The 72,089-nt window shown below is 39.3% G+C and overlaps 1 long non-coding RNA gene and 1 pseudogene across 1 annotated transcript; both read left to right on the top strand.

Annotated features, from left to right (window-relative positions):
* LOC118675710 overlaps positions 1-32,491 on the top strand; it is a 71,591-nt pseudogene extending 39,100 nt beyond the window's left edge.
* Positions 32,492-33,180: 689 nt separating this feature from the next.
* On the top strand, positions 33,181-64,202 carry LOC118675363. Its single transcript, XR_004973879.1, has 4 exons — positions 33,181-33,269; positions 34,859-34,948; positions 60,799-60,833; positions 63,706-64,202. It is a non-coding gene; the product is annotated as an uncharacterized LOC118675363 (long non-coding RNA).
* The last annotated feature ends 7,887 nt before the right edge of the window (positions 64,203-72,089 follow it).

Raw genomic sequence — 72,089 nt, 5'->3', positions numbered from 1 at the left:
GTGACCCAGACTCATACAGAAAGAAACTGGACTGTCTGGTATTGGGCCGGAACACAAGGGCGGCTTTCTCTCAGAGGTGCTTGCAGCGGTCATTGTTTCTGCATGGGGCCACAGGACACAGGGGCCTCTTTGGGGCAGGGCTGACTGGCAGCCATTGCTGTTTTCTCTGCCCTGGTGATTTCCTGAGATCCTGCCCCACCCAATTTACAATGCCACCCAAGCTGTATGCAGAGGCTTTTGCATATGAATGGCCTGGTGTTTCTCCACCTATAAATCTTTCAAACTTCAGCTGGGCCAGAGAGCCCCAGAGCTTCCAAAAGAAAGCCTAAGGCTCATTAGCAGCCTGCATTGCTTCATAACTGTGCCTCATCTGGGCACCCCCAAGCCCCAAACAAAGAGGAGGAATCTGCAGATCTCTCTCTAGCTCCTGCTGGGTGGCCTCAGGCAGTAGCTGACTTTGTACCTCCTTGGAGATCCAAGATCCAGTGTACCTAGTGGTCAGAGTGAGACCATGCAGATTACAACTATCCACATCCATAAGGGACACACTCAGGGGGCAGACTCAGTGAGCGCCAAAACCCCACTGAAGCAAGTCATGCACCATACGGGTGTCTCCAGTACAGAAATTCTCCCATTGTGGACACACCTGGTCCTCACAGCCAATTGGCCTGGTGGTCAATTACTCCCAGTGATACCAACAGCAATCAAGGCTTAACTACAACAAGACTGTACACACAGCCCAAAAAGGGGTGCACCAAGAGTGTCTACCTCAGGTAATTAGGGAGGCTGAGTCACTGGACCCTATAGATCACCCTATCAAGCAGCCAAAATTCAGAGACAAAGAAACAGTTCACAAATGAAAGAAATGGAGGAAAGCAAACTACTGGATATAGAATTCACAACCATGGTTATAAGGCTACTCAAGAATCTTGTAGAAACCTCTGAGAAATATAGTGAGACCCTCAAGGATATGAAAAAGGACCAATTAGAAATTAAGCATACACTGATTGAAATAAAGAATAATATACAGAGATCCAACAGCAGGCTAGAGGATCACAAGAATCAAGTCAAAGATTTGAAATACAAAGGAGCAAAAAATACCCAACCAGAAAAGCAAAAAGGAAAAAAAGAATACAAAAATATGAAGATAGTGCAAGAAGCCTCTGTGACAACTTCAAGCATACCAGAAGAGAGAGAGCAAGATATTGAAAATCTATTTGAAGAAATAATGACAGAAAACTTCCCCTACCTGGTGAAAGAAATAGACTTACAAGTTCAGGAAGCACAAAGAACCCCAAACAAAAGGAGTCCAAAGAGGACCACACCAAGACACATCATAGTTAAAATGCCAAGGGCAAAAGACAAAGAGAGAATATTAAAAGTAGCAATAGAAAAACAGTTAGTTACCTACAAAGGAGTGCCCATATGACTGTCAGCTAATTTCTCAACAGAAACTATGCAGGCCAGAAGGGAGTGGCAAGAAATATTCAAAGTGATGAATAGCAAGAACTTACAACCAAGATTACACTACCCAGCAAAGCTATCATTTAGAATTGAAGGTCAGATAAAGAGTTTCACAGATAAGAAAAAGTTAAAGGAGTTCATCACTGCCAAACCAGTATTATAAGAAATGCTGAAGGGTATTCTTTGAGAAGAGGAAGAAGAAGAAAAAGTAAAGATAAAAATTATGTTCAACAAAGTGACAACAAATACATATCTAACAAGAAGTGAATCTAAAAATCAAGTGAATAAAAAAATCTGATGAACAGAATAAACTGGTGAATAAAATAGAATCAGGGGCATAGAAAGGGAGTGGACTGACAATTCTCAGGGGAAAGGGGGTGTGGGGGGTGCAGGAAGAGACTGGACAAAAATCATATACCTATGGACCAGGATAGTGGTAGGGGGGTAAGGGCAGCGGGGGGGAGGGAACCAGGTGGAGGGGAGCTATGGGTGGAAAAAGAGGAACAACTGTAATAATCTGAACAATAAAGTTTTATTTAAAAAAAAGACCATGTTGGGAGAGAAGAAAATGGCGGAGGTATAGATGGACGTGTCTCGTGCCTTGTCCTGGAGCAGATAAGGGTGAGCAGCTGAAACGGGTAACATACAGCCCTAATAAGCAGAAGATATTCAGCTGGGAGACAGTTTGCAGCCAGGAAAGACAGAGGACTCCCGGAGAAAGGGGATGGTTGGAGACTGTGGCTGAAATCTCTCCCGGAGCGCCAGCTCAGCCGCAGAGAGAATGTGCCATCTTGAGTGGCGGTTATTGGAAGTGAAGTGTATACATCCAAAGACCCGGCATCCATGGCATTCAGAGATTGGCTACTAACCCGGAAACAACGGACCCCAAGCAGCGTGACTACATGAACTTAGAGGAACCCTGCTTCTCCCCACGGAAAGGTCAGATTTCCCCTAAAGGTGCAATTTGCAATTCAGGTTGGAGAGAGGAATCTGAGCCCCACAAAGTCCACGGCCATTAGGGACAGTGTGATCCGTGAGTGTGGAAGGGCTCCCGCAGGGCTGCTGGCAGAAGGGAACACTAGAAATAAGCCCATAGTTGGACTGGGTGCAAAAAAGCAGCCTTGGATTTTGCCAGTGTGCCGGCTGCTTAGCACTGGGGAAGGGACAGTGCACGGAAGGGACTGTGCACAGAGCTGAAAGGTGGGGGGTTGTGAATTCGCGCAACTTCTCAGGCTCTTGTTCTCTCTCTTCCCCTTAAATCTTTGCATTTGATTATTAAACCCAGTACATGGGATTGCCCAGTCGGGGTCACTCGCAGAGACTTCAGGGGAAAGTTGTTTTATGGAACCTGGGAAACAGAGTGGGAGTAACGATTAAAGAATAGGTTGTAGGACAGTTGACTCTCCCAAACCAGTTTTAAGTGCGATAGGGAAAATAAACCCTAACTGCAGAAAACTTCCCTGATATAGGGAAGAAAAAACTCACATAAATCCAAGAAGCACACAGAGTCCCAAACAAAATGAACCCCAAAAGACCAATGCCAAGCCACATTATAAGCAAGAATCTTAAAAGCAGCCAGAGAGAGACAGAAAGTTACCTACAAAGGATCCCCCATCAGACTAGCAACAGATTTCTCAACAGAAACACATCAGACAAGAAAGGAATGGAATGAAATATACAAAGTCATGCAAACGAAGGGTCTGAATCCAAGAATACTGTACCCAGCAAGGCTATCAATCAAAATTGAGGGTCAAATCAGGGGCTTCACAGACCAAAAAGGACTACGGGAGATTATTACCACCAAACCAGCAATGCAAGAAATGCTAAAGGGTCTCCTGTAAAAAGAAAAAAATAGGAAACAAAGAAGGAACACAGGGGTAAAGAATAAAAATGGTGACAAACAAGTATCTATCAATAATAACTTATATGTAAATGGATTAAATGCCCCAATCAAAAGACATAGGGTAACTGAGTGGATAAGAAAACATAACCCATATATCTGCTGTCTACAGGAAAGCCACCTCAGAAAAAAGACGCACACAGACTGATGGTGAAGGGATGGAAAAAGGTTTTTCAGGCAAATGGAAGTGGAAAAAAAGCTGGGGTAGCAATACTTATATCTGACAAATTAGATCTCAAAGTGAAGGACATAAAAAGAGATAAGGAAGGCCATTTCATAATACTAAAGGGAGCAATCCAACAAGAAGAAATAACTCTGGTAAACCTATATGCACCCAATATAGGAGCACCCAAATACATAAGACATCTCCTGGAGGAGATCAAGGGAGAGATTGACAGCAACACAATCATAATAGGGGACTTTAACACCCCATTATCACCATTGGACAAATCCTCTAAACAAAAAATCAGCAAAGAAACATCAATCCTAAATGACACACTAGATCAGATAGAATTAATTGACAGCTTCAGAACATTTCACCCCAAAGCCACAGAATATACATTCTTCTCAAGTGCACATGGATCATTTTCAAAGATAGACTATATATTGGGTCACAGGCAAAGTCTCTTCAAATTCAAGAAGATTGAAATCATATCAAGCATCTTCTCAGACCACAATGGCATAAAACTGGAAATCAACTACAATAAAAACAATCCAAAAAAATCAAACACATGGAGACTAAATAGCACGCTATTAAGCAATGACTGGGTTACCAGAGAGATCAAAGAAGAAATAAAAAACAACATGGCAACAAATGACAATGAGAACACAACAATCCAAAATCTATAGGACACAGCGAAAGCAGTCTTGAGAGGGAAGTTCATAGCTCTACAAGCCTACTGCAAGAAACAAGAAACAATGAGAATAAATTACCTAACCCTACAACTCAAAGAGTTAGAAAGAGAGCAACAAGAAAAGCCCACTGTAAGTAGAAGGAAGGAAATAATAAAGATCAGAGCGAAGATAAACGACATAGAGACCAAAAACCAATACCAAAGATCAACAAAACCAAGAGCTGGTTCTTTGAAAGGATAAACAAGATTGACAAACCTCTATCCAGGCTCACCAAGAAACAAAGAGAGAGGACCCAAATAAACAAAATCAGAAATGAAAGAGGAGAAATAACAACAGACCCCACAGAAATACAAAGGATTGTTAGAAAATACTATGAACAACTCTACTCCAACAAACTACACAACCTGGAGGAAATGGACATATTCCTAGAAAAATACAACCTTCCAAAACTTAATCAGGAAGAAGCTAAAAATCTCAATAGGCCAATAACTATGGAGGAAATTGGAGCAGTTATCAAAAAGCTTCCAGCAAACAAAAGCCCGGGACCAGACGGCTTCACAGGGGAGTTTTACCAAACATTCAAGGAAAAACTAAAACCTATACCCCTCAGACTATTCCAAAAATTCAAGAAGGAACACTTCCAAGCTCATTCTATGAAGCCAGCATAACCCTAATACCAAAACCAGATAAAGACAACACAATGAAAGAGAATTACAGGCCAATATCCCTCCTGAACATAGATGCTAAAATCCTCAACAAAATCCTAGCAAATCAGATCCAGCAGTACATCAGAAAGGTCATATACCATGACCAAGTAGGATTTATTCCAGGGATGCAAGGATGGTCAATATCCACAAATCAATAAATGTAATACATCACATAAACAAATTTAGAGAAAAAAACACATAATCATATCAATTGATGCAGAAAAAGCTTTTGACAAAATTCAACGCCCTTTCTTAATAAAAACTCTCAGCAAGGTAGGAATAGAGGGATCATACCTCAACATAATAAAAGCCATATATGACAAACCCACAGCCAACAGCATACTCAATGGGCAAAACCTAAAACCATTCCCCCTAAAAACAGGAACAAGACAGGGATGCCCCCTCTCACCACTCCTGTTCAACATAATACTGGAAGTACTAGCCATTGCGATCAGACAAGAAGAAGAAATAAAAGGCATCCAAATTGGAAAAGAAGAAGTAAAACTGTCCTTATTTGCAGATGACATGATACTATACATACAGAACCCTAAAGACTCCATCAAAAAATTATTAGTCTTAATAAATAAATTTGGCAATGTATCAGGATACAAAATTAATACCAAGAAATCCATGGCATTTCTTTACATCAATAGTGAACTTACAGAAAGGGAGACTAAAAAAGAAATCCCATTTACCATCCCACTGAAAAAATTAAGATACCTAGGAATAAACTTAACTAAGGAGATAAAAGACTTATATGCGAAAAACTACAGGACACTGAAAAAAGAGATAGAGGAAGACATAAACAGATGGAAGAACATACCGTGTTCATGGATTGGCAGAATCAACATCATCAAAATGTCCATACTACCCAAAGCAATCTATAGATTCAATGCAATCCTCATTAAATGCCAATGGCATATTTCACAGATCTAGAACAAACGTTCCAAAAATTCATCTGGAATAAAAAAAGACCTCGAATAGCTGCAGTAATCCTGAGAAAGAAGAACAAAGTTGGTGGGATCTCAATACCAGCTATCAAACTGTATTACAAGCCACTGTTCTTAAAACAGCTTGGTACTGGCATAAGAACAGACATATATATCAATGGAATAGAATAGAGACCCCAGGAATCGACCCAAACCACTATGCCCAATTAATATTCGACAAAGGAGGCAAGAGCATACAATGGAGTCAAGACAGTCTCTTCAATAAATGGTGTTGGTAAAATTGGACAGATACATGCAAAAAGATGAAACTAGACCACCAACTCACACCATACACAAAAATAAACTCAAAATGGATAAAAGACTTAAACTTAAGACGAGAAACTATAAAAATACTAGAGGAATCCACAGGCAACGAAATCGGAAACATATGCCAAAGGAATTTCTTCTCTGATAATGTTCCTAGGGCAATGGAAACTAAAGATAAAATAAACAAATGGGACTACATCAAAATAAAAAGCTTTTGCACAGCAAAGGAAACCATCAACAAAACAACAAGAAGACCTACTACATGGGAGAACATATTTACCAATGATATCAACAATAAGGGATTAATCTCCAACATTTACAGAGAACTCATGAAACTTAACAATAGGAAGATAAACAATCCAATCAAAAAATGGGCAAGGGATCTAGATAGACATACAGAAGGCCGAAAGACATATGAAAACATGCTCAAAGTCACCAATTATATGAGAGATGCAAATCAAAATGACAATGCGGTATCATCTCACACCTGTCAGAATGGCTATCATCAACAAATCAACAAACAACAAGTGTTGGAGATGATGTGGAGAAAAAGGAACCCTTCTGCACTGCTGGTGGGAATGCAGACTGGTGCAGCCACTGTGGAAGACAGTATGGAGTTTCCTCAAAAAACTAAAAATGGAACTCCCATTTTACCCAGTGATCTCACTTCTAGGAATATATCCCAAGAAACCAGAAACACCAATCAGAAGGATATATGCACCCCTATGTTCATAGCAACACAATTCACCATAGCTAAGATTTGGAAACAGCCTAAGTGCCCATCGGCAGATGAGTGAATTAGAAAACTGTGGTACATCTACACAATGGAATACTATGCTGCAGTAAAAAAGAAGAAACTCTTGCCTTTTGCAACAGCATGGATGGAACTGGAGAGCATTATGCTAAGTGAAATAAGCCAGTCAGAGAAAGATAAATACCACATGATCTCACTCTTTTGTGGATTATAGAGAACAACATAGACTGATAAGCAGGGACAGATCCAAAGACAGAGAAACAGTGATCAGACTATCACTCCCCAGAGGGAAAGGAGAGGAGGGAGGGGGTAAGGAGAAAAGATCAACCAAAGGACTTGTATGCATGCATATAAGCCAAACCAATGGACATGGACAACAGGGGGATGAGAACATGAGTGGGATGGGGTGGGGGTTAATGGGGGGGATAGGTACACATTTGTAATACCTTAACTAATAAAGAATTAAAAAAAATAAAATAAAAAAAGATCATGTTTGAGTCATACATACTTAAGATCCTTAATTCACTGTATCTTCATGTTTTCAATGGTAAGGAGGGGTTCATAATTCTTCACATAATAATTATAAGGATTGAGAAGTTAATGTTTCAAAACCAAATAATAAAGTGGGTAGAAGAAAGGAAGTTGATTAAAAACAGTCATTAGATTATAGAGCTTTTACTAGATCCTTCTCGCAAATGGAAACCTAAGCATAATTCAGAAATATTTTTAGTATAGGATTTTAGGCTAAATGGAAATGGGCTTTCTTTGGTATAGAAGATGTTCAGCAATTCAGTTGGAAATTAAAGTGGCACTGATTCAGGGTACCTGGAAATATCAATCTCTTGGTGGATCTGCAACCATGGGAGCATCACAAAAGCCTGTCTTCTATTTACTCACTAAACTGTCCTATGACTGTTTCAACCATCAATAGTAAACCTATTGACTCCCTGCCATGTACAGGTCAAAATGCTGGAATCTGAAAAGCTACTATCTCAAAGATAAGAATGGATAGTGTTGTTATATTCTGGGGATGACTGTGAACATTTACCAGAGTTCAGCGTTATAAGCTTAACCCAAGAAATGTGTGACTAGCATTATGGTGTGAAAGCCCACAAGGATCCTCACATGTGGATACAGTGGAGATTTTGAAAGGGATTATTTCAGAGCAACACCAGTGCTTGACTTGTGCACTATTCAGAAGTGTTCCTCACCCAGCAAGTCTTCCAGTCTAGGCAAACTCTGAAAGGCTTTCCATGCATATACCTGGCTTTATTGTTACAGGAGAAATTTCATCAATAAAAATATGGTCTTAAGCATTGATCAGATTCAATTAAATGTAATTTTTAAAAGTTCTCAGCAAATTTTATTGGAAGTCTTAATATCACAATTTCCTTTCTACAGCTGCATTTTCGCTGTTTGGGTAACACATGTTCAACTTGATAGAAGCTTTCTTACTACCTAAAGCTCCTCATGTTACTTTTTGTCAGCAGTCATTTTAAGACTAATTATTTATGAATTCATCCTCTGTTCCAGAGTAAGTTTCAGAAAAGCTCAGGCTCACATCTGTCTTACTCTTAGGTCACAATAAGACCAAGGGTAGGGTACCCAGTACTACTTCCTCCCTCCTGTCCCCTGAGTCAGTCTTTACAGGAAGATAACTCTTCCTTTGAGGTAAATTCTTGGCACATTACACATACAGGCAATCACTACAGGACCCCATAATTATAACTGTAGTTAATGTTCACTGAGCACTTTGAGGGGTCAAGCTTTGTTTTTAGCCCTTTTCATATGTTAATTTTGTTAACAGTTAACTATAGTCCTTCAAGGTGCCATTACTTGTTCTACCCATGTAGCAACCAAAAAACAGAAAGACATTAGGCTGTCCAAGATCACACAGATTGTAAGTTACAATTGTGTTTCAAATTCAGGCACTGTTGCTCTAGAGCCCTTTTCTCAGCTCCTGGGGTATACTACCTCTTTCCATGAATCACAGCTTAGGGAAAATGTGGTGGAAAATACTTAAATAACTATTTTTTTGTTTCATTAATATTTGTTATTTAATTAAATATATCTGTAATTATTTATGTATTTTTATAAGACCACAGTTTTAACTTATTATTTTAATTTTCCATCTCCATAATAAAAAACACTGATGAGTTCTAACCAGTTTGGCTCAGTGGATAGAGTGTCAGCCTGCGGACTGAAAGGTCCCAGGTTTGATTCCAGTCAAGGGCATGTACCTTGGTTGCGGCAATATCCCCAGTAGGGAGTGTGCAGGAGGCAGCTGATCAATGTTTCTCTCTCATTGATGTTTCTAACTCTCTATCCCTCTCCCTTCCTATCTGTAAAAAAATCAATAAAATATTTATTTAAAAAAACACACTGTTGATCATTAATTGGCTAGACATAAATTTATGATAATAAATATTAGTCATGATTTTTGTGTGTTTTTTTCTTCCCAGCTTTATGGTTTTCTGCAAATGACCATATCCTTATTATTATTTTCTCAATGTTGGCTGTGCTTCTGTTCTGGGGAAGTGATATTACTGTGAGTAAGTACTTGTTTCTATTTTCATTTATGTTTTACTGATGAAATTATCATTTTATGGAGGCAATATTGTTGAAATATTCTATTTAAGTTGTATAAGGAAATGTGATAATGTTATAAATCATAATATACAGAAAAAATGGCAGTGTAGTAATTGGATGCTGCCCGGGCAAACTCCCAGGACTAAACTGGAACTACAAATAAATACAGAATAACTTCCTGAATAATCAGCAGAAGACTCACTGGAGAGAATCCAGATAAATGAGGATGGAAAGTGGAGACCGCATAGAGACTGGTAGGAGGGGTAGAGTAATGAAAGGACTGGCTGGGCTCCCACACACAGCAACTGAAGTTATGGAGAGATATCTCAACTGTGGGGTTTGCCACTGAGAACTCTGGGGTCTAATCCCCAAGCTTGGCACTCCAGCAGAGAGCACTAGAACTGAGAATGGTATCTACATAACATAAGGCTGTGAAAAGCAGCGGGGTTGCTGTCTGTTAGGGAGAAATGTCTGGAAATGCAGGTACCCTATTAAAGGGCCAATGCACAAAATTCTCTGTGTTGCAACTTACCTTGTGGTCCGGCAGAGGGAGGACAGAGTGGACTGGAGCTATGTAAGCAAAAGTGAGGATCAGGAGCTCTGGAGTTAGAACTCAGGAGGCAGACACCTCAGTTTCTGGAGCTGAGTCATTCCCTCATGCTGCAGAACTCAACTTTCTCATGCAGACATTTTCTATACAGGCAGCTGTGGGGAAGATAGGTGACCCACCCTATTTGAAAACACCTTGCCCCATGGTGCAGAGTTTCTGAGGCCATTTAATAGAATAATAATTATCCTCCTGGCAGAAGCAATTGCCCCACCCTGTTGAAAAAAAACCTCACCAGACCCGTGGATGATTGCCTGAGGGCTATTCAAGAGGCAATCCTATCAGTCTGTAGCCAGAGGCACTCTCTGGAGCCCTTGAGTCTTTTCCTGATCTAATTAGTCAGAAACAGTGTTTGACACTGGCCTGCAATAGAGATTGAACGGTATTGAAGATCTACCTAATACATACTCACAAACCCAAATAGGAAGCCAATATGAGGAGACAAAGAAACGACCCTCAACGGAACAACAAGAGAATTCTTCAGCAGAGATAAATGAAATGGAGATAAAAAATTTATCTGATATAGAGTTCAGAATAATGAAGGTAAAGATGCTCAACAGCATGGTAACTATGAAAACAGAAATAAAGAATGACACAGCACAAATAAAGAACACATTGGAAGGAATAAACAGCAAATTAGGGGAAGCTGACAACCAAATCAGTGAATTAGAAGACAGGGTTGAAAAAAAATCACTCAATCAGAGGACCAGAAAATAAAAATTAAAAAACAGGAGGACAGCTTAAGAGAGCTGAGGGACAATGTGAATCAAAACAATATTAAAATAGTAGGTGTGCCAGAAGAGGCAAAAAGGGAGAAAGGGATAGAGAACTTGTTTGAAGAAATAATGGCCAAAAAATTCCCTAACCTGGTAAAGGGAAATGTTACACAAGTACAGCAGGTACAGAGAACCCCAAGCAAGAAGAATGCAAACAGGCCCATGCCCAGACAAATCATAATTGAAATGCCAAAAATTAAAGGCAAAGAGAGAATCTTAAAGTCAGCAAGAGAAAAGCAAACTGTTACCTACAAAGGTGTTCCCATAAGGCTGACATCTTCTTTCACATAAGAAACTTCACATGCCAGAAGGGAATGGCATGAAGTACTCAAAGTAAAGAAAAGCAAGGATCTGAAACCAAGATTAGTATATCCAGCGAGGCTATCATTCAAAATAGATGGTGAAATAAAGAGATTCCCATGAAAGAAAGAAAAAAAAAGCTAAAGGAGTATATCACCACCAACCCAGCATTACAAGAAATGCTCAGTGGACTGTTGTAACAACAAGAAGAAATAGACAAAGAACCTAGGCATACAGAATTAAAATGGCAATAAAAAAGTCACTACCAATAATAACCTTAAATGTAAGTCAATTAAATGTTCCAATCAAAAGACATAGGGTAGCTGAATGGATACAAAAAACATGACCCAACTATGTGCTATCTACAAGAGACCAACCTCAGAACAAAATACTCACACAGGATGAGAGTGAAGTTATGAAAAAAATTTCCATGTAAATGGAAAAGAAAAAAAAAAAGGCTTGGGTAGCAATACTCATGTCTGACAAAATAGACATCAAAATGAAGGCCATCACAAGAGACAACAAAAGTCACTATATAATACTAAAGGCATTGATCCAACAAGAGAATATAATCCTCGTAAACATATATGCACCTAATATAGGAATACCTAAATATATAAAAAATACTTCTAGAGGACTTTGAGAGATTGACAACAACATAGTCATAGTAGGGGAGATTAACACCCTGCTGACTTCACTGGATAGATCTCCCAGACAAAAATTAACAAGAAATAAGTGACTCTAAAGGACACATTGGATCAGATGGATTTAATTGACATTTATAGAACACAAGAGGCCCGGTGCACGAAATTCGTGCACTGGAGGGGGGGATGTCCTTCAACCCAGCCTTCACACTCTTTAATCTGAGACCCCTCAGGGGATGTCCAACTGCCAGTTTAGGCCTGATCCAGCAGTTGGACATCCCTCTCACAATCCAGGACTGCTGGCTTCAACCTCTTGCCTGCCTGCCTGCCTGATTGCCCATTAACTGCTTCTGCCTGCCAACCTGATCACTCCCTAACCACTCCCCTGCCATCCTGATCAATGCCTAACTGCTCCCCTGCTGGTCTGGTCAACACCAACTGCCCTTTCCTGCTGGCCCAGTCGCACCCAACTGCCCTCCCCTGCAGGCCTGGTTTTCCCAACTGCCCTCCCCTGCCAGCCCTCTTATGGCAGCCATCTTGTGACCACATGGGAGTTGCCATCTTGTGTGAGGCTGTGATGGTCAATTTTCATATCATCTCTTTACTATATAGGATTTCACTGCAAAGCTGCAGAATATACATTCTCCTCAAGTACACATTTATCATTCATAAAGATGGACCACATGTTAGGACATGAAACAAGTCTCCACTAGTACAAATTAATGAAGATTGAAATCATATCAAGCATCTTCTCAGATCACAGTGGAATGAAATTAGAAATCAACTATAGTAAAAACAACCCCAAAAATTCAAACACATGGAGGCTAAGTAGCATGTTATTAAACAATGAATAGGTTACCAATGAGATCAGGAAAGAAATAAAAAACATACTGAAAACAAGTAAAAATGAGCATTCAACAACCCAAAATCTTTGGGACACAGTAAAAGCAGTACTGAGAGGGAAGTTCATAGCACTACAGGCCTACCTCAAAAAACAAGAAAAACTTTTAATAAGTTATACAACCATACAATTTTAAGAATTAAAAAGAAAACAAGAAAAGCCCTAGTAAGTAGACATAAGGAAATAAAGATTAGAGCAGAAATAAATGACACAGAGACTAAAAAAAAAAAAATACAAAAAAATCAATGAAACCAAGAGCTGGTTCTTTGAAAGAATAAACAAGATTGAGGAACCATTAGCTAGACTCATCAAGAAACAAAGAGAGAGGATGCAAATAAATAAAATCAGAGATGAAAGTGGTGATGTAATCACTGACACCACAGAAATACAAAGAAGTGTAAGAAAATATTATGAACAATTACATACCAACAAGTTGGAAAATGTGGATAAAATGGATAAATTCCAAAAAAAAATACAATCTTCCAAAACTGAATCAGGAAGAATCAGAAAACTAGAATTGGCCAATAATAATTGATGAAATAAAAGCAGTAATAAAAAAAATCCCAGCAAACTAAAGTCCAGATCAGACGGCTTCACAGGGGGGGTTTTACCAAACATTCAAAGAAGAATAAACACCTATCCTCCTCAAATGATTTAAAAAAATCCAAAAGGAAGAAACACTTCCATGCTCTTTTTATGAGGCCAACATTATCCTAATTCCAAAACCAGAGAAAGACACTACAAAGAAAGAGAATTATAGGACAATATCCCTGATGAACATAGAGGCTAAAATCCTCAACAAAATATTAGCAAATTGCATCCAGAAATATATTAAAAAGATCATATACCATGATCAAGTGGGATTTATTCTGGGGTTGCAAGGCTGGTACAAAATTCACAAATCAATAAAAATGATACATCACATCAGCAAATTAAAAGATAAAGATCATATAATCGTATCAATAAATGCAGAAAAAGTATTCAACAAAATTCAACACACATTTTTAAAAATTTTATTTTATTATTATTACTAGAGGTCCAGTGCACGAAAACTCATGCACTCGGGGGAGAGGGGCGTGTCCCTCAGTCTGGCCTGTGCCTTTTCACAGTCCGGGACTCCTCAGCGGATGTCTACCTGATGGCTTAGGCCCACTCCATGGGGAATTGGGCCTAAGCTGGCACTCAGACATCCCTCTGGCAGCCTTGGAGCCCTTGGGGGATGTCCGACTGCGACTTTGGTCTGCTCGATGTGGGGAGCAGACCTAAGACGCAGTTGGACATCCTTATTGCTGCTGAGGAGGCGGGAGAGGTTGTGCTCATAGTCATCAGCCAGGCTCTGGTTGAGCAGAGCTCCCTCTGTGGGAGTGCACTGACCACCAGGGGGCAGCTCCTGTATTGAGCATCTGCCCCCTGGTGGTCATTATGCGTCATAGTGATCTGTCGTTTCTGGGTCTTTAGGTTGTTAGGGTCAATTTGCATATTACCTTTTTATTATACAGGATTTTTTAATCCTCACCTGAGGATATATATTCATTGATTTTTAGAGAGTGGAAGAGAGAATGAAAGACAGAATGAAACATCAATGTGAGAGAAACACATCAATTAGCTGCCTTACACACATGCCACAACCAGGGCCAGGGCCAGGGACAGGTAGCAGCCTGCAACTAAAGTACATGCATGCCCTTGACCAGAATTGAACCTGGCACCCTTTTTTCCTTAGGCCGATACTCTGTATACTGAGCCAAACCAGCTAGGGCCCAACACCTATTTTTGATAAAAACTCTCAGCAAAGTAGAATTAGAGGGAACATATCTCAACATGTTAAAGGCCATACATGACAAACCTACTGCAAACATCATTTTCAATGTGCAAAAACTAAAACCATTTCCCCTAAAAACAAGAACAAGACAGGGATGTCTGCTTTTACCACTCTTACTCATCATAGTACTGAAAGTCCTAGCCACAGCGATCAGATGAGAACAAGAAATAAAAGGCATCCAAATTGGAAAGGAGGAAGTAAAACTCTTATTATTTGCAGATGACCTGATATTGTACATAGAAAACCCTAATGACTCCATCAAAAAACTACTAGATTTAATAAATGGATTTGGCAAGATACAAAAACAACACCCAAAAATCGATGGCTTTTTTATACAACAACAAAGAATTCTCAGAAAGAGGAACTAAAAAAAAAAATCCCATTTACCAGTGCACCAAAAATTTAAGATACTTAGGAATACAGTTAACCAATGAGGTAAAACACTTGTACTTAGAAAATACAGGCCATTGAAAAAAGAGATAAAGAAGATATAAAAAAGTGGAAGAATATTCTGTGTTCATGGATTGGTAGAATTAACATCATTAAAATGTTATGTTCCATACTACCCAAGGAAATCTACAGATTCAATGCAATCCCTATTGAAATACCAACAGCATATTTTACATATTTAGAGCAAACACTCCAAAAATTTATATAGAACCAAAAAAGACCCCAAATAGCTGCAGCAATCTTGAGAAAGAAGAACAAAGTTGGAGGAATCAAAATACCAGTTATCAATTTATACTACAAAGCTACTGTGATCAAAAAAGTCTGGAATTGGCATAAGAACAGACATATAGATCAATGGAACAGAACAGAGATCCCAAAATTTGACCCAAGCCCTTACTGGTTAATAATGCAAATTTTATAATCAAAGAAAACACGATAATTTCAAGAGAAACATCAAAAGTGCTTTATTCAAAGTAATGTCCATCGCCAGGTACACATTTTCCCCATCCTTCAGGTAATTTGTGGATACCGTCCCAATAGAACTTTTCTTGTTTTGAGGCAAACCATTCCTCAAATTTTTCACTTCTTCATACATTTTGAAGTGCTGTTCAAAGTGCGTGTGCCATCAATCGGAATAAGTGGTAATCTGAAGAAGAAAGGTCTAGTGAATACAGCGGGTAGGTTAATACTTCCCAGGGAAGATCTTTTAATGTGTCTTGAACTGGTTTTGAAGTGTATGGTATCATGAAGCAAAATTACTTTGCCATGTCTTCTGGCACATTCTGGTCGTTTCACCCTTTGACCCAGTGATCCCACTTCTAGAAATGTACCTTAAGAAGCCCAAAACACCAATCAGAAAGAATGTATGTATCTCTATGTTCATAGCAGCACAATTCCCAATAGCTAAGATCTGGAAACAGCCCAATTGCCCATCAGTACATGAGTGGATAAAAAAGCTGTGGTACATTTATACCATGGAATCTATGCAACTGTAAAAAAGAAGAATCTCTAACCCTTTAAGACAGCATGGAGGGACCTGAGCATATCATGCTAAGTGAAATAAGTCATCAGAGAAAGACAAGTATCACATGATCACACTCATATGTGGAATCTAATTAACAAAATAAACTGATGAATGGAGTGGATCCAGAGACATGGAAACATTGAACATATGCAGAATCTTGGAGAGAAGGAGGAGAGGTGGGGTGGGTGGGAGGTAATCAACCAAGGATCTTGCATGAATATATGCATCACCCATGAACTCAGACAGTGGGATGGCGAGGGCCTGGGATGTGTGTGTGGGGGTGAGCTGGAGGGGGTTGATGGGGAAAAAGGGGATATATGTAATACTTCCACAATAAAGACTTTTAAAAAAGAATATACAGTTTTAATATTAATATTCTCCTTGAAGTATATTTTGTCCCTCATAATTTGCTTCAGATCCTAAGAAGTTATTTTTAAAGAATGAATAGTGGGGATCCTAATAATAACAACATACCTAAAACTCCTGCTGATTTTAATGTATACAGAGCATTTACACACACATTATTGGTGAGGAGACAGTCACAGCTTACATTTCAGTGTTAAGTAGGATTTTGCACTTCTGAGCATTAAGGCTTCCCTCTCTTTATTTTCCCAGTTTGAACTTCTCTGTATACATGTGTGCATCTTTGGAAAAGCTCAGTTTGAACCATGTTGTCATCCTTACTGTGCAATTCTGCAGCCCCTAAGGAAGTAGCCCCAGGAGGGTGTGTTCTTTGATCAGGTTTTGCTGGAATAGCCATGTGTGTAAACTTCTCAGGGCAGATCTTGGTGCTGCATCAGATGTAGCATGAACAATGTAGCATTGTCACTGCTAAGTAGAAAGGTGGCATTCTGGTTGATGATTATGCTCAACCAGGTACAATTGACCCTCAAACAACATGGGGTTAGATTATGTGGGTCTACTTATATTTGGATTTTTTTCAGGAAATACTGTAAATGTATTTTCTCATCCTTATGATTTTCTTAATAACATTTTCTATTCTCTAGCTTTCTTTACTGTAAAAATATAGTATATAATACATATATCATACCAAATATGTGATAATCAACTGTTAATTTTATCCATAAAGATTCTGGTCAACAATAGGGTATTAGTAGTTAATTTTGGGGGAGTTTAAAGTCATATGTGGATTTTTTACTGCACAAGGTGGGGGTGTCAGCTCTCCTAACCCCTGTGTTATTCAAGGGTCAACTGTATTTCCACACCAGTTTAGTAAAGGAAATTTACTAAATTAGTGAAGTTTTGAGGTGACATTCTAAAACTTTTAAATCTTTAATCTGTAAGAGTTATTCCCTCTCTCCCAACAGTGTACTGAAATAGTCAGTCATTGAAGGCCACTAAACATTTACAAAGGCAAGGAGTAAAAAATGCTGATTTTGTTTATTTATTTCATTCCACAACCTTTAAAACCAGTGAAAACTAGTAAAATATTATAGCAGAATGGCCTGTTGTAAATTTCATGATTTTTACTTTTACTCGGAAGTTTAAGGCATGTATATCTAAAATATATATATTAAAGCCTAAGTAACCATTCAACCATTTTACTGGTAGCTGCGACGTGTACTGACCACCAGGGGTGAGACGCTCAATGCACAGGCATGCAAACATGGGACAGACTGATGAATCTCAGAGGGCAAAGGGAAGAGGGAGGGCAAGAAGAGATTAACCAAAGATCTTATATGCATACTAGAGGCCCGGTATATAGATTTGTACACCGGTGTGGTCCCTCAGCCTGGCCTGCAGGGTTAGGGCCAAATCTGCGCACCAGGATTCTGACATCCCCTGAGGGGTCCTGGATTGTGAGAAGGCACAGCCCAGGCTGAGGGACCCAACCAGTGCACAAATCCATGCACCAGGCCAATAGTGATGATATAAAAATGGAGAGGGGGATGACTGGGTATATATTTAAGGACTCTCCTCAATGGATGGCACTCTGTAAATAATTTGTGATTTCAAAAGCAAAAAGGGGAAGCTTTTAGCTAACAGTGATAACTGGCAAGACATGTCACAACTCTCACTTTCAAAATGGTGTCTAAATTTCCTGTGGAATTTTTTTTTTTTTTTTTTTTTTTACAATTTTGAAAGGCCTTTTATGTCAAGGAAAAGGCTGATATAGCATCAAGACCTCATCAGTCTTCCCTGATTTAGGGAAAGCCTTGAACCCTAGTGGCAAAGCCAGGCAATAAGACCTCTGTCATATATTTTTGGGTAGAGACTTGCCTTTTTTAAGATTATAAAATCATTTAAGAGTGTGATTTGTTGTGGTTGGATTGACTGCAGTTTGCTGATCGTGGCATTCTCATTAATAACATTATTTTCAGTGGATTTAACCAGGAGTGAGTCTGTTCCTGTTAACTATGTTTTGACAAAATAAGATTTACAATTTTTTTCTGACTTAAAAAAAGTAATATGTATCACTTTAGAAAACCTTATACAATATAAGAATTTATAGAGAGAAAAAAACAAAAATAATCTAGAATCCTACATCCTAGAAATAAACTATTGGTCTAGTGTAGTAAATTTTGTGCTTTTGTTCTGTCTTTTTTCTATGTATTTTTGTTACCTTTCTTTAAAAATGAAAAATGATAAATGCACTCATATAGCTTATATACTTGTATATCCTCATTCTTCCCCTGCCCATGTTTTCAGAAATATTCTTATAGCTGCCTCTATGTTCTACTTTCATGGATATACTGTAATTTACTAAACTCTCACCTTGGTGGCTATTAAGGATGTTTCCAGTCTTTTTTGATTTAGGAAAGTAAGGCGGCTAAAGATATGTAATACTGTAAATGGCAGAGATATTTTAAGGCTTTTGATATATATTCCCAAGTGTTTTCTAGAATCATCGCATCAATTACTACTGCAAATGAAAATATCTTTCTTCACCCAGTCCTGACATCTTCATAATTCTGAAATTTTTGCTAATTTGATGGATGAAAAACATCCTGTTTTAGTTTTCATTTTTGTGTTAGTGAGGTGAATGTTCTTTTTTATATTTATTCTATTAGTCATGTTGTAGGGAATATACTTATGAACACAACTATTTTGGTGACAATATTTTATTTAGGCTCATCTTAGAATAAATAACTTTGGTGTGTGTGTAAGGCACATATTTATTTGATTCACTCAGCCTGGGCTCAGATTTGAAGGTGTTTATAAAAGTGCCCCCCAAACATTTGTGGAGTCCTTGTGCTGTGTGATGGGCACATTGTACTATCCACCTTGGCCTTGTATGGCTATTTCCTTCACCAGGTCAGGGAAGTTTTCATTACTATTCTTTCAAATAGGCTTTCCATTTCTTACTCCCTCTCTTCTCCTTCCAGCACCCTCATGTTGGGAATATTGATAAGCTGAAGTTGTCCCAGAGGCTCCTTACACTGTCCTCTTTTCTTTCCTTTCTTTCTTTTCTTTTCTTTTCTTTTCTTTTCTTTTCTTTTCTTTTCTTTTCTTTCTTTTCTTTTCTTTTCTTTCCTTTCTCTTCTTTTCTTTTCTTCTTTTCTTTTCTTTTCTTTTCTTTTCTCTTCTCTTCTTTTCTTTTCTTTTCTTTCTCTCTCTCTCTCTCTCTCTCTCTCTCTCTCTCTCTCTCTCTCTCTCTTTCTTTCTTTCTTTCAATTCATTTTTCTTCTTGCTGTTCTGATTGGATGTTTTTGCTTCCTTATCTTTCAAACCCCTGATTAGATTCTCTGCTTCATCTACTCTACTGTTAATTCCCTGTAATGTCTTCTTCCTTTCAGTTCTTGCATTCTTCATTTCTGACTGGTTCTTTATGTTGTCTATCTCAAAAATGTTTCCTATCTCTTTGTTGAAGTTCTCACTGAAATATTTGAGCATCCTCATAACCAGTGTTTTGAACTCTGCAGCTGGTAGATTGCTTGTCTGTTTTGTTTAGTGATTTTTCTGGAGTTTTGTTCTATTCTTTAGTTTGGGACATGTTTCCTTCTCTCCTCATTTTGGTAGCCTTCTTATGTTTGTTTCTATGTATTAGGTAGAGCTGCTATGTCTACCAGTCTTGGTAAAGTAGCCCTCTGTAATAGGTGTTCTGTTGCGCCCAGTGGCGTAGCATCCCATGTCACCCAAGCTAGGCTCTCCAGGCATGTCCCCTTGTGGGCTGTGTGCACCCTTCTGTTATAGTTGAGCCTTGATTGTTATTGGCATGTCATTGGGAGGGATTTAACCGCAGGACAGTCAGCTGTGAGGACTGACAGCAACCACAGCACAGGATCTGCTGTGCAGGACCCAACTCCACAGAGCAAGACTCACTTCATCAGAGCTCTGGTGCCTGATGAGTCTGACCCTTGAGCGTGTCTCTGGTGGAAGTTGTTAGGTGGTGCTTCTGAAGCTGGCCACCTAATACGCTAGGTCTAGTTGGTGCTGGCCCTTTTGCCTGTGCCTTGTCCAGGGCCAACCGGCATGAAGTACAAAGCAATGTGCAGACTGCTGTTACTTGTGCTGAGCTTGGAGGTGTCAAGGCTGCCAACCACTAGTGCTGCATCTGGGGCTACTTAGTAAGAGGCACGAGGCACACTGAGGCCAGATGCTGCTTGTTTTGGGTTTGTGAACATTTGAGAGATTATAGGAAAATTTGAAGCATGAGCCCAGAGAAGCTGTTTGCAAGGAAAAGCCACTGGAAAGGGCTTGGGTGAGCCTGCAAGTTGGATGGCACTGAGTCTCAGGGAATCACCAGCATGGGGCTAACAGTGTGAGCTAGTTTGATGGAGACACATTTATGGGGATCACCTGCTGGTTCTTTGTGGTCAAAGTCTCAGCAAAGGAACAGGGCTGCTGCCAGCACTTGGGTCTGGGGAATAGCTGACTCTTCAGCCCTGCCCCTAAAGCCAGACAATTCAGCTTCTCACTGTATGTCTCTGACACATCTTTGAAGCTTCATCCCCAGAGTTAGAGTTTAGAGCCAAGAAGTCATTGCATGGGCCCTTTCATAGAAACTGCCTGGGACTCCAGGAGCCCTTTGTCTCCCTCAGCCACAATCCTCACAGTTTTCACAGCCAAAAGTTTTGGAGACTTTTTCCCCTGGTGCTAGAATCCTGGACTGGGGGACCTGGGGTGGCTAGGCCACCCCCCACCTCAGGAAGGACCTGCACAGTAGAGACATCCCTCCTGATTTTTATCGATTACGTGTGGGTGTGATACCCGCCCATTCCTCCTCTCTACCCTTCCTAACATCTCTATATGTCTCTTTCTCTTATGTCCTTAGTTGTAGGACTTCTGTTCAGCTAGATTTCAGGCAGTTCTCAATAATGGTTGTTCTGAAAGTTAGTTGTAGTTTTGATGTGGTTGTGGGAGGATGTGCGTACTGTGTTTACCTATATACCATCTTGACTGGAACTCAGGTAATCTACTTTTTGTAATGTGGTATGTTATGGCCTCTAAAGTATAAATAGTAACTCTGCCTCATGACTTTCATGTTATACAACTAGATTTCTAGTACTCCTTAACTTCTTTGATGACCATGTTTGGTCTGTACTTGACCACAGGGGGTTTCTCTCAGTGGTTTTTCTAGTTCTGCATGTCAATCTTTTGGTACTCCAAGATACCACCTGGACCTTCATAGGTCAAACATTCAGGAAAGACAGCAGCTTATGCTTTCACTTTTGGAGGAGAAAGAGTTTCCTTATACCAGAACAGTATCTTGAACTGATCTCAGGGGGCCTTTGATTCTCCTGAGGACAAAGCCTGAGAAAACTCCTGAACTCCTGAAGCCAAACCATATATGGTAAGTACTAGACCACCCTTCAAGAACAAAGGCATCTTACAGGGAAGTGTCCCTAAATACCTTTGCCTTTAGCTTTAACTTACCAATTTGTAAGTTGAATCTTATACTTAGCAAGCAGCTCACAGATGACTGGAATCAAACACTGAGCTTTAACCAAAGTAACAAATCTCCGACAGTGCTGCATTTCAGGTACTTTCTTTTATTCTGACTCAGTTTCCCATCCCACTCACAGTTAAGTTCCTGGTTGGTTTTCATGGCTCTTCTTCCTCATTCTTTGATTTTATAACAGGTACTTTCCACTATTGAGATGTTTGATAAGTGATTTCAACTGCTTATCAAGACCTGTTGTTCCTGCAAGATTAAGTCTCAACTCCACCTCAAGAATTGGCTAACATTTCGAAACTCTTTGAGATAGTTATATCTAGGCTCGCCTTTCCCTTCACTGAACTTTTGTTGTTTACAAGGTATCTTTGCATTACACAAACCTGGGAGACCATAAGAATGACCATGTAAGCCAAAACTATAAATCAATCTAATAATAAATATGAAAAATTACTATTGTGCCATGACCTCTAAGTTCTTTTGTCAAAACATTAAAAACCCTCTTATTATACACCTGAAATCAATATAATAGCATATGTCAACTGTAACTGAAAAAAAAATGTTTAACTCTCAGTAACAACTCTATTAGGAAATGAAACAATAATAAAACAAATATTTAGTGCATGGTAAATTAAAACATTACAAACATTGAAAGTGTTTTATCAAGAGTGATTTAAACAATGCTTGCCTTCTTGTCATATAACTGAATACAAAGCAAGCATCCTTTCTATGCTTGGTGAATTGTCGTACTTCTTCTAAGTTCAGATCAGCTTCCAGCATTTTAGTTTTTGCATTTTCAGTGTCATAAACTATCTCTAAGCTTTCTTTTCATGGAAAGTTTTTTTTTCCCCGGTCACTTTTTAAAATTATTTATTGTCTAAAGATTTACATATGTCTCCTTTTTCCCCATAGACCCCCTCCCCCAGCCATTCCCACTTGGGCAAGTATCCACTGCCCCACTGTCTGTGTCCATTTAAAAAAAAAATTGATTTTGGATAGAGAGGGGGAGAGAGAGAGAGAGAGAGAGAGAGAGAGAGAGAGAGAGAGAGATCAGAAACGTTGATTGGCTGCCTTCCACATATACCCCATACATCCCAACTGGGTATGGAGCTCACAACCCAGGTATGTGCCCTGACCAAGAATCAAACCAATGACCTTTCAGTGCACAGTATGAAGCTCAACCAACTGAGTCATACTGGCCAGGGCCAGAGTCACTTCTTGTGGGACATCCTTATTCTTTGTGTCACAACCTCCTCTGTGTTCTAATTTATGCCAATAAGTTCACATTTACTAAGTTTCCTTGGCTGCATACCTAGAGTCTCTTGCATAGCAGTAGCATTGACATTCCCAAGTTAGCTCTTTCTTCTGTGATGTCATTTATGTTCTATTAGAATTTCACTTTCAGCATTATCACTTTTCATTTTTTTGCACTTTCACTTTTATTGCCCAGTTTCCTCTTTTGATGATCTGTTGTGAAATGTCACTGTGGTTTATCACTGGGAAACAGGAGGTAGCACAGCATATGCTTTGCTGTCTGTGCATGAGGGGAATAGCAGATGTGCAATGACCATCCCCAACAGTCTTTAAAAGAAATGACAGGATTGGTTACTGATCATGAAGCACATCTGTTGTCTAGGTAATGATTTGTGGACAACTAAACAGATGGCAGTGAAGTTTGCACCTTATGCAATCACTCAATGAATATATTGTGGTACTGAAATTATTTGAGTTGTGATTTTAGGGGACTTATATTATTTAACTAAATAAATGGTGGTATCTCAAATTTATGCATATCAGAACTGTGAAAAGCCAGGACTGCTGTAATTTATTTCAAACTTGTACAATCTAGGCATCTTTCATTTCATTTCCTAATTTTGTAGTTCTTGCACAAAATTATTTCACAGGGATTTTAGATACTACTCAGAGGTGTTTGGGTAGCTGTCCTGAAGAAATCACTGTTGGAAGTTCCAGGAAAACATTCTCTATCACAACAGCCTTGAGATCCTGCTAACTCCTTGAGATCAAACTTGAGGACTAGCTTACTATTGAACATAATTGGTCCATGTACGCGCATTTTAAAGAAGTAGTGGAACAGGGAATGTCTTTGTAGGTTAGAAAACTTATTTCGAAGAAATGAGGACATATACTAATGGACACTGGGAAATTTCTATCTAAGAAGCTAAAATACCCTCATCATAAATATTATGACAAAGAATCATTCTGGTTGATGGCACCCATTAATAGAACTTTGTTATTAAATTTACTCTGAATTTTATTAAATAATATTGAACTCTCAGTGCTTTTTCATGGTCCCATCCACATAATTATCACACTCTCCTATTAAATAACACTGATTTGATTTTAGAAGGAACTGAAGGAAACCATAGCTCAGCAATATACTCTTTTATAGACATTAATTGCTATTCTTTTGACCCTTTCCAAACTCAAACACCCCAACTTGCTGCATATACTCTGAAGTTATGGTATCATCCACAAGACCAGGGAACATTTGTAACCAAGACATGTGTGTTGGACAGCCTTCTCTTTAACCTTTTATATTCAAGGTGCTTGAAGCACAAAGCCTGGGCTCTTTTGTTTCTGTGTCTTGTAGACTGAGAGTATAATTTCTAGTTATGATTTATTTTGATAAAATTGTGTCATCAAAGCAAGTTGGACAGTGTATGGAGTTTATTATATTATTTTACTTGTCTTCTAGCAAGTAACCAGGTTATCATTGGCATTAATATTCCTTTTTCTCCAGCACCATTTTCACGAATGCTTCTGTTTTTTTTATGAGTGTTCTAAGTATTTTAAAAATAGTATTTTAAATTTAATTAAATAATATTAAAATTTGAAATTGTAATTTTATTCTAAAAGTTATCATCTATGATTTATCCTGCATTGAAAACAATATTGATTTTCAGCTTAATAAATACCAAAATAATCTTAAAATGACTTTCTGAAAGTTATCAGAAAATAGCACTATAATAATAAAATCAAACATATCTACCCTTTATGATTTATTCTTTTTTAAATACATTTTTATTGATTTCAGAGAGGAAGGAAGAAGGAGAGAGAGAGATAGAAACATCAGTAATGAGAGAGAATCATTGATCGACTGCCCCTGCATTCCCCATATTGGGGATTGAGCCTGCAACCCAGGCATGTGCCCTTGACCGAAATTGAACCCAGGACCCTTCAGTCCATAGGCTGACACTCTATCCACTAAGCCAAACCAGCGAGGGCTATGATTTAGTTTTAATCTGAGATGCATTATAGCTCACTGGTTAGCCTTCTTGTATCATCATCAAGTCACTAACCGCTTAGTGAGGGAACATCTAAAGGTCATGTCTTTGAGCAGGCATTTAATTCTTGGAATTTGGGGTTTTGCTCCTAGGCTGTGGTATGTGTAGGTCTATAGGGGCTTATAAAATTCTGTCTTCAGAGTTTCATGAAAACCAAGATGATAGTTATCATTTGATCTTCAAATTGACCTGCTAATTGCACTAGATTTCATGAAGCACAACCTGCATTCTATCTTTTATGTGCTTTATATTAGTGACAAGGAAATGAGAATTATTATTGGAGTATCTGTTTCTAAGATTAACTGTTTCTTCAGGTGACTAGAGGGACATGCCATTTCTTCAATCATATGAACATGAAAGATTAAATAATGGGACTTTCTTAGGCTAGAGCAGCCCCACACCTTTTATTTAACCGTGGAAGAAGATTGGAGAGTAACACTTCTGGTCACTCCTTCCCTGCTCCAAACACACACACTTCACTCACACATTAGAACTAAGGGTCTTGAGGCAGCACTTGGAATAGTGATCATCAAACAGTAGGTGCTCAATCAATTCTTGAATAAAGTCATCTACTTGATTTGGTTGAGATGGACTAATAAAAGGTCATGGTACATTGTAACTACACAGTAAATATTTGTAGAATAAATGAAAGAAGCAACCTAGCTCATTCTGAGATGTAGCTGGCTAGATTTAGTTATTTTATAGATAGTATAAAAAGAAAAACTTTAGAATTTTTAATTTTTTCACAAAAATCTAATATTATCTCCTAATGATTTTGGTTTTCCTGTGTCAGGTAGCACTAAGGTTATAAGTTTTGTTTAAAAAATGTAAACACTGCCCTAACTGGTTTGGTTCAGTGGATAGAGCATTGGCCTGCGAACTGAAGCGTCCCAGGTTCGATTCCGGTCAAGGGCATGTACCTTGGTTGCGGGCACATCCCCAGTAGGGGGTGTGCAGGAGGCAGCTGATCAATGTTTTTCTCTCATCAAAGTTTCTGGCTCTCTATCCCTCTCCCTTCCTCTCTGTAAAAAAATCAATAAAATATATTTTAAAAGATGTAAACACTGACAATACCACATGCTGGTGAGCATGTGCAGCAACAGGAACTTTTTCTATTGCTGGTGGGAATGCAAAATGGTACAACCACTCTGGAGGACAGTTTGACAATTTCTTACAAAATTATCCTTTATATGCTGATCCAGCAATTGGGCTCATTGATATTTATCCAAAAGGAGTTGAAAACTTATGCACATGGATAGCTACAGCAGCTTATACATGACTGCCAAAACTTGGAAGCAACCAAGATGTTTTCAGTAGGTGAGTGGCAACATGCACTGTGATACACCCAGTCAAAAAGAAATGAGCTATCAAGCTATGAAAGGACACGGAGAAACCTTGAATGCATATTACTAAGTGAAAGAAGCCAATCTGAAAAGGCTACATACTGTATGTTTCCAACTACAAGACATTCTGGAAAAGGCAAAACGGTGGAAACAATGAAAACATCAGTCATTCCTAGAAGTGGGTACAGGCAGAGTGCATAGGCAGAGCACAGAGGATTTTTACGGCAGTGAAAATACTCTGTATGATACTATGATGATGGATAGATGTAATTTTGCATTTGCTCAAGTCCATAGAGTGTACAACCCCTAAGGCAAACTATGGGCTTTGGGTAATTATGATGTGTCAATGTAGGTTCATCTTGGTAAAAATAGCATCATTCTGGTGGCTGATGTTGATAATGGGGGAGTTATGCATGTGTGGGAGCAGGGTGTATAGGGGGGTGGTCTTTACCTACCTCTAAATTTTGTTGTAAATCTAAAACAGTGCTTTAAAAGTATTTAAAATGCGTAAATACTGCTATTTCTCATATTTTATTTTCTGTATTGATTTCAATACTTTTAGTTGAGGGGAATCTTTTAAAGCATACATATTTTTAAAATTACATAGTCTTACCAAAAAGTCTGAAAATCATACTAAGTAGTTTGCTAAGAACCCATTAAGAACACATTAAGCCCTAACCAGTTTGGCTCAGTGGATAGAGCATCAGCCTGCAGACTCAAGGGTCCGAGGTTCGATTCCGGTCAAGGACATGTACCTTGGTTGTGGGCACATCCCCAGTAGTGGGTGTGCAGGAGGCAGCCGATCAATGTTTCTCTCTCATCGATGTTTCTAACTCTCTATCTCTCTGCCTTCTTCTCTGTAAAAAAATCAATAAAATATATTAAAAAAAAGAACACATTAAATTATCTTTACCTTAATGCCAAGTGTTTGTGGAGTTTTGAATTTATTTTCTTTGTTTATATTTAAATTTTTTATAGATGTGACAAATAAGGATAAATACAGTGGGGCCTTGACTTACGAGTTTAATTCGTTCCGAGACCGAGCTCGTTAAGGAGCTCCTTAACTCAAATTACTCTATCAACTCAATGCGAAAAATCGGCCGAGAGACAGCTGATATCTCAAAAAACTCGTTAGTCGGGACACTCGTAAGTCAAGGCCTCACTGTATACCTATTAAAGGACAAATAAAGATCACCAAAAAAGGTTCCTTGTGATTCCTGAGTTCTATGGCATATATATCAGACTGCAAACCCTTTTCTCTACACTGAAAGAAATCTCAACTGGACTATACCTTCTCCCCACTTTCCGTGGGATGTGCTAAAATGTGGCCACTGTGGCAAAGGAAATGAGTCAAAAGAAACTCATTTTAAATGATTCCCTAAAGAAAACATGAAGGTAGCACCTCTTTCATTGACTGTGATTATTTAAGTAGATTTCACTAATATATTTGTTAGAAATAGTTGCTTAACTTATGGGAGTTGGAAGTAGCCTTGAAAATATTTAGTAGTTGAACCCATCAACAGAAACTAAAACTACCTCCAATATTTATATGCAAAGGTTTTGAAAACGTTGTTCTATAGTAAAACACTGTCAATCATAATATTTTATGGTGTTTTATTTTTGTTGTTACTGTTGGTAAGCCTGAAGGGGTTGAACTTTATATGAGAATCAAACTCTTATTAAGTCAGCATTTTGGATGAACTTCTACTGTACTCTAAAGGTGAATTCTTGCTGCTTAATCTTAGTAGTTCTTTTATGCATTCAATTAAGCCTGGGAGAGTGTCTTTTAAATGTTTAATTGTGAAGTGCATTTGAAACAGCTTCTGTTTCATAACCCTTTTGTAGAACTTTCAAGCTCTATTTAGATAACAATATACATTGAATTGAATGGAAAACTTGACATACGTCTAGGCAGCTGTTCTCAACCTGTGGGTCGTGACCCCTGAAAATACATCCTGCATATCAGATATTTACATTATGATTCATAACAGTAGCAAAATTACAGTTATGAAGTAGCAACAAAAATAATTTTGTGGTTGAGGGTTACCACAACATAAGGAACTGTATTAAAGGGTCGCGGCATTAGGAAGATTAAGAACCACTGTAAAGTTTATTTTTCTATCTATGTCTGTGCCTTTTGTAACCTATACACTGAATTTTATCCTCACTAGTGTTTGAGTCTAGAAAATAGGAAATCTGTGCCCTATTCTAAGTCAGGGACATGACTGAGTCATGGTCACAACTTATGCAACTGAGGGGTAAGTTCCAAGCCTGGATGGATCAAATGAAAGCTTGGGGAATTTGCCATATTGTTTTTCACTCTTTGCTGATTAATGTGGATTTTAGTTACTCAGCTTCAGGATTGATGATTGATTACCTCTCCATCCCCCCTAATGAGAATAAAGTGGAGGTTTACAATCTAAAGTATGAATATGTAGTGTTTCAGGTGCCATAAGTTATCATATAACCCTTGGTTATAATATCTTAAAATAGATGTTAGCATGGTCATTTAGGGGACTATTTGTTGTTCTTACTGTATTTAATCTGTTTGTCATTTTAGTGGATTTAATGCTAAATATAACATTTTTTAAAATTGCCCTATCAGGATACTAATTAGTGGCCTGGATAAAACAAAATAGAATTTCAGTCATGCACTGTTTCTCTTTGCTACTCAGTCTGCTTTTAGGTTACTTTGAACAACTTTTATGTAAAAAGTTAATTTTACAATTAATCAAAACAAAACCCCTAAGGTGAAGATATAGTAAAATAAATAATATTTTTAGACATATCCATTAGATTATTCTTTTCATAAGGTACCAGGTACTTGAAAATAGGGCTAATGAGTCCTGTTGAGTATTTGTAGTTTATTTTTATGAAATTACTAGGGGCCTAGTGCACAAATTTGTGCACCTTGAAAGAAACTGTGGGCTGCTAGGCTGCGGTGGGTACAGGGGCAGGTCTCAGCACATCTTCTGTGCCCCAGCCTGGCCCTTCCTGGTCCCTTGTCTACCGGTAGCCCCGCTCACATCCACTGCTGGTGCTGGCCCCAATCACTCCACACTGTCAGCGGGTGCAAGCGGTGGCTGCTGCCCTGATCACCCCTCAGGAGCAGAGGGAGGTGGAGGAGCCTTCAGTGGGCGACTGAGGCAGCAGCCACCACTCATACCTGCTGACAGTGCCAAGCGATCAGGAATGGTGTTGGGACCTGGCTGCGGATGCGAGAAGCGATTCTAGCGCAGGCTGCAGGTGTGAGTGGGGCCGGCTCTGGCAGTCCCTGCAGTGGTGGCTGCCAGTCCCGATCGCCCCTCAAAAGCAGGGGGAGGCAGAGAAGCCCTGAGGAGCAATCAGGGCCTGCAGCCACCACGTGCACCCATTCATGGCGCTGAGTGATTGGGGTTAGCATCAAGCATTGGCAGCGAATATGAATGGCAGCTCTGGTGCGGACAGCAGGTGCAAGCACCTGGTGGGACCATGGTGCAGGAGCAAAGAATTTTCAGTAACCATCAAAGGCTTGCCCCAATGACAGTGACCAGTGCCCCACCTTGGTCTGGCATCCCCGCTCATCTGCTCCACCATCGTGCCACGGCCAATGCCTGACATGTTCTGTGCTCTGCCACCTGCTGCCTATCCCCACCATCTTCTGTGCATGCCCCCTGGTGTTCAGCACGTCATAGTGACCAGTTGTTTGGTTGTTCAGTTGTTTGGTTGTTCTGCCATTTGGTCTATTTGCATATTAGGGTTTTATATAGAGAGATTTTAATTGGACAATTTAAGCATTCCCTTCCTTCAGGATATCAAGAGGGTGTGATTAGTCCAATTTTATTCTAGTTTTTCAAAATAAAATATCTAGATTTCCAGATGTTTATCATTTTATGTAAGGTGGAACAAAGTTTTCTTTTTCTAAGTATTACCAATTAGCCAGTTATTTCCCATCAGCATTATCTATATCAGCTGTAAGGCTGAAGCAGTTTTACTCCTCAGGGGACATTTCACAATTGATACAACGGGGGCTGTTACTGGTATGCAGTTTGGAGGGAGGCAGGGATGCTACTAAACCTTCTAAATGTGCAGAGCAGCCCCCTTCCACCATAAAGATTTATCTGGCCCTAATGTTAATAATGCCCCAATTGAGAAAGCATGGTGTATATGACTTCATCTTTAAATTGTAAGATAATAAAAGCATCACCCATAAATTCAGCATCCATATTTATACGGCCGTGACACTATTTAGTCATTGACGGACTTATGAAAAAGATTTGAGGTGGCTGCACATGATACAACTGAGTTATTCCTCAAAGGTTGTTCAATTATAGGAAGTTATCAGTTTGTGTCTGCACTTTTTAAGTTACAGAAATGGCTTCACTTCTTGAGATTGAGTTCATGGAATTCTTTGTGTGTGTTTTTTCTTTCAAGCACTTAAATATAATTCCAATATTACGAAGGAGAAAATCATCATTATATCTGTGGCTGGACTAGTTCTCAGTATATTAGTCATTGTTGGAGCCGTTCTCTTCATCCCAGGTAAGATGTGCAGTTACTATGAGGGAAGTCATGGTTGATAAGGTTGAGAACATTGTGGGGGGTGGAACTCTAGGGGAGAATCCATTCCTTGCTTCTTCCGTTTTCTGGTGTTTGCTGGCAACCTGCAACTCCTTGGCTTGTGGCAGCGTAACTCCAATTCCACTCTTAAAACTCCTGTGCATCTCTCTTCCAAAGACACTTACCATTGAATTTAGGCCCCACCTCGTTAATCTAGGATAAGTTCCTTCTTTTAAGAACCTAAACTAATTCATATAATGTAATGGTCCACTTTGGCTCTATAAATTAACGTTCACAGCTTCCGGGAATTAGGAGGTAGGCTTATGTTTGGAGCCACCATTTAACCCACTGCAAAGGCAAACTTCATCAGGCCAGACATGGAAGTGGGAATGAAAATGGGAAACAAATCAATCTGAAACTGCATTTGCCTTTTGGAGGATGGGAATGGGATTCGGGAATAAGGGTATGCAGCACATGGAAAGAACAGCAGGGATAGGCTGGTGCTCAAAGTGTAGATGTAGAAAGCCTTGTTTTATTAACAGAATACAATATGGGTGTAATGTTTAGGAACAGAAATTTGGCAGTTCTCTTTGCAGCTGAAGTTAGTGAGGGTGTGGTGAGGAAAGGATGAATTAAGAAGACAGCTACAAAGAATAGCTATTTTGACTTTAGGGCAGATTGAATACAGCAAATGAAGGGATTGGTAAGAGGCTCCAAGGTAGTTAAGAAGGAGGAAAAGCCAATTGAAGGTTTTGACTTGTTGAGACTTAGATGTTGACATTTAGATGTCTTCAGTTTGGTCTTAAATAAAAAAATTGTCACTTATTTTGTGTGAGGTTTTAGAGGAAGCATTTATTTTTAAACGTTTTGCTGTTTATAAGAGTAGTATTGAGATGAATCCATTTAATAAATTAAGTACTTTATCTTTCCACAGAGTAGGAAGTATGTAGGAAAATATTTTAAATATTAATTTTATTTATCAATAGGTGAATATTCAACAAAGAGGACCACTGGACTTGGTTTAATTGTAGTTTCTACAGTAATACTAATATTACTTCAGATCTCTATGTTTTTTATAGGTACGTATTTATTGTTTTAGCATGATTGTGCCCTTTTTGATTTAAAAAGCAGCATTTTTTAATTGAAATAATTCTTGCATGTTTTTTTTATAATACAATAAAGGTTGGTTTATCTCCCTAGATATTCTTAGTGAAAATTTCCACCAAAATGGATTAATTTTAATGTTATATTAGGTTTTTAACATAGTTATTTTATAAAAAAAATGACTTTCAGAGACATATTTAATGCCAGCCAATGGATTTTTTAAATCATACTATCTAATTTCTTAATGATGATCTTCATATTCTTATTTCAGGCTTTGAACTTATAAGGAAATATTAAACATTCTCATTATATTCTTTTGCTAAAACTCTCTTTAAAAAACTAGTTATACAAAATAGGGTTGTAAATCATAAAGAGTTATTGCAAATATTAACATTGAGTTTTAAAAATTATACATTATGATTATCCAACCTATAACTAGTAACATTTTTCACTCCATTTTTGGGTTAAATCACTAAATATTTTTAATATTAAAGAATCTATTTTTTCCATTAGCACATTTAACTCTTGGTATGAGAGCCTATCTCTAGGTTGTTATATATTAAGATGGTATTAATTTGTTCTAAAACCACAATTAGGGGTTATGATGTCTACAATGGCAAGCTTGCACAGTGGTTCTCCGCCAGAGTGATTTTGTGTGCACGTGGTGAGACCCTGCTAATAGCCACTCCTATGGTAAAATACCCATGTGTGGTAAAAGCAGCATTGTTCTAAGATTTGGGGTAAAAACTGCCAATGCAGCTCAGCTCCCTGCAGAAATGAAAGGCTGCTGAGGGTGTGAATGTGGAGCTGACGCCTGGAGTGGAGAGAGATGGCTTAGGTCACTGGGAAAGCAGCCACCACCTGACAGAGTCAGTCTTCGGTCCTAGGATACTGACCTTGACTGTACGAAATACAAATGGAAGTGATTGCTTCTTAAACATGTGCAACATGCTTTTTTTTTTTTTTTTCCTTGAAGCTCCAGCTAAAAGGAAGCTCCCCATCAGCATCATCTTATTGTTCATTCAGGTGCTGGGCCTTTTGATCTCTGTGGTTGGACTAAGCCTCTGTGTCTCAGGTGAGGGTCACAATCTATTCTAGACCCAATTTCTCTCTTACCAGTAATTTCTCTTAGAAAAAAAGATCTTTTTCTCTTTCCTTTTCTTTGTCTTTCTTATTCTGTTTTAAATACATGGACTTTATTTGTGATAGCATTTTAGGCTCACAGCAAAATGGAGTGGAAAATACAGAATCCCCCTCTATCCCATTTACTCACAGCCTCCTCCTCTATCAACATCTCCCACCAAGTAGTACATTTGTTACAGTCTGTTGAACCAACATTGGCACAACATTATCACCCAAAGTCCATCGTTTGTATAAGGGTTCAGTCTTGGTGTTGTATGGTCTATGATTTTGATAAATGTATAATGACATGGACCATAATCATAGAATATCATATAGAAAAGTTTACCTGCCGCCAAAATCCTTTGTGCTCTGCCCATTCATCCTCCCTATTCTGAAACCCTGGCAACCACCGATCATTTTACTGCCTCAATAGTTTTGCATTTTTCTACGTGTCTTATACTTGAAATCATACAGTATCTAGCTTTTTCAAATTGGCTACTTTCCCTTAGTAGTGTGCATTTAAGGTTCCTCCGTGTCTTTGGGTGGCTTGATAACTTATTTACTTTTTAGCACTGAATAATATTCAGTTGTGTGAATGGACGATTGTTTATCCATTCACCTATTGAGGGACATCTTGGTTGCTTTCCCCGCAGGGAAAGGTATTGATTTGTTATAAAATCACAAATCTAGACGCACAATATAGAAGTGCATGTTTTTGTATGGACATACTTTTTCAACCTCATTTGGGCAAACACTAAGGCGTGCAATTGCTAGATTGTATGTTAAGAATATCTCTAGTTTTGTAGCAAATTACCAACTGTCTTCCAAAGTGGCTGCACCATTTTGCATTCCCACCAGCAATGAATGAACACTTCTGTTGCTCTACATTCATGCCAGGTTTTAGTGTTGTGAGCTTTTCATTTTTTTTCACTCATTTTTCCCCTACTGAGGTCAGTGCTTTCCACATTGGCTGATTGTTTAGTGGCCAAACTGCCACGCCTGTATTCATGGATGAGCTTTTAAAAGAACCATTTGGGTGGAAGTTTAGGCTTCACAGACTATTTCCCTTTAGTCTAGACTTGATAAGGTACATGCTATGCAACCAACGGCTCTTCTTTCTGAACAGGTAAAGGAATTTGGAATCATTGCACTGAGTTAATAATGGGTATACAAATGTAGGTAATTTTTGTTTCTTTTTAAAAATATATTCTTATTGATTTCAGAGAGAAAGGGAGATGGGGAGAAAGATAAAAAATATAATTAGAAACAATCACTGATTGGGTGCCTCTGGCATGCCCCCTACTAGGGATTAAGCCCACAAACCAGGCTTTGCTCTGATCAGGAATTGAACTATGACTTCTTGGTTCATAGGTTGATGCTCAACCACTGAGCTACACAGGCTAGGCAGTAATTTTTGTTTCTTGAAAACGAGAAAAATAATTACTCTTCCTAAAACTTAATGTTATTTCCGTTATTGTTTCTTTTAAGAAGTTCAGTTATTTCATGTGAATTTCTAACATAAAATTTTATTTGTTTTTTCAGAGTGCATCCCAGTGCATGATTCTCTTCTGATTTCAGGCTTGGGTATTACAGCCTTAGTGGCATTACTTGGATTAGTTTATATATTTGTTGGTAAGTCAACTTTGTTTTTGTTAGTCTCTGCCAAGAATTCCAAATCCTATATAATAAGAGAGAAACTTGCAAATGAACCATCCTCCTACCACAAGGATGGCTGCACCCACAGCTGAGGCCGAGTTCCCATAATGAGCCTTAAGGAGCAATGAGCAGGGATCTGAGGCCTCGTGCCCCCCCCCCCCCCATACCCACAGCACCACCACATTGGGGCTTGACAGGGTACCTCAGACTGCACCTTCCACCCTGGTACCAGGCCAGGGGACTTCAGGCCGCGCCCCCCGCCCAGCGCCAGGCCGGGGGAACTGAGGCCATGCCCCCCACCCAGCGGGAATTGACAGGGGATGTCAAGGTGCGCCCCCCACCCTGGTGCTGGGCTGGAGGACCTCAGGCCGTGCCCCCCACCCCAACACCAGGCCAGGGGACCTCAGGCCACACACCCCCGCCCAGCAGGGCTTGACGGGAGACCCTCAGGCCGCAAACCCCACCCCAGCACCAGGTCGGGGGACTTCAGGCCGCTCCCTCTGCCCCGGCCAGGGCTGAGGGACCTGAGGCTGCACCCCCCTGGCCTGGCGGTGCTTGTCAAGGGTGAAACCGGAAGGGTCTGGATCTAGCCCAATGTGGGGGGTGCTGGCTGGGTCTGGGTCTCATGTCATTTTGAGGCACATGTGGGTGGATGGGGACTTGACTCTGGGTCCCATGGCGCACCCCAGACTCTGACAGGAGGAAGATTTTCATATACATTTTACTAATTTTCTTTCATCTCTGACACTTCTATTATAGAGAAAGGGCAAATAGCAATATTAAAATATTTCCTCTAATTAATCGCCTTTTAATGTGCACAAATTTCGTGCACCAGGCCACTAGTATATTATAATTTGGAAAGACTTTTGGTTGGTTCTTACAACTTAGGATCAAGAAAATGTATTCGTAACTAATGAAATACTGAAACATTTAGAAAATAAACTAGTTTAAAAGAAAATGGCTGTATGTTTTAGAATGTATAAACCTTTTTATGCTATGGAAAAGGAGAATTGGTTGAGGATTGATTTTAATAAATAGAAAATAATTGTTTTTTTCATGCTTACCCTCTTGGTAAGCATGAATATATATAAACTTAAGATAATAATAATGTAATTATCTTAAGTTTTACATGTCTCCTTTTTCCCCATTTGACCTCCCCTCCAACCATTCCCATCCTGGGCAAGCCCTTACAGCCCCAGTGTCTGTGTCCATTGGTTATGCTAATATGCATGCATACAAGTCCTTTGATTGCTCTCTAGCCCCACCTGCCACCTCCCCTGCCATTTGTCTCTGGGTCTGTTTTTGTTCATCAGATTATGTTGATCATTATATCCCACATATGAATGAGAACATGTGATATTTATTTTTCTCCAACTGGCTTATTTCGCTTAGCATAACGCTCTCCAGTTCTATCTGTGCTGTTGCAAATGGTAAAAGTTCCTTCTCTTTTATAGTAGTGTAGTATTCCATAGTGTAGATGTACCACATTTTTTAATCAACTCATCTACTGATGGGCACTTAGGCTATTTCCAGATCTTAGCTATGGTGAATTGTGCTGCTATGAACATATGGGTGCATATATCCTTTCTGATTGGTGTTTCTGGTTTCTTGGGATATAGTCCTAGAAGTGGGATTACTGAGTCAAATGGGAGTTCCATTTTTAACTTTTTGAGGAAACTCCATACTGTCTTCCATAGTAGCTGCACCAGTCTGCATTCCCACCAGCAGTGCATGAGAGTTACTTTTTTTTCCCACATCCTCATCAGCACTTGTCTTTTGTTGATTTGTTGATGATAGCCATTCTGACAGGTGTGAGATGATACCTCATTGTTGTTTTGATTTGCATCTCTTGGATGATTAGTGATTTTGAGTATTTTTTCATATGTTTCTCGGCCTTCTGTATGTCCTTTTTCATAAAGTATCTACTTAAGTCCTTTGCCCATTTTTTGGTTGGATTGTTTATCTTCCTTTTGTTAAGTTGTATGAGTTCTCCGTAAATTTTGGAGAGTTAACCGTCATCTGAAAAGAGCATTGGCAAATATGTTCTCCCATGCAGTGGGCTTTCTTGTTGTTTTGTTGATTGTTTCTTTTGCTGTGCAGAAGCTTTTTATTTTGATGTAGTCCCATTTGTTTATTTTCTCCTTAGTCCATTGTCCTAGGAGCTGTGTCAATAAAGATATTGCTATGATGTACGTCTGCTATTTTGCTGCCTATGGAGTCTTGTAGGATATCTATGGTTATATTGTCTTACTTTTAGGTTCTTTAGCCATTTTGAGTTTGGTTTTGTGTATGGTGTTAGTTGGTGATCTAGTTTCATTTTATTGCATGTATCTGACCAAATTTCCCAGCACCATTTATTGAAGAGACTGTCATGACTCCATTGTATGCTCTTGCCTCCTTTGTCAAATATTAATTGAGCATAATGGCTTTGGTCAATTTCTGGGTTCTTTGTTCTGTTCCATTGGCCTATATGTCTGTTCTTGTGCCAGTACCAGGCAGTTTTGAGATCCATGGCTTGGTAATGTAGCTTGTTATCTGGTACTGTGATCTCTTCAACTTTGGTCTTCTTTCTCAGAATTGCTGCGGCTATTTGTTTTGTTATTTTATTCCAGATGAATTTTTGGAGAGTTTGTTCTAGATCTTTGAGATATTCTGTTATTATTTTAATGGGGATTGTGTTGAATCTGTAGATTGATTTGGGTAGTATGGGCATTTTAATGATGTTGATTCTACCAATCCATGAACATGGTATATTCTTCCATTTGTTTATGTCTTCCTCTATCTTTTTTCAATGTCTTATAGTTTTCCAAGTACAGGTCTTTCACCTTCTTAGTTAAGTTTATTCCTAGATATCTTAATTTTTTTGGTGCAATGGTAAGTGGGATTTTTTTTTTTTTTTTTTTTTTTTTTAGTTTCTCTTTCTTTGATTTCATTATCCTGTATAATAAAAGCTCAGCAACAGAAATGGTGGAATGACCAGAATGACCAGAGACCAGAATACCACAGTCCCTCACTGTGGCTGGCCCTGCACCCAGGGAGAGGTTAGGGGCAATCGGGTAGGCAGGCAGAGTGGTTAGGGGCGATCAGGCAGGCAGATGAGCAGTTAGGAGACAGTGGTCCTGGATTGTGAGAGGTATGTTTGACTGCCAGTTTAGGCTTGAACTGACAGTCAGACATACCCCAAAAGGTTTCAGATTGTGAGAGGGTGCAGGCCGGGGGCTAAGGGACCCCCTTCCCCCATGCACAAATTTTGTGAACCGGGCCTCTAGTTGGTGTATAAAAAGGCCATAGATTTCTGGGTATTAATTTTGTATCCTGCTACATAGCTGAATTCATTTATTAGGTCTAGTAGTTTTTTGATGGAGTCTTTGGGGTTTTCTATGTATAATATCATGTAATCTGTGAATAAGGACAGTTTTACTTCTTCTTTTCCAATTTTGATACCTTTTATTTCTTCTTCTTGTCTGATTGCTATGGCTAGCACTTCCAGTACTATGTCAAACAGGAGATGTGAATGTGGGCATCCCTGTCTTCTTCCCGTTCTTAGGAGAAGTGAGTTTAGTTTTTGCCCATTGAGTATGATGTTGGCTGTAGGTTTGTCATATAAGGTTTTTATTATGTTGAGGTATGATCCCTCTATTCCATCTTTGGCTGAGAGATTTTGTCAAGAAAGGGTGTTAGATTTTGCCAAATGCTTTTTCTGCATCAATTGATATGACTATGTGGTTTTGTCTCTCAATTTCTTTAGTGATTTGTGGATATTGTACCATCCTTGCATCCCCAGAATAATTTGCACTTGGTCATGGTGTATGATCTTTCTACTTTAATGCTGAATCTGATTTGCTAGAATTTTGTTGAGGATTTTAGCATCTATGTTCATCAAGGATATTGGCCTGTAGTTCTCTTTTTTGTGTGATGTCTTTATCTGGTTTTGGAATTAGTATAATGTTGTCTTCATAGAGCTTGGAAGTATGCCTTCCTCTTGAATTTTTTGGAATAGTTTGAGGAGGATAGGTTTTAGTTCTTCTTTGAATGGTTGGTAGAATTCCCCTGTAAAGCCATCCAGACCAGGGCTTTTGTTTGCTGGAAGATTTTTGATCACTGCTTCAATTTCCTTGGTGGTATCAGCCTATTCAGGTTTTTTTATTCTTCCTGATTGAGTTTTGAGAGCTTGTATTTTTCTAAGAATATGTCCATTTCATCTAAGTTGTCCATTTTGTTTAAATAGAGTTGTCCATAGTACTTTTTCATAATTCTTTGTATTTATGTGGGATCGGTTGTTGCTTCCCCTCTTTCATTTCTGATTTTGTTTATTTGGGTCCTCTCTCTTTGCTTCTTGGTGAGCCTGGCTATGTTTATCCTTTCTGAGAACCAGCTATTGGTTTTGTTGATTTTTTTTTTTTATGTCTATGTTTTTTATTTCTGCTCTAATCTTTATTATTTCCTTTCTTCTGCTTAGGCTGGGATTTTCCTGTTGCTCTCTTTCTGTCTCTTTAAGTTATAGGGTTAGATAATTTATTACCATTTTTTCTTGTTTTTTGAGGTAGGCCTATAGAGCGGTGAACTTCCCTCTCAACACTGCTTTCACTGTGTCCCATAGATTTTGGATTGTTGTGTTTTCATTGTCATTTGTTGCCATGATGCTTTTTATTACTTCCTTGATCTCTTTGGTAACCCAATCATTGTTTAATAGCATGCTATTTAGCCTCCAAATGTTGGATTTTTTTCATTGTTTTTATTGTAGTTGATTTCTAATTTTATGCCATTGTGATCTGAGGAGATGCTTCATATGATTTCTACTGTCTTGAATTTGAAGAGACTTTGCCTGTGAACCAATACATGGTCTATCTTTGAAAATGTCCAATGTGCACTTGAGAAGAACATAAAGGGTGTCTCAAAATCCATGCAAGATTTGAATTTTACTCCATGTGTGCCGTAAAGTGTTGCCAACAACAACAACAAAATAGCGTGACAGCTGACAATTCAGGGTTATTAAAAATGGTGTGCTACACAAAAGAACAATGTATTTTCATTGTTGAGCAATATTTTAAAAATAATGAAGGTTTGGCAGCTACAGTTTGCAATTTTCATGCAAAATATGGTTGGAATAGTGATTAAACATCAACTGTGAAGAGATTAATTAAAAAATTTAGGGAGACTGGATCAAAAATTAGTGATCTTAAACACTCTGGCTGTCCTTCAACAAGTCGTTCAACACAAAACATCAAAGCAGTTCGTGAGAGTGTTGCTGAGAGTCCAGGGACATCAATTTGGCACCGTGGTCAAGTATTGGACATTTTGAGAAGCCATTTACCTAATATCCTATTCCATACATAATCCTATGCTGTGTACTTTATGTATCAATAAAAAAATTTTAATTTTTAATTATAAACCTGTGTTTTCTATCAAAATTACTTCTTGCGTGAATTTTGGGACACCCTTTATATTCTGTGGCTTTGGGGTGAAATGTTCTGAAGATGTCAATTAATTCCATATGATCTAATGAGTCATTTAGGATTCATGTTTCTTTGCTGATTTTTTGTTTAGAGTATTTATCCAATGGTTTTAGTAGTCGGAGACTATGGCTATATTGCTGTTGATCTCTTCCTTGATATCTTCTTGAAGTTATTTTATGTATTTGGGTGCTCCTGTATTGGGTGCATATATATTTATCAGAGTTATATCTTCTTGTTGAATTGCTCCCTTTAGTATTATGAATTGGCCTTCTTTATCTCTTGTTATGGCCTTCACTTTGAGGTCTAATTTCTAAAATATAAGTATTGCTATTCCAGATTTTTTTTCTTTTTCATTCACCTGAAAAACTTTTTTCCATTCCTTCACCATCAGTCTGTGTGAGTCCTTCATTGTGAGGTGGTTCTCCTGTAGACAGCAGATATATGGGTCATGTTTTCTTATCCACTCAGCTACCCTATGTCTTTTGCTTGGGGCATTTAATCCATTTACATTTAAAGTTATTATTGATAGGTACTTGTTTGTTGCCATTTTTATTCTTTATACCTGTGTTCTTTCTTCGTTTTCTATTTCTTCTTCTTACAGTAGTCCCTTTAGCATTTCTTGCATTGCTGGTTTGGTGGTAATAAACTCCCTTAGTCCTTTTTTTGTCTGTGAAGCTACTGACTTCACTCTCAACTTTGATTGATAGCCTTGCTGGAGACAGTATTCTTGGATTTAGATCCTTGCTTTGCATGACTTTGTATATTTAACTCCACTCCCTTCTGGCTTGATGTGTTTCTGTTGAGAAATCAGTTAACAGTCTGATGGGAGATCCTTTGTAGGTAACTGTCTCTCTCTGGCAGCCTTTAAGATTTTTATTTTGTCATTGGTGTTTGCCAATTTAATTATAATGTGTCTTGGTGTTGGTCTTTTGGGGTTCATCTTTTTTGGGACTCTTTGAGCTTCTTGGAGTTGTGTGAGTTTTTTCTTCCCAACATCAGGGAAGTTTTCTGTTATTTCTTCAAATGGGTTTTCTATTACTTGCTCAGTTTCCTCTCCTTCTGGTACCCCTATTATACAGATATTGTTTTGTTTTGTGTTGTCCAAAGTTCCCTTAGGCTCTCCTCCTGTTTTTTAAGTTTTTTTTTCCAGTTGCTGCTCTGCTTGGTTATTTTTTCCTACCTTGTCTTCTAGCTCATTGAGGCAGTTCTCTGCTTCTTCTAGTCTACTGTTGATGCTTTCTATTGTGTTCTTTATTGCAGCGATGTCATTCTTCATTTCTTCTTGGTTCTTCTTCATTTCCTCTTGATTCTTAGACATTGAATTTGTCTTCCATTCTTTTCAGCATTCTTTTGACCATTGCTCTGAATTCTTTCTCTGACAAATTGCTTGCCTCCATTTTGTTTACTACTTTTTTTCGGTGATTCCTCCTTTTCTTTCGTATGGGGGCTCTTCTTTGTCTCCCCATGTTCACTCCTCTCAGGGTGTCTGGTTATGTAGCTCACTCTCTCCTGCGTTGACTCTTTCCAGGTGATCTCTGATTTTTCCATGCACCAATTACCTCACCAGCTGTGTTTAATTTGCCAATTCTGGGTGGATGTTATTTGATTCAGTTGTTTCTTCTATCTTCTCTGTGAGAAGGTGCAGGACCTGACCTCATATTCAGCTGTCACCTTGTCTCCCACTGGACAAACTTTTCAGGTGCCTGTGGCCAGGGAGCCTGGAGTCTCAGTGTTTGTGGGTTTTCAGCTGAGGCATCTGGTTCCTGGGTGTTCTGGTTGTAGGGTCGCAGAAAGTATCCAAGGTCTCCCTGTTTGAAGGTAATGCTGGGCTTCCAATCACAGCCGCTCTCCCCTTCAAGGTGGTGCCATCTCTGTGGCAGAGCTGGCTGCTCCAGGAGAGATTTCAGCAGTAGTAGATGCTGCCCAGCCATTGGAGGCTGGTCCACCAGTGCCTGACTGTCATGTGGAATATAGCTGTCCCTCACTCACAAATACAGACACTCCCCTCATGTGCACACACTCTCATTTCACTGTCTCACTCACTATCATGCAGCCTACCAGCCCATTGGTTGCCATCTTGGAACTGGTCTAGAAAAGGGTTTTTAATTGGCCATTGTTTGTGTGATAGCGCTCTTTCACAGAGACCTACTTCTCACTTGCTCTTCTTGCAGACTGGACTGATTATAGGCCTTGATGCCCAGAAGTGGACAGGAATTAAAATTCAAAATCTGTCATTTTTGCTAATTAAGGAGCAGTGTCCTCTGATACTTGACTTTGAAACATATTTATTGAAAAGCATTACACTATAATAAAAACATTGTGTTTTAAAATTTAGGCTTTTGTTATTTTTAAAATCAATTGTTACTAAGTGTGGAATCAACTTATTATTTCTAAACTTTGTATTTAATCTGCCAAGTATCAGTTGACAGGCTTTAGTATGTTATTTTTTCAAACTATATTTTTATTTATTTCAGAGAGATGGAGATATTAATGATGAGCAACAATCATTGATAGGCTACCTCCTCGGCCCCCCACTGGGGGGTTGAGCCTGCAACCTGGGCATGTGCCCTGCCCAGGAATCAAACTATGTCCTCCTGGGTCATAGGTTGAAGCTCAACCACTGAGCCACAACAGCCAGACTGTATAAGTTATTTTTAATGCATATATAGAGATAGGTGCTTTGAATAGTGAGTGCCTAAAGATTTTACCTACAATCTGGTTTTTATTAGTCTCCCTTAAAAAACTCTTTTTTATATTATGAAATAAAGCAAACTCTTAAATATTCATCAAAATAATCCAAAATTACAAGTTAATCAAATAAAATATCAGTCTTTCTGAATTGCTTTAGGTGAACTTTGTTTTTCTAAAAATTTATACAAGCCTTGAATTGTCCAATTCTAATACTTTTTGAATTGAACAAATTCAAATAATCAAATAATTTTTCATATGACTTGCACAGTACATTCAAATACATTTTATCTTTATATTTGAACTTCAGCTTTTGCTGACTGATCATGGAGTTCAATTCTGTTAAATATGCTTTGTATCCCTTTAATTAATGCTTACTAAACAACTACAGGTCCGATGCATGAATTCGTGTACCAGTGGGGCCCCTCCACCTGGCCTGCAGGATCGGGCTGAAACCAGCTCTCTGACATCCCCTGAGGAGTCCCGGATTGGAAGAGGGTGCAAGCCAGGCTGAGGGACCCCATTAGTGCAAGATCAGGGCTGGGGAGGGACGCGAATGGTTGGCCAGCTGGGGAGGAATCTCCGGAGGGCTCCAGGGTGTGTCTGGCCCATCTTGCTCAGTCCTGATTGGCTGGACCCCAGCAACAAGCTAACCTACCAGCGAAAGCATCTGCCCCCGGTGGTCAGTGCAGTCATTGAAACTGGTTGACCAGTCAACTGTCTGCCCCTGGTAGTCAGTGCACATCATAGCAAGTGGTTTTACCGCTTTAGTATATTATTAGCATATTGCACTTTGATTGGTTGAACAGACGACCAGATGATCTGACACTTAGAATATTAGGCTTTTGTTATATAGGATTAAAACAGTCCTTAATTAAAATTTACCTATCTTTAGTTTATGTGTTCATAAAATCAGAGTGGTTTTGTCACTAAAATTTTCTCAGTTCATGCTTCATAAATTCCTAAAATACAACTAAGACTTATAAAGCAGAATTGCCTTCATTTGGTAGCTATCAGGAGCATCACATTATGAGTGTTGATACATATTCTATTTTTGGTGAATCTTCTAATCACCATTTGTCTGGTTCTGGAAAATGGAACTTCTGATTATGTTGCTCCCTGTGAATGCCTGAGAACAGTATGTGAGCTACAGTACCCATACAGCATTATGTAGTATTAGGTATCACTCACTGATGGTCAGATCTTCGTTATTTTTTCCCTTCATTATCTGGTTTGCCCTCCCTTTTATTGCCATACCCCCATGCTTTTCACGTCTAACAAAGAAGGATGTGCTGTACAGTTGCCAGTAGATCTGGAGATGCTGACTCAAGTGGAAACAGGCATTGTCTAGCTGCCAGCCCTCTTGACCTTGCTCTCCCCTTTCTCCATTGCCAACATCCCTAAGAAGCCTGTGAAACTATAAAATTACAAAGGTACTGTTCTCACATGAAAAATAAAGAGAAATTATGAAAATTCCCTAGGTTATTTGTTATTAATCATACTTAAACATGCCATGTGTAAATTAAGAATTGAAACCATTTTATTGACATAATGAGAATGTTCTAAATTAACTTTTCACATCAACCTGCCTGATGCCAGAGTTCAGAGGCACCCCTGCCTTCAGTTGAAGGTCAAGAAGAGCAAAGGTACAAGAACGTTGCTCTGTAGACGCTGCTGTAGACTAGGAAAATGGATGTGTGTTTCTAATAGAGTCTGTGAAGCTGAGTAGGTATAACATTAAGGTTGCAAATTTGAGCATTTGAAACAGGAAGTAAAAATTGTAAATGTTTCCAGAATAACTTTTACTCATTGCAGATGCTCTGTTTTAGAAAATCCTAATGAATATGTCTCAACTTACATGCAATAAAATCCTCAGATAGTTAAAAAAAAATCTAAGTTATCTTTTTAAGATTAAGCTAATGTTCCTCTGAGAAGTTTAACTTGATTATTTACATTATTTCCACGTTTAAATTTGTGGCCTTACTTGTTACTTTATGGAATAAGATTTTAACTTTCCTTTTATTTCTGGTCTTAACTGTGTTGGATATTTTTAATGGGAGCATTTAAATTTTATAAAATGAAATTAGAGGCTGAGAACAATAAAAACATGAGAGCATACAGAAGATTACAATAAACTAAACTCAATCAAGTTAAGCTTATTATTTATATAGGATATTTACATACTTGTTAATTTTTTTAAAGTCATTGCCACCCTATTTTCTATGTCCATAGGTAATGCATATATGCATAAAGACTATAATCATGTTTTGATGCAAATCAACCTACTAGAATTCAAAAAAATTTTGACCACATATCAGATATATTAGAATGATGAGAATTAGAGATAAAAAAAAAATTTCAATGATATTGTCTTATCCATTGTTGGAAGAGAGGGGAATCTAGTATCAACAGAAAAAGTATTTCTGAAAATTCACAGACTAGAATTATATTTATGTCATGTGTCAAGTGTTTCAGGGAGAGAAGAACAAATCAAAACATTGCAAGTGAGCTCATATGAAATGCTTAAGGGTTTGTGGTTTTAAAAATGATGTAGATGTGGCTGTTGATGCCTTAGGCCCATGGTGGCAGCAGATACATTACCGTCATTCTTCTGTTACATAGGTCAGATGCTTATTGGAGAGGATTAACTCAGGCAAAATTAACTTCTGTGCTGTTTGGTTTTATTATATTAGAGGGACCACAGCTGACCTGTGTCCCTTTGAATCACTGTTCTTTATAGATCCCCTTTTTTTTTTTTTTTTTTTTTTTTTCAGAATAGGCTCAGCAAATGTGATGTTACTTGTGCCTCAGAAATGGAACTCAGAAACTGTTCTTTATATGTGATTAGGATAGAACAGGAGTGATTTGGCAGTTCTATTTTTTTTTCTTTCTCTCTTTTAATCTTTATTGTTGAGATTATTACAGATGTCCTCTTTCCCTTTCCCACCCCCATAGCCCCCTCCACCCAGTTCCCATCCCGCCCCTGGCATTTGCCACCCTAATTTCTATGTCCATAGGTAATGCATATGCATATAAGATCTTTTTTTAATCTCTTCCCACCCACCCCTTCCCTTTAGGAATCATCAGTCTGTTCCATTTTCATGCCTCTGATTCTGTTTTATTCACCACTTTATTCTGTTCATTAGATTTCTTGTTCGATTATTTTGATTTTTAGATTCAATTATTGATAGATATGTATTTGTTGCCATTTTATTGTTCATGTTTTGATCTTTTTCTTCTTCTCCCTATTCTTAAAGAATACCCTTCAACATTTCATGTAATACTGGTTTGGTGGTGATGATTTCCTTTAGCTTTTTCTTGTCTGTGAAGCTCTTTTTTTTTTTTTTTAAATATATTTTATTGATTTTTTACAGAGAGGAAGGGAGAGAGATAGAGAGTTAGAAACATCGATGAGAGAGAAACATCGATCAGCTGCCTCCTGCACATCTCCTACTGGGGATATGCCTGCAACCCAGGTACATGCCCTCAACCGGAACCGAACCTGGGACCCCCCAGTCCGCAGGCCGACGCTCTATCCACTGAGCCAAACCGGTTTTGGCGTCTGTGAAGCTCTTTATCTTAAACATTTATTCAATTCTAAATGACGAGGGGCCCAGTGCACAAATTCTTGGACCTTGAAAGGAACTGTCGGCCATGAGGCTATGGTGGACATAGTGGCAGGTCTAGGCCCATCCTCCACTCTCCTGCCTGGCCCCTCCTACCATGGCCCTTGGTCCCATCTCTGCCAGCAGCCCTGTTCCTGCCACTGCCTCTCCCATGCGATGATGGTGTGGGCTGAGTGGGACCAGCACTGTCAGGAGGTGTAAGCAGTGGCTGCTGCCCCAGTGGCCCCTCAGGATCAGAGGGAGGTAGAGAAGCCCTGAAGGGCGATTGGGGCTGGCAGCCACAGCTTGCGCCCATTGACGGTGCTGAACAATTGGGGCTGGCACCAGGCACCAGCAGCAGGTGTTAGCGGGGACAGCTCCAGCAGCAGTTGTGAGTGCTGGGTGGGACCTTGGCTCATGGAAGCAAAGAATTTTCAGTAACCACCAGAGGCTTGCCCCGACAACAGCAACTGGTGCCCACCTTGGTCTGGCCCCCTGCTCACCTACACCACCATCCACCACAGCCTACACCTGCCATGTTCGACACTTTGCCGCCTGCTGCCAATGCCTGCCATGTTCCACACGTGCCCCCTTGTGGTCAGCGCACATCATAGTGACCAGTTGTTCAGTTGTTCCACTGTTCAGTCTATTTGCATAATAGAGCTTTATATATATAGATAGCTTTGTTGGGTACAGTAATCTTGATTGTAGTTCCTTGCTATTCATCACTTTGAATATTTCTTGCCACTCCCTTCTGGCCTGCATAGTTTCCATTGAGAAGTCAGCTAATAGTTATATGGTACTCCTTTGTAAGTAACTAACTGCTTTTCTCTTGCTGCTTTTAAGATTCTCTTTGTCTTTAGCCCTTGGCATTTTAATTATGATGTGTCTTGGTGTGGTCCTCTTTGGGTTCCTTTTTTTGGGGGTTCTTTGCTTCCTGGACTTGTAAGTCTATTTATTTCACCAGGGAGGGGAAGTTTTCTGTCATTATTTCTCCAAAGAGGCTTTCAATATCTTGCACTTTCTCTTCTTCTGGCACCCCCATAATGAGGATCTTGTTATGCTTTAAGTTGTCCCAGAGGCTCCTTAAATTATCTTCATATTTTTGGATTCTTATTTCTTTTTGCTCTTCTGGTTGGAAGTCTTTTGCTTCCTCATATTTCAAGTAATTGATTTGATTCTCAGGATCCTCTAGTCTACTGCTGAATCCCTGTATATTATTCTTTATTTCAGTCAGTGTATGCTTAATTTCTGACTGGTCCTTTTCCATTTATTTATTTATTTATTTATTTATTCCATTCTCACTAACATCCTTGAAAGCCTCACTAAGTCCCTTGGAGGTTTCTAGAAGATTCTTGAGTAACCTTATAATCATGGCTTTGAACTGTATATCGAGTAGTTTGCTTTCTTCCATTTCTTTCATTTGTGACCTATTTCTTTGTCTTTGTCTCTGCATTTTGACTGCTTCCCTGTGTTTGTTTCTATGTATTGGGTATAGCTGCTATGTCTTCTTGAGTAGGTAGAGTGGCCTTGTGTAGAAGGTGTTCTATAGGACCCAATGGCTCAGCCTCCCCAGTCACCTGAGCTGGGAATTCTAGGTGCATCCCTTTGTGGGCTGTGTGCACAATCTTGTGCGCACAGACCAGTCTTGTTGTAGTTGAGACTTTATTGTTGTTGGTCCCCCTGGGATGAATTGACCTCCAGGCCAATTGGCTGTGAGGACCAGCTGCCACTACAGTGGGAGAGCTGCTATGCAGGAAACACCCCTATGAGCAGGACTTGCTTCAGTAGGGCTTTGGTTCTCACTGAGTCTGCCCTTGAGTGTGTCAGTTATGGATGTGTAGAGTTGGAATCTGGTATGGTCTGACACTGATCACTGTGTACACTGGCCTTTGGGTCTCCAGGGAGGTGCAAAGGGGCCACCCATCAGAAGCTACAGAGAGATCTGCAGATTCCTCCTCTTTGTATCAGGTTTGAAAGTACCCCGATGAGGTCCACTTATGAAGCAAGGCAGGCTGGTGCTGGTGCCGGGTCTTGGCCCTTTTATTGATAGGTTTGTGGCTCCCTGACCAAGCTGAAGCTTGTTTGAGAGATTTTAACCTGAGAAAGGACAGGCCATTAATATGCAAAATCCACTGCACACAGTTTGGCTGGGATTGTAAATTGGATGAGGCAGGATCTCAAGGAATCCCCAGTGCAGAGCAAACAGAAATGGCTGCCTGTCAGCCTCATGACTGGGGAGTTCCAAGCTCAGGAACAATGACCCCTGCAAGCACCTCTGTCTGGGAGAAAGCTGCTCCCAAGTTCCTTCCCTGATGCCAGACAATCCATTTACTCCTCATATGTATCTGTGTCCCCCAGAGCCTTGCCCTAGGGCTGGAGCTCAGAGAAGTGGGACCTTGTATGATCAGTTCCTGTGCTGGCCTTTTAAGAGGAATAGCTTGTTCTCCAGCAGCCTCTGTGTCACTGGGCCCCAATCTGCACTGGTTTTTACAGCCCATAGTCACAGGGACTTTTCTTCCGAGCTCTGGGACCCTGGGCCAGGCATTTGTGTGGTGCTGGGACCCCTTGCTCCTCATAGGTGGCCTCACAGAGATGATCTCTCTCCTGATTAAGAAAACAGCACAGGTGGGTGCCAGACTAGCATGTTCTGTGCCTCTGCACCTCCTTCCAGTCTCCATGCACTTTCTTCTTCACTTCTTTAGTTGTAAGACTTCCATTTGGCCAACTTTCTGGTGGTTCTGGATGATGGTTGTTCTGTATTGAGCTGAAATTTTGATGTGGTTGTTGGAGGCAGCAAGTACAGGTATTTGCCTATGCTGCAATCTTGGTTCTCTGATTTGGCAGTTCTTAATACTAATTTGGATAAAAATATTATTGAGCTCCAAAATATAACTCTAAAATCTGACCTTTGACCCTTTACATTAGCAACCAGTAATTTTCATCACTTTTCAGTCCTCTTTTCCTGGATGGAACGTAGATAGAAGGCATGGCTTAGTTGAAGTGAGTTATTTACATGTGCCAGTCATGATGGTGCCTAACAAAGTTCTATATTTCTGCCTGTTTCATTTGGAAGGTGGCTAAATGTGAATTCACTCATATTCCCAAACCCATTTCACTCCACAGTACTCTATCTATCTATCTATCTATCTATCTATCTATCTATCTATCATCTATCATCTATCATCTATCTATCTATTTAAATTTTTCATTGATTTCAGAGAGGAAGGGAATGGGAGAGAGAGAGATATATACACATCAGTGATGAGAGAGAATCATTTATCAGCTGCCTTCTACACACCCTACACCAAGGATGGAGCCCACAACCTGGACATGTGCCTTGACCAGGAGTAGAACCGTGATTTCCTCATTCATAGGTTGATGCTCAAGCACTGAGCCACCTTGACTAGGCACGCCATAGTACTTTAAAAAGAGGTTTTCTTTCCTTTGGTTGCAAGGACCAAACTGCTCTCTGTGTACCTCCAGTTGAGGGAGCTTTACTTTAAACTACACACGACAGTGATGGGAATCTCATGGGAGCAGGTACATAAGTGGGCCTCACAGGAAGTGGAACAGTAGGTTGTTGAGAAAGTGGAAGGATCCAGTATGTCTCCAAGGACTGAGTCATCATGCTGCCCTCTCAGGAACAAGTCAGTTAGCCCTTCTGCCAGGTATGGTTACTTGGTTCCTCTCTCTGTGGTTCTTTCCCTGATAGCCAACTAGCTCATCCTCTCTTTTTTACGTTCTTATTCTTCATCTTATTTATGTCTTCTCACTGATAGCTTTTCTTACCTAGAGCTGTAAGCTTTGAGCTTCTTGCTTACTTTCCTTGTCACCTTCCTTTTTCATCGCCAGCTTTCTAGTCTTCATCTGATACTCTCCCTTCAGATGTCAGGGGGAGAAGAAACTTTCCAGTCCAGTCAGCAGTCATTTTCCCTGTTCCAGAGCCTTCTCAGCTTCTGGCCCACCTAGGGAGTGGCTGCCCTTGGGTTCGGTCTCACTTACCCACATTTCCCATCAGCTTTGCGAGCTTCATAAAGTGGGTCTGGAGGAAAGGTAGTAAATAAATAGCATAGAAAACTGGAGAAGTTCTGGGGCCTGCATCAACCTACTAATAAGCAAACCCAGTGCTGTCATCCAATTCAGAGCAGTGTGGTTGACTACTCTAACTGGTAGCATCCTCCTCCTCCAGAGTCATTCACAAGATGTTGCTGGTTGAGGCTTTTGTATCTGCAGGACCCTGATTCTGTATTTGGGACTGGTTTTAGCTGCTCTGGGTGCTCCTCGCTTGTTTTTTTAAGGAAGTTCTCTCTTCTTCTTTATGCGCTTAGAGCAATTCTTTTTCCTTTGTCAAGTTCTTCATGCCCTATATTCCTTCATCTTCATTAACCAATCCATTCAGAAGCAGTGAAGGGTAAGCTAAGAAGGAACACATAGAGAAGGACTTGGCTGTAGCTAAAACAAACTGTCGAGAATAATTTCTTAAACTCAGAGGGATCTTAATATTTTCTTTCATTTGTTACTTACCTAGAGCTTTGAAAACTGGAAAGATGAAAGAAAGGAAAAAGAAGACTAGGCTACAAGGAACAAGAGCAGTGAGCTAAGGGTGGGCTAAGGGTGGGCGATGGAGCAGAGGCAGAGATTGGTCACTGTCACGTTCTGCCCACTTAGTAGGGAAGATGTTGATTCCACAGTGGGGTGAGTAGATGACAACATTTATCCACCACAAAGTGGAGGGAGATGCAGCATATTCAAGTGAGCAAATGGGTATGTTTATTATTTGATGTAGGCACATTATTTGCATCATTTTATTTTGTCAACTCATAAAACCAGGAATATTCTGTATTGTTTTAAATATATCTATATTGAGTTCAGAGAGGAAGGAAGAAGGAGAGATAGAAATATCAATGATGAGAGGGAATCATTGACCAGCTGCTTCCTGCATGCCTCCTACCGGGGATTGATCTTGCAACCTGGGCATTTGCCCTGACTGAAAATTGAACTATGACCTCCTTGTTTATAGGTTGGTACTAAACCACTGAGCCATGCTAGCCAGGCTAATGTTCTTTATATTTTAAGTAGACTATCAAAACTGGAACTCTTTCAATGGACTTTCTGGCACCTCTAGCTTTAGGCCTGAATGTTTTATTTTATTTTTAATCTAATTTTGCTTATTTATTTTTTATACATCTTTATTGTTGAATGTCCCCCCTTTCCCCCATTGACCTCTTCTAGCCTGCTCCCACCTCCCACCCCAGGCCTTCATCACACTATTGTCTGTGTAGGTGGGTTATGCATCTATGCTTACAAGTTCTTTGATTGATCTGTTCCTATCCTCCCACCCTTCCCTGCCTTCCTTCTGAGATTCCACAGTCTGTTCCATGTTTCTGTGTCTCTAGATCTATTTTTTCACCAGTTTACTTATTTTGTTCATTAGATTCCGCATATGAGTGAGATTATAAAATACTTGTCTTTTTCTAACTGGCTTATTTCACTTAGCATAATACTCTCCAGGCCCCTCCATGCTGTCTCAAAGGGTAAGGGATCCTTCATTTTCTCTGTTGCATAGTATTCCATAGTGTAATTGTACCCCAGCTTTTTAATCCACTCATTTACTAATGGGCACTTGGGCTGTTTCCAGATCTCAGCTATTGTAAATTGTTCTGCTATGAACATAGTGGTGCATACATTCTTTCTGATTGGTGTTTTGGGTTTCTTAGGATATAATCCTAGAAGTGTGATTACTGGTTCAAATGGCATTTCCTTATTTAAATCTTTGAGGAAATTCCATACTGTTTTCCATATTGGCTACACAAGTCTGCATTCCCAGCAGCAGTGAGCTAGGGTTCCCTTTTCTCCACATCCTCACCAGCACTTTTCATTTGTTAATTTGTTGAAATGGCAATGAGCCATTTTGACAGGTGTGAGGTGACACCTCATTGCCATTTTAATTTGTATCTCTTTGATTCAAATTGATCAATGACTTTGAGTATTTTTTCATATTACTCTTGGCCATCTGTATGTCTGCTTTGGAGAAGTGTCTATTTAGGTACTTTGGCCATTTTAAATTGGGTTGTCTTCCTCCTGTTAAACTGACCCATGTCCAGCATGGCCTGGGATGAGCCTGAGGAGGGACAGTGAAGGATTAAAGAAGATAGACAAGAGAGTACAGTTGGGACCAGGTGGATCACTGCCTGGATGAGGAAACAGAGTGACACAGCCTATAAGCTGAAGCTTTATTTTATAGTCAGATCACACAAAGCAAAACATGGGTAGTGATGAACATGTTTACAATGTTCTTGCGAGTTTCAAATCTATTTCATTGCTCAAGCCTTGTTTTTGCAGTGTTTGCTGCCCCTCCCACAGCCCATTAGCTACCTAGGAACAAGGGAGGACTATAAGGTCATGCTTAATTGTGCTAAGAGGGCTCTGCCCTCCAAGCCGGGACTTGTATGTGTCTCTGCCACTGGTCAGTCCAAGGCTTGATCCTATAGTCGCTCCCTACATTAAATTGTATGAGCTTCTTATATATATTGGATGTTAACCATTTATCAGAGGTATCATTGCCAAACATGTTCTCACATTCAGTGGGATTCCTTTTCATTTTGTTGATGGTTTCTTTTGCTGTGCAGAAGCTTTTTATTTTGAAGTAGTCCCATTTTTTTGTTTTCTTCTTTGTTTCCCTTGCCCTAGGCCAGTGGTTGGCAAACTGTGGCTTGCGAGCCACATGTGGCTCTTTGGCCCCTTGAGTGTGGCTCTTCCACAAAATACCGACTTCTGCACATGGGCCATGAAGTTTCAACTGCACTGTTCCTGCGCGCTGGCACGTGGTATTTTGTGGAAGAGCCACACTCAAGGGGCCAAAGAGCCGCATGTGGCTCGCAAGCCGCAGTTTGCCAATCACTGCCCTAGGTGATAAATCAGCAAACATATTGCTATGAGAGATGTCTAAGATTTTGCTGCCTTTGGTTTCCTCTAGGATTTTTTGATTTCATGACTTACATTTAAGTATTTTATCCATTTTGAGTCTTGTTCTTCTGTATTGTGTAAGTTGATGGTTTAGTGTAATTTTTTTGCATGTATCTGTCCAATTTTCCCAACAGCATTTACTGAAGTAACTGTCTTGAATCTATTGTATGCTCTTGCCTCCTTTGTCAAATATTAATTGAGTGTAATGGCTTGGGTCAATTTCTGGGATCTCTGTTCTATTCCATTGATCTATATGCCTGTTCTTGTGCCAGTACAAGGCTGTTTTGATTATAGGGGCTTTGTAGCATAATATGATATCTGGTATTGTGATTCCTCCAACTTTGTTCTTCTTTCTCAAGATTGCTACAGCTATTTGGAGTCTTTTTTGGTTCCATATAAATCTTCAGAGTATTTGTTATAGATCTGTGAAATATGCCATTGGTATTTTAATAGGTATTGCATTGAATCTATTGCTTTGGGTAGTATGGACATTTTAATGATATTAATTCTACTAATACACAGTATATTCTTCCACTTGTTTATATCTTCGTCTATCCCTTTTTTTTAATGTCCTGTAGTTTCCAAGTTCAAGTCTTCTATCTCCTTGGTTGAATTTATTTCTAAGTATCCTAATCATTTTTGTTGCGTTGGCATTTTTGTTTAGATTTTCCTTCTGAGGATTCATAAAATAGTGTATAAAAATGCCACTAATTTCTGGGTGTTAATTTTGCATCCTGATATATTGCTGAATTCCTTTATTAAATCTAGGAGTTTTCTTGTGAAGTCTTTAGGTTTTCCTATGTACAATATCATGTCATCTGTGAATAATTACAGTTTTACTTCCTCATTTCCAATTTGGATGTCTTTTATGTGTTTGTTTCTTGTCCGATTGCTGTGGGTAGGGCTTTGAGTACTATGTTGAATAAGAGTGGTGAAAGCAGGTATCCCTGTTTTTTTTCCTGTTCTTAGGGGAAATGCTTTTAGTTTTTGCCCATTGAGTATGATGTTGTCTATAGGTTTGTCATATATGACCTTTATTATGTTGAGGTATGATCCTTCTATTTCCATTTTGCTGAAAGTTTTTATAAAAAATGAGTGTTACACCCACTTGGCATGGTTCAGTGTTTGAGCATCAAACTATGAACCAGGAGGTCATATTTCAATTCCCAGTCATTACACACACCTAGATTTCATTCTTCCTCTCCCTTCCTCTCTGAAATAAATTAAAAATATATATTAAAAAATGGGTGTTTGATTTTGTCTAATGCTTTTTCTACATATTTCGATATGATCATGTGATTTTTGTCTGTATGTAATATATCACATTTATTGGTTTGTGAATATTGTACCAGCTTTGCATCCCCAGAATAAATCCCACTTGGTCATGGTGTATGATTTTTTAAATATATTGCTGGATCCCATTTGCTAATATTTTGTTGAGGATTTTAGCATCTATGTTTGTCAAGGATATTGGCCTGTGATTCTCTTTCTTTGTACTGTCTTTATCTGGTTATGGAATTAGGGTAATGTTGGCTTCATATAAAGAGGTTGGAAGTGCTCCTTCCTTTTGGATTTTTTGGAATAGTATGAGGAGGGTAGGTGTAAGTTCTTTGAATGTTTGGTAAAACTACACTGTGAAGCCATCTGGACCAGGCCTTTTGTTTGCTGGAAGTTTTTTATTATTACTGCTTCTATTTCGTCAGTTATTATTGGCCTATTGAGGTTTTCTGATTCTTCCTGATTTAGTTTTGGAAGACTGTATTTTTCTAGGGAATTGTCCATTTTATCCACATTGTCCAACTTGTTGACATATAGTTGTTAATAGTATTTTCTTACAATCCTTTTTATTTCTATGGTGTCCGTTGTTCCTTCTGTGCTTTTGTTTCTGATTTTATTTATTTGGGTCCTCTCTCTTTGTTTTTTAATGAGTCTGGTTAATGGGTCATCAATCTTGTGTATCTTTTTAAGAAACCAGCTCTTGGTTTCATTGATCATTTGAATTGCTTTTTTTTTTAGCCTCTATGTCATTTATTTTTCTTCTAATCTTTATTATTTCCTTCCATCTACTCATTCTGCTATTCTCTTTCTAATTCTTCAGGTTGTAGTGTTAGATAACTTATTGAAAGTTTTTCTTGTTTTTTGAGGTATGCCTGTAGTGCTATGAACTTTCCTTTCAGGACTGCTTTTGCTGTGTCCCAGAGATTTGGAGTTGTTGTGAGTTCATTTTCATTTGTTCCTAGAATTTTTTTTTAATTAAATCTTTATTGTTCAGATTATTACATTTGTTCCTCTTTTTGCCCCCCATAACTCCCCTCCTCCCAGTTCCCACTCCACCCTCCGCCCTCACTCCCCACCCACTGTCCTCATCCATAGGTGTACGATTTTTGTCCAGTCTCTTCCCGCATCTCCCACACCCCTTTCCCCCCCAAGAATAGTCAGTCCATTCCCTTTCTATGTCCGTGATTCTATTATAATCACCAGTTCATTCTGTTCATCAGATTATTTATTCACTTGATTCTTAGATTCACTTGTTGATAGATGCATATTTGTTGTTCATAATTTGTATCTTTACCTTTTTCTTCTTCTTCCTCTTCTTAAAGGGTACCTTTCAGCATTTCATATAATCCTGGTTTGGTGGTGATGAACTCCTTTAGCTTTTCCTTATCTGTGAAGCTCTTTATCTGACCTTCAATTCTGAATGATAGCTTTGCCGGATAAAGTAATCTTGGTTGTAGGTTCTTGGTAATCATCACTTTGAATATTTCTTGCCACTCCCTTCTGGCCTGCAAAGTTTCTGTTGAGAAATCAGCTGACAGTCGTATGGGTATTCCCTTGTAGGTAACTGAGTTTCTTTCTCTTGCTGCTTTTAAGATTCTCTCTTTGTCTTTTGCTCTTGGCATTTTAATTATGATGTGTCTTGGTGTGGTCCTCTTTGGATTCCTTTTTTGGGGGGTTCTCTGTGCTTCCTGGACTTGGAAGTCTATTTCTTTCACCTGGTAGGGGAAGTTTTCTGTCATTATTTCTTCAAATAGGTTTTCAATATCTTGCTCTCTCTCTCATCTTCTGGCACCCCTATAATTCGGATGTTGGTACGCTTGAAGCTGCCCCAGAGGCTCCTTACACTATCTTCGTATTTTCAGATTCTTTTTTCATTTTGCTTTTCCAGTTGGGTGTTTTTTGCTTCTTCGCATTTCAAATCTTTGACTTGATTCTTGCACTCCTCTGGACTGCTGTTGGGAGTCTGTATAATATTCTTTATTTCAGTCAGTGTATGCTTAATTTCTAGTTGGTTCTTTATCACAACATCGAGGGTCTCATTAGATTTCTTGAGGATCTCACTATATTTATGGGCGGTCTCACCAGTCTTTTTGGGGGCCTTACTAAGTTTATCGGCGGCTTCTAGACAGTTCTTGAGAGACCTTAAAAGTGTGGTTTTGAACTCTATATCCTCCATTTCTGTCAGTTGTGCCCTGTTTCTTTGTCTCTGCATTTTTTATGCTTTCTTGGTGCACCCCCTTGTGGTCTTTGTGTGCAGTCTTGTTGTAGTTAAGCATTGATTATTGTAGGTAATACTGGGGGGGAGGGGATTTGACCTCCAGGCCAACTGGCTGTGAGAATCAGCTGTTTCTGCAGGGGGAGAACTTCTGTCCTCTAGGGAGGTGCTAATCTAGCCTTTCCCTAGGGCTATCCCACAAATGCCTCTGTGCAAGGCTCGGGCAGGGTGGGTCCCAGGGGATCAACAGGGTGGGCTAAGCAAGCAGTTATGGCTGCTCTCAGTCCCGTCCCCAGAGACTCTTCCTCTCAGAGTCCTAGCAACCACTGCAAACCTCAGAGAGAAAGCTGCCCTCGAATTCCGACCGATGCCAGACAGTCCTGCTTCTTCCGTTTGAGTCTGGGTCTCCAGAGACTCACCCGGAACTGGAGCTCAGAGCCTGAGATGCCCTCTGGATTGAAACAGACAACCTCTCCCTCAGCCGCCAGCCTGCTCCACACGCACCTCCCCACCTTTGTATTTTCCGCACTGCGCCTCCTCTGAGTCTCGGTATGCTTTTCTCTTTCCTTCTAGTTGTAGAATTTCCCCTCAGCCAGCCTTCCTGTGGTTCTGGGTGATGTCCGTTCCATCTTTTAGTTGTATTTTTGAAGTGGTTGTGCGAGGCAGCAATCTCTGGTGTTTACCTATGCCACCATCTTTGTTTCTCCTGTTTCTTTGTATTCTGGGAATTTTTTTTTTATTTCTTTCTTGATCTCTTTGGTAACCCATTCATCCTATATAATAAAGAGCTAATATGCTAATTAGACCGGTCCCTGAAACGACCTTCTGGAATGACCAGCCTGGGCCTCAAGGGCCTACTCTTGCATGAATTTTGTGCTTGGAGCCTCTATTTGTTTAATAACATTCTATTTAGCCTCCATGTGTTCTAATGTTTTTGAATGTTTTTACTATAGTTGATTTTTAATTTCATTCCATAAGGATCTGAGAAGATGCTTGATATGAATTCAGTCTTCTTGAACTTGTAAAGACTTGTTTTGTGTCTTAATATATGATATAACTTTGATAATGAACCCTGAGCACTTAAGAATAATGTATTTTCTGCAGCTTCGGGGAAATGTTTTATAAATGTCAATTAAATCCATGTGATCAGTGTATCATTTAGAGTCACTGTTCCCATGTTAATTTTTCGTCTGAAAGATCTATCTAGTCAAGTTAGCTGGGTGTTAAAATCCCCTACTATGATTTTATTACTTGTCAATCTCTTCCTTAAAGTACTCCAGAAGTTTCTTTTTATATATTTAGGTGCTCCTATATTGGGTGGATATATGTTTACCTGGGTTATAGCCTCTTATTGGCTTTATCCCTTTAGTATTAGGTAGTGACCTTTACTGTCTCTTTTGATGGCCTTCATTTTGATGTCTATTTGTCAGACATGAGTATTACTACCCTGGCTTTTTCTCATTTCCATTTGAATGAAAAGTATTTTTCCATACCTTCACTCTCATTCTGTGTGAGTCTTTTGTTCTGAGGTGGGTCTCTTGTAGACAGCATATAATTGGATCATGTTTTTATGTTTTTGTATCCATTCAGCTACCCATGTCTTTTGATTGAAGCATTTAATCCATTTATATTTAAGGTTATTATAGATAGGTACCTATTTATTGCCATTTTAATTCCTTATGTCTATGTTTCTCTCTTTCTATTTCTTCTTCTCATTAGAGTATTCCCTTTATCATTTCTTTCAGTGCTGATTTTGTGGTGATAAATTCCTTTTTTGGGGGAGAATCTATTTCATCATCTATTTTTAATTATAATCTTGCTGGATATAGTAATCTTTATATCAGAGTCTTGTTTTTCCTTATCTTGGATACTTCATGGCATTCCATTTTGTCCTGTAGAGTTTCTGATGAAATATCAACTGACAGCCTAATGGGAGCTCCTTTGTAGGTAACAAATTGCTTTTCTCTTGTTGCCTTTTAGATTGTCTCTCTGTCTTTAATTTTTGGCATTTTAATTATGATGTGCCTGAGAGTGGATCTGTTTGGGTTCTTCTTGCTTGGTAGATCTGTGCTTCTTCAACTTGTGTGACTTTTTCCTTCACCAGGTTTGGGAAGTTTTATGCCATTATTGATTCAAACACTTTCTCTAGCCTTTGCTCACTTTCTTCACTTCCTGGTACTCCTCTGATGTGAATATTGTTAAGCTGTCCTCCTGTTCTTTAATTGTTTTTTATTTTTGGTTCTCTGATTAAGTGAAGTTTTTCATCCTGTTTTCTACTTCACTGATCCGATCCTTGGCTTTCCCTTATCTGCTGTGTGTTATTTCCACTGCATTATTTATTAGTGCCATCTCATTCTTGATTTCCAACTGGTCTTTCTTCATAGTTACTATGTCTTTCCTCATGCTGTTGAGCATCCTTGCCATCATTATTCTGAACTCTATATCTGATAAATTTCTTATCTCAATTTTATTTAGCTATTTTTCTGAAGAATTCTCTTATTCTTTCCGTTGGGGCTTGTTTTTTTCTCCCCAGTTTAGCTGCCTGTTTGGGTTTGTGTCTTTGATTTAGGGAGGTCTGCTACAAGTCCCAATCTCTAGTGCAGGACAATGTCAGATGCTGTTTGTGACTGGCCCTGCATATCCTGTTTGAAACTATGAGTAACCCACAGCTTGTGGCTCCCTTTGATGGGTCTGGATGTCTTTGGAAATGACCAAGATGTGCACCAGGATCTGATTTCCTAGCCCCAGACTCAGGAGGAGAACAGGGAAAGACTCAAAGCCTCCAGACATCTTCCTCTGCCTGCAGTGTGATTGATATTCAGTCTTGATTTTCCTCATGCTATTGAGCACAAAGTGGGATGAGAGGTTTTCCAACAATTCAATTGCTCCCCCACCCTCAGGCAAAAACTGCCTGGATGGTAAAGGTTTGCTCGAGAAAGATGCTCACTAGAGTGTGAGGGAATGACTCATCACAGGAAACTGTGGTTGCTGTTTTCTGAACTCTAACCCCAGAATACTCAATCCTGAATTCTCTTCACACAGTTCTAGTCCACTCTGCCCTCCCTCTGCTGGATCCAAAGCTGATTGGCTGCACATAAAATTTTGTGCATTAGCCTTTTAAGAGGGTGCCTGCATTTCCAGCCATCTCTCACTGGCAGACAGAAACTCTGGTGCTTCTCACAGCCAGATGTTATGTGGGTACCTTTCTCAGTTCTGATGCTCTGGGCTGGGGCTCCCAGCTTGGGGTTTAGGCCCCAGGGTTCTCAGTGGAAACTCCCCACATCTGAGATATGCCTCCAGAACTTCAGCTGCTGGGAGCCTGACCAACCCTTAGCTCCTCCGTACTTCCTACCAATCTCTATGTGGTCTCCACTTTCCATTCTTGGCTATCAGTGTTCTCTCCAGCTAGACTTCAGTTGATTATTCAGGATGGTTTTTCTGTATTTTAGTTGTAATTCCAGTTTGGTCCTTGGAGAGTGTTAGTGTAGCTTCCATTTATACCACCACCATTTTGGAAACCACCTCTCAATATTTTATCTTAAAATTTAACACTGTACCAATATAGTCTTAATTTCTTTCATTTATTAAATTCATTTTTTTACTTTCTAATTTTAGCAGGTTCTAAGCAGAAGACTACACAGCCTACTGGGGTAAGTTAAAAATTCTTAAATGAATTGAGTCTGATAACTTGATGTTTTCATCTGAGGAATCATAACTGAAATATTGAACCCTTTTGGTGTCTATTTAGTGTAACATCAAATTAAGAGAACTTTGAAGTCATTTCATAAACTTTGCATAATTGAATCCAATTCTATTTTAAAACCTATGTTTGTTCATTTAGTAGCAATGAGATAGAATAAGTGATTCCTTGTGATACTGCCGATTTCTCATACCCAGTATTGTGAAGTTTATGTGTAAGAATAATGGTCATTGTCTCTGCTGAAGAAAAGCTGATTCTAATATATTGCCTCACCTGTTGTATTTATTTGATGTGCATGTACAAAACAGTATTTCAGGCTTAAAATGAGGGCTAAATTTTTTATTAAATTGATTTTATTTAAAATAATAATTTATAAAATTAATGTAAATATTGGTTAAAGTATTTGTCCTGAATTATGATTCATTTCCCTCATTTTATAAGCATTTTTCTTCCTCCAAACTGTACTGTTGTTTTCACTATCTCTTGGATATCTTATCAAGCTATCTGAGAAAATTCCAAGAAAAGGAACATATTTAGGAGATAAAATGAGAGAAATAAATTAGGGGGCTTAAAAGAAAACCTTTATAAAGAGAGACTCATCATGGTGACAGGCACAAAAGCTACTTTTTGCAAATAACATTGGAAAGGGCTGTATTGTACTCATCTTCCCATAAAGGATTTAATGGCAGCTGTACCTGGAATGCCACAGGTGAGACTCCTGTGTGGCAGGAAGTGGGGATTGCATATGCTGCTAATTCTGATGAGCCTCAACAGACATGCCTGAAAGGCAAGGGGGAGTAGGGGTGCTCTACCATGGGTGTTTATTCTAAGACTGGTGCCATAGCTACACTGTCACAAACACACAGCAGCTTTTCTTGTGCCTCTGTCAGAGCTTATCCAGCCACTAAATCCTAACACATTTTCTTTGCATGACTTACAAATGATTGTTTTGCTCTTATCTCTTGTTTAACTGTATTATTTATTATGTTGCTATGTATTTTGGACTTCAATAATTTTTTCAAGATGCTAGGTTTTCTTGAACTGTGATGGACTAGGTGGGGTAGCAAATTCTGCACAGAAAAAGAATGTTGAGGATAAGACACTACTTAAACTATTAGTGAGACTTGGCAAGCTTTCCTTTTTAACCTTTATTGCCTTGGTTTTAGACTACAGGATTCACCATTTACTACATACTTTAAATGTTAGTGTATGTAAATTTTAGTATGAAGGACATGAAATAGATTCTATTTTTATATAAATACTAGTGGCCTGGTGCTTGAAATTTATGCACATTAAAAGGGAATTAATTAGAGGAAATATGTTAATATTACTATTTGCCCTTTCTCTATAATACAAGTGTCAGAGATGAAAGAAAATTAGTAAAATGTATATATAAATCTCCCTCCTGTCAGATTCTGGGCCACACAGTGGGACCCAGAGTCAAGTCCCCACCCACCCACATGTGCCTCGAAATTGTGCGAGACCCAGACCTGGCCAGCTCTACCCCGTCAAGCCCCGCAGGCAGGGGGCACAGCCTCAGGTCCCCCAGCCCAGGGCTGGGGTAGGTGGTGCAGCCTCAGGTTCCCTGGCCTGGCCTCTGGCCCCCTGGCCCTGGTGCCAGTGTGTGGGGGGGTGTATCCTCAGCTCCCCTGGCCCAGCTTCAGGTTCCCCAGCCCTGGCACAAGGGTGTGAGGGCGCAAGGGCATGAGGGCAGGAGTGTATAATGACCATTTGCATATTAGCTCTTTGTTATATAGGATATTTGAAATATTCTTCAGAAAGCTCTAAAGCAGTGCTTTTCAACCTTCCTAATGCCACGACTTTTTAATACAGTTCCTCATGTTGTGGTGACCACCAGCCATAAAATTATTTTTGTTGCTACTTCATAACTGTAATTTTGCTACTGTTATGAATCGTAATGTAAATATCTGATATGTAGGATGCATTTTCATTGTTACAAATTGAACATAATTAAAGCATAGTGATTAATCACAAAAACAATATGTAATTATATATGTGTTTTCTGATGGTTTTAGGCGGCCCCTGTGAAAGGGTCATTCGACCCCCAAAGGAGTCGCGACCCACAGGTTGAGAACCACTGCTGTAGAGGAACCCCTTAATGATATGTGATTATGACAAACTTGTATATATTTCTTGATCCATTAACAGAGCATAATTTCAATTAGTCCCCAAAGCAATTAGAATATTTTCTCTGTGCCTTGGGGAAAATCTACTGTTTTGTTTTTTTTCTACCTTGACCTCTCTTTTTATTTTTAATATTAATCAAGAAATAAAAGTTTTGCTATAATATTATCACCTCTGAGAAAAATGCACTCCTCTGTGTCTCCCAAGTAGTTGCATGCATTCGCAAGTGATATTGGGCAAGGGGACTACTGCATTCTTATATTGGCCAAAATGAAGTCTATAGCGCCCCCAATATAGAAGAACCTCAATTAATTACAATTTCTGATTTATACATTTTAGGAAGATATAGTCTCTCACCATGGAATTAGACCAACATATTTCACTTTCTTTCTCCCTAAATCTAGATCTATATTCTCAACTGACTATTTCCTTTGTGGGGGGGCTATGGGTATGATCCACAGAAAGGCATTGTAATCAGATGCCTTAAAATTAATTTGTATTGACAGCTTTGGAATAGTTGGCATGATCATGATATTACTACCTAGTTGTTTATTTAGAAACTAGAGGCCCAATGCACAAAATTCATGCAAGGGGCTCAGCTCTCGCAGCCCTGGCTTCATCTGGAAGGTTGTTTGTCTGTCTGGTCTAATTAGCATATAATGCTTTTGTTATTATAGGTGATTTTTAATTCTGGAACCTTACTAATTACTTGCTTGGCTTGTTACTAAATTCTTGGCATTTAAAGAATTGAAAGGAATGATGAATAATGGTAAGTATAAAAAGCACATACAATTATAGATTGGTTAAAATACGGACATTGAAAAGAAATAAAATTGCTTCCTGGAAATATGGCGTTTTAAATAAAAGGGACACTGTCAAAGCATAAAGGTTTACACGTGTTTATTTACAAAACTTAAATCTACTCTGTTAAAATTGCACCACTAGTCATATAAAAGCTGTAGGGTGTCACCCATCAGATCTCCAGTCCTACTGCTCACAGCAAAGAGAAGCTACTGCCTTTTAAAAAACCTTTCTGATGTAGTGAAAGTTACTGTGAAATGGTTTTTATATGACATGTAATCTGGCACAAATCTTTATAACCTTGACAGAGTTCCTTTTGTGCTTGTGTTGGTGATTTTGTTGCACTTAAGCCATGGGGGCATAATATCTCTGCTTTTCCACAAAGGAATTTGGTTCTAACTTTTAGGGAAAGGACTTAGAAAGAGGGAGAGAGAGTCTGGCTGGTGTGGCTCAGTGATTGAGCTTTGAACCAGGAACCAAGAGGTCACTGGTTCAATTCCTGGTCAGGACACAGACCTGTTGTGGGCCTGGCCTCTAGTGGGGAGCATGTAGGAGGCAGCCAACTGTGGATGTTTTTCATTTGTTGATGTTTCTATCTCTCTGTATTCCCTGCCTCTCTCTCTAGGAATCAACAACAACAAAATATTTAAAAACAAAACACCAACTCTTCTCTGCCCTCTCTTATAAATAAATAAATAAATAAATAAATAAATAAATAAATAAATAAGAAAAAAATGTTTGGCCACTCTAGATTTTGCTTTTTTTTGAGTGTGTGTGTGTGTGGGGGGGGGTGGGGGGGGCAGGGGCGGGGGGGAGAGACTCTGAGCTAACAATTTTAAAATTTTATTAAATATTTCAAGGACACACATTTGTTAAAGAGATCAGAGATATCAAATGCTATAAGTATTCATTTAGCTCTGTTTACATCTTAATGTGTTTTTACCTTGTCAAAAACTTCTTCCTTCACTTAGTATTTACTGTCATGACTTGATCATGCAAATAGTTTATTTTCCATTTTACTATTTTAAAGTCTGTGACCTACCTGCTCACCTTTCTAGCAAAAGTGCAGCATTAATGCAACAAGCTGTATTCCACAGTACAATTAATGTTTGCATAAAAGTAAAATCACACCTAATGTCTGTTCGTGAATTAAGTTTAAAAGAATGTTTAGGTTGTGTTCAACAAGCAGGCACAGAATGATCACACTTTTATAGCTGTGTGTCACAGCCTTTATTACAAAAATGCATGTTTTATTATACTAATTACAGCCCTCCCCAAAAAATCGTAGTTAGTAAGAATAAACGAAATGGTATTAAACAAAGAACTAGTGCATGAAATTGTGACATGGTTTGCTCATGTTTTCATTCTGGTATCCTATTTTTTTTAATTTTTCGTTTTTTCCTTTTCTATTGTGGAGTCATTCTTCTTTAGTTGATTAGAGTAATGAAACCCTTTTCCCCCTGGGTCAGAAAACCAGTTATAAGAACCTTGAGTACCATTTCCTTTGTTAATTTCCCTTAAGAAGTGACTTTTTTGAACCACTGTATTGGAAGATAAAGCAGTTTTTGTTTGTTCATAGCACATCTATACTAATAAAAGCGTAATATGCTAATTAGACCCTACAGCCAAATGGCCTTCTGGATGTCATTCCAGATATCCTTCCGGACAAAGCCGTGTGGTGGAGGCTGAGGCAGAGACAATTAAGGGCAATCAGGCCAGCAGGGGAGCAGATAAGGTTGATCAGGCAGACAGGCAGAGCAGTTAGGGGCAATCAGGCAGGCAGGCAGTGGCAGTTAGGAGTGATCAGGCAGGCAGGCAGCGGCAGTTAGGGGTGATCAGGCAGGCAGGGGAACAGTTAGGGGCATCAGGCCAGCAGACAGAGGTGGTTAGGGGCGATCAGGCAGGCAGGTAGGCAGGCAGGTGAGTGGTTAGGAGCCAGCGGTCCCGGATTGCGAGAGAGATGTCCAACTGCAAGTTTAGGCCTGATACTTCTGGCTCAGGCCTAAACCAGCAATCAGACATCCCCTGAGGGGTCCCCGATTGGAAAGGGTGCAGGCTGGGCTGAGGGACCCCTCCCACACCCATGCACAAGTTTCGTGCACAGGGCCTATAGTAAAATCTATAATGACCTTTGAAATGTCCTTAATTTTGCTAACATTTAGCTGTTCAGAATTTGTCGGTTAAATTTAAATGTCTATCTGGTGGGATCGTTGAGCTGACAGCTAACAGCATGATGCTCACAGTGTGTCTGCCTCATCCATGAGTGAGGTTCAAAGTACCCTCCTAGGGAACGTTTCCTATTTGATTTATACCGAATCACATGTTTGTTTCACTTGCATTAAATGAATGATACAGATGTAAAGTGAATGTGATACAATAGTATTCTATGAGCAGTATCTTTTGCTTTACAAAATCAGCATCCCTTGGTTTGTTCTCAGCTTACCCAGCAAATGAAAGTGATCAGACCTGGTTGATCCTTACTCTCATTTGGCATTGCCTTTTCCCTTACTGCCAGGGAAATGGCTAATGATCTCCCTGCGTTATATCTGTGACCTTTGCAAACCTAAGATTAAATACTTTACTTTTAGATATTATATACCTGAAACAATTCCAAATTTTTAAGCTATATCAACTAATTAATGCATAGAAAATAGACACATAGTAACTAAATTTTCATTTCTTAAAATTTCAGGATAAATGAATTGAAGTGAGGGACTCTGACTTGCAGAGTAGTAAGATATGAAAGGAATGCACTTCTGTTTAAGGACCCTGACCTTGACTCATTCACTGTTCAAGAGAAGAAAACAAGAAAAGTGAATCTCATCTATAAGAGAAAGTAAATCATTGACTTTTAAATGGTTATTACAGTTAAGTATCTATTCAAAACATTTATGACTTAGTTAATAAAAGTATTAATGATCTGTGTTGTGTGCCCAATTGAGATTCAGATTGTTATTTTTCTTCAATTAGGAGCAAAAGTAGAGTGGGCAACTTCCAAGAATGACACCTTTCAGATTCTAGGACCTTTTGACTCTAGGTCAGCAGTATAAATTGGTTCAAGGTGAAAGTTACCTGGCACTAACCTGATGGTTACACAGAGATGTCACTGAAAAATGGTGGCTTCCATCAAACCTCAGGAAACTGAGGTTCACAGCCACTTTGGCAGTTATGGTGTTAGCCGGATAATGTATCTGCCACTTCTAAGTCAAGGGCATAGCAAATTAAGTAAAGACAGGAATTTAGTTGGAAACATTTGTGTGTAGCTTTTGTGCAATGTGATACTCTTGGATACCATGGTGTTCACTCTTGGGGGTTGCCATTCACACATTCTTCCTTCAACAGATTTAGGGTAATTTTTAAAAATATATTTTTATTAATTTCAAAGAGGAAAGTAGAGGAAGAAAGAGATAGAAACAATGATGAGAGAATCATTGATCAGCTGCCTCCTGCACGCCCCCTACTGGGGATTGAGCCTGCAACTTGGACATGAGCCCTGGACCTGAATGGAACCTGGGACCTTTCAGTCTGCCAGCCCACATTCTATCTATTGAGCAAAAAGGCTAGGGCAGATTTAGGGTAATTTTATTGATGAACGTCTTTTTCTTTTATTCACACAACCTTTCACCCCTGTCTTGTCCTCCTGTTGTTTGCTTCTGCTGTGCAAGATGTAGCACCTTTTCTCCTCTTTGAACATGGTCCAGTGACATGGTAGCGTCATTGCAGAAAGGAGCCAGACTTGTTCTCAGAGAACTGTGTTCACACGTTTCAGCAAAAATAGCGATGATTGTAACATATGTATTCCCTTCCTTGGATTTGAAGGCACAGTCTATGGTGTTTTTTCACTTCTCTTCTGATCTGGGGCATGAAAAACCAAGATGGAGGTTTTAACTGTGTGTCCCCTGCATGGCAACAAAGTGTGTGTCACTGTCAGGCCAATAGACCAGCCCTTGAAAGGGTGATTCTATAGCTACTGTATCTGTGTTGCATGATATACACCCATCATCTTCCTCCTGTGTCCTGCCTCATATCCCCCTGACTCCACAATTGAAAAGTAAAGCAAAACCCCCCGTTTTCTACTCCGTTAGAAGAAAATTAACGTTCCAGTGTGGTCACCTGGAGAATGTTTAGGTTATTAGCACTCATTTTCCTCCTTTGTGGGTGTATATTTGTATGTGCACCTGTGTAAGACAGGCACATGCTTCTTCTGTACAAACAATAGTGGGTACCTACAGGGGAGCAAATGCTAATTCATGCCTTTAGCAAAAACATTTAAAAACAAAGATCTTTATTGAGTGGGATTATGTTTTATGAGAATATTTGATCACTTAAAACTTTTAAAACTTCTAGGTCAGTAGCCAAGTCTTTTGACTGCTCACCAATACCCTCTAAAAATACTAGTGATTCTTCCTGCTTGTGTAATAATAAGACATTCCTATTTGTAGTCATATTATGAATACTTATTTCCCAGTCCACTGAATGTTCCCATGTGCCTCTTTAATGTCAAATTGATTGTCATATTTCATGTTGGGACCAAGTGGTTTGCCCAGGGTAAACCAGAATTTATGACCCGTGATGCCTCTCAGAAAACCAAACACACTATGAAGAGTGCGCTTCTTGAAAAAAAAAAGAAAAGAAAACTAATTTTTCCTTATTTGTGTTGCTGTCCAAAATATTATATTATGTAGAGGGAGCTGTATTTTTTATACAACTTGCATGGCTCCTGCTGCTCTTTGTTTTCTGAAAATATTTATGTTTTAGGAATATTGTTTGTTATTTTAGAAAACAATTTCATTGAAAGGAGGGAAAAAGCAGATGGACTTGAAAAAGATTGAAATTCTTATTCTCTATTAAGAAAAAGTCAGCTATGAAAATCTTTATAGTGAACTTTTTAATACACTAACATTGTACCTTTTAATATGCAGTAAGTTCTCCTTTATTTAGGGTTCAACTGGGACTTATCCATCCTTTGTGGTTTTTAACGCTGCCTATCTTTGGAGGCATTCACTGCATGAGACAAGGCAGAGAGGTAGCAGGATAAATGCCAGGTGAAAGCAAGTCTCGTTCTGAGTCATTGTCAGCTTCTCTGGAAAAGGGACCACAGATCCCTCTTGCTTGGGCATCATTGGGCCAGTTCACTCTCATTCAGTCAAACTTGTCATGGCTCCCAACTTTCTGTCGCACCTAATTAAAATTGCTAGCCTTGTTTTGGGGATCATATATCTATTTTCCCCCATAACCTGCTTTTTACTTTATGATCTCGTTTTTGCCATTGATTCTTCTGTCCAATTTTATTTATTGTGTGTCCTCAGAGTGATGCCATTTGTCATTTTTGCAGCAACCGTTTCAAGCTTTCTGGCCAAATCAAATTTTCCCTCTGCCACAAAACATTGTCTTTCAGCCCTTCCTTCCCCATTTCTCTCACTTGATTTGAAGATTCCTGCATAGTCAGAGCTTCACCCCCCCACCCTTTTTTCCCCTCAGTGTCTTACATACATTAGATACCCAGTATACATTTGATGATTGAGACTTGATTGTATGTAGATGTCCCATTATTTTTAATAGAGTGAGCAAGAAGTTTTCTTTTTAGGACAAATTTCACATACTCTGGAAACCTTCAGAGGTGGTGATTTTTCAAATGGAACCTCCAGGTTCATTCTGTTTAAAATTTCTGAGAATGTCAGAATAAAATAATGAGGCTAGCCCATAATCGGAAGTATTGATCTTTCCAGGATGCTGTAGTCACTATAGTAAGTGACCAAACAAATTGTGGTTTGAGTGAAGAAAGCTCAAAACTGATGCGTTTACTCCTTCATCTCAATAAGAATTAAGCTCTATTCCACCTCTAGATTTCTCTTGTCCCAAAGTGAGTATTCAAAAATGGACATCTGTCATATTATGTATGGAAATACATACCCCTTATCTACCTATCCTTGGAAACTAGAGAAATGATTGTTGGGCAACCCTTTATCTTTTTATGATATTTTGTTTGATGGTGAGTATGATCAGAAAGTTTTACTTGTGTTGTATTTTCAATATCACTAACTGCCATCTCCCACTGGGGTCCTTTGTGAGTTTCCATGGCTAAAAGGGATAACCCAGGTACCTTTCAAGAGATGAGCAGTGAATGGGCAGTTTCCTGCCTTTGGTTTTTGACAGCTCTTATCATTTAAGTCCAGCTTTCCCATAAATTTAGCTTTTAGGTAAAAAAGAAAGCATTTGTAATAAGCTTCTCTGTAAGGCAACGTCAGTGGAATCTTAGATGTGTTGTTTTTAGGGTTGGTGAGAAAGGAAGACATTTCTGTTTTTATTAAATGGAGCATTATTTACAGAAGCCATCGCTGAGAATTAGATCCCACACCAGATGAATGTCCATCTACAATCTAAATAAAGAAAACTCCAGTGTTGCTATGTGCAAGATACTCTCTTGGGGGCTTTTTTTTCATAGCAATTAAAGGTGTGCTATTTTTCAGTAGTCATTTTCCGAAGTGATTTAAAGACCAAAGTTGTTTTACAGCTGTGTTACATTAAAGGTTTTTTTATATGTATTAAATCAATTATCAGTGTTGATGCTTTGAATATCTGCAATCTTTGTCAAGGCACTTTTTTATTTAAAAAACATAACTTTGTAAATATTACCCTGTAATATTACATATACTTAATAAAACATTTTAAGCTATTTTGTTGGGCTATTTCTATTGTTACTACAGCAGACCACAGCACATTTCTGAGAAATTTTATGAATTTTTTTCAAGTCAACAATGAAAAGGATCACTTAAAATGTTAATTTATACATTCATTTTTAAAGTATGATATACATTAAGGAAACTTTTAATTGGACTAAAAGTTTTAATCAGCCTAGATCAGTGTGGCTCTGTGGTGTGGGGGGCATTACTGATGAAGAGCACATACATGGATTGCAGGTCACTCCCCTCTCATTTTGGGCCCATGTGGGAGGCAACCAATCAAGGTGTCTCTTTTATGTCCATTTTCTCTCTCCCCCTCCCTCTGTCCCTTCCACTCTCCTCAAAAAATTAATGGAAATAATATCCTCCAATGAGGATTGACAAAACAAATAAAAAGTTTTAAACAAATCCTACATGTTGATTTTTCCCACAGTACAGTGACAACAGCACATGAGAAAGCTAGAGACTCTAGTCCTGGCTGTGCTGCTAGCTAGCAGAGGAGCTTGGTAGGTAAGAGGAGCCACCTACCTGGGCCTCAGTGTCCCTCCTCCTGTGTAGAATGAGATAATCCTCTTCCAAAATTGAACGGTAAATTCAAACCTTCTCCATTTTGGTGGGTTATCAATTAGGGCTATTTTGATTGGATGTGAAAGGAAACCTAAATCTAAGAAAAAGGGGGCTTATTGGCTAGCATGATTGAAAATTCAGATGTACAACTGGATTCTGGGTCCAAAACAGTATCAGAAGGATCCAATGTCTCGCCAACTTTCAGCTTTCCTCTCCTTCTGATTGCTTTCCTGCCCAGGTTGCCTGAGAGGGCAGAGGGCTGACTGCAGTCTCAGACCCACCTTCTCCCAAGTTCAGGGAGAGGAGAGGGGAGCCAATGGAGTGCATCTCCCTTTCTCAGGAGTCCCATCCGCCCCAGATGGCACCTCTGTGCAGCCCTCACTAAGTCAGGGACCTCAAGCATCTGGTGCTCTGATTGAGCCCACCCGAGGCCTGGGGCTTGCTAGAGTGGTAGTGAGGGTTCCGCCTGGAGTGGTGCTGGGGGTGAGGTGAAGTTAACTTGAAGCCAGATCAGAGGATCATTACCAGATGAGGAGCTTTCATTGGGATTTGGGTGCAGAACTCCCAGTCAGTGCTGCATTCCTTGCAGGTGTGACTCCGATTCTGCGTCGCATATGTGGTTCTAGAGCATTTGAACAGAACATAATATTTAGCAGCAAAGGACTATCTCATTCCTTACCTCGTAGGTGATTTAATTTTTGTGCATTTACGAGGCCTTTTTAAGCCTCAGCAGGAGTAACTAATGGAGCTCAGAAGGCACTTAATGGCCCACCTCCTGCACGGAAAGCTGTTCTGGGTGGCACAGACCTTCCTCCGCCTGCTGAGAGCTCCCAGGGGTGCAGGCATCCAGGTGCAAGTCGATTTCATTTCTGTGTGGCACCTTCCAGATCAAGGCCTCCAGCTTGACACCTTCTGAAAATAATGGATTAGGGTAACACCATCCGTGTGAGACATGATTTCACCAGGAGCTCAGAGAGTGAAGCCAGACTGGCAGCATTTGGTGTGAGGAT

Source organism: Myotis myotis, unplaced genomic scaffold (assembly GCF_014108235.1).
Source record: "Myotis myotis isolate mMyoMyo1 unplaced genomic scaffold, mMyoMyo1.p scaffold_m19_p_2, whole genome shotgun sequence".
Taxonomy (NCBI): domain Eukaryota; kingdom Metazoa; phylum Chordata; class Mammalia; order Chiroptera; family Vespertilionidae; genus Myotis; species Myotis myotis.
The sequence above is the reverse complement of the archived record's forward strand: the minus strand, read 5'-3'. Positions and strand labels throughout refer to the sequence as shown.